Source organism: Lontra canadensis, unplaced genomic scaffold, assembly GCF_010015895.1.
Source record: "Lontra canadensis isolate GAN:19392208 unplaced genomic scaffold, GSC_riverotter_1.0 scaffold12, whole genome shotgun sequence".
Lineage (NCBI taxonomy): Eukaryota > Metazoa > Chordata > Mammalia > Carnivora > Mustelidae > Lontra > Lontra canadensis.
In genome coordinates, this window is record NW_022631006.1 from 8,059,212 (window position 1) to 8,131,300 (window position 72,089).

General features: G+C 40.8%; 1 pseudogene and 4 gene segments (V, D, J or C); 1 reads left to right on the plus strand and 4 right to left on the minus strand.

The window, feature by feature from the left end:
• Window positions 1-4,603: 4,603 nt before the first annotated feature.
• LOC116867386 lies at window positions 4,604-5,177 on the minus strand. The segment is given in 2 exon segments: window positions 4,604-4,962; window positions 5,126-5,177. Coding segments are annotated over 2 exon segments (411 nt in total).
• Window positions 5,178-15,855: 10,678 nt separating this feature from the next.
• On the minus strand, window positions 15,856-16,388 carry LOC116867388. The segment is given in 2 exon segments: window positions 15,856-16,190; window positions 16,313-16,388. Coding segments are annotated over 2 exon segments (381 nt in total).
• Window positions 16,389-17,487: 1,099 nt separating this feature from the next.
• LOC116867389 lies at window positions 17,488-38,265 on the plus strand (annotated as a pseudogene).
• Window positions 38,266-54,153: 15,888 nt separating this feature from the next.
• Window positions 54,154-55,334, minus strand: LOC116867081. The segment is given in 2 exon segments: window positions 54,154-54,601; window positions 55,233-55,334. Coding segments are annotated over 2 exon segments (432 nt in total).
• Window positions 55,335-65,371: 10,037 nt separating this feature from the next.
• LOC116867079 lies at window positions 65,372-66,020 on the minus strand. The segment is given in 2 exon segments: window positions 65,372-65,804; window positions 65,972-66,020. Coding segments are annotated over 2 exon segments (459 nt in total).
• Window positions 66,021-72,089: the final 6,069 nt, after the last annotated feature.

Below are 72,089 nucleotides of genomic sequence, written 5' to 3' on the forward strand. Positions count from 1 at the left end.
GCCTCTTGTTCTTTGTGTGTGTGTGTGTGTGTGTGTGTGTGTGTGTGTGTGGTGAGTTTTTCCACTTTGTCATTTTATCCAGATAAGAATATATGAAGGAAATGGTGCTGGGAAAATTGGACAGCTATATGTAGAAGAATGAAACTCGACCATTCTCTTACACTGTACACAAAGATAAACTCAAAATGAATAAAAGACCTCAACATGAGACAGGAAAACATCAGAATCCTAGAGGAGAACATAGGTAGTAACCTCTTTGAAATCAACCACAGCAACTTCTTTCAAGATATGTCTCCAAAGGCAAAGGAAAGAAAAGTGAAAATGAACTTTTGGGACTTCATCAAGATCAAAAGCTTCTGCACAGCAAAGGAAACAGTCAATAAAACAAAGAGGCAACCCACGGAATGGGAGAAGATATTCACAAATGATAGTACAGACAAAAGGTTGATATCCAGGATCTACAAAGAACTTCTCAAACTCAACACACACAAAACAGATAATCATGTCAAAAAATGGCCAGAAGACATGAACAGACACTTCTCCAATGAAGACATACAAATGGCTATCAGACACATGAAAAAATGTTCATCATCACTAGCCATCAGGGAGATTCAAATCAAAACCACATTGAGATACCACCTTACACCAGTTAGAATGGCCAAAATTAGCAAGACAGGAAACAACGTGTGTTGGAGAGGATGTGGAGAAAGGGGAACCCTCTTCCACTGTTGGTGGGAATGCAAGTTGGTGTAGCCACTTTGGAGAACAGTGTGGAGATTCCTCAAGAAATTAAAAATAGAGCTTCCCTATGGCCCTGCATTTGCACTCCTGAGTATTTACCCCAAAGATACAGATGTAGTGAAAAGAAGGGCCATCTGTACCCCAATGTTCATAGCAGCAATGGCCACGGTCGCCAAACTGTGGAAGGAACCAAGATGCCCTTCAACGGACGATTGGATAAGGAAGGTGTGGTCCATATACACTATGGAGTATTATGCCTCCATCAGAAAGGATGAATACCCAACTTTTGTAGCAACATGGACGGGACTGGAAGAGATTATGCTGAGTGAAATAAGTCAAGCAGAGAGAGTCAATTATCATATGGTGTCACTTATTTGTGGAGCATAACAAATAATATAGAGGACATGGGGAGATGTAGAGGAGAAGGGAGTTGAGGGAAATTGGAAGGGGAGATGAACCATGAGAGACTATGGACTATGAAAAACAATTTGAGGGTTTTGAAGGGGCGGGGAGTGGAAGGTCTGGGGAGCCATGTGGTGGGTACTATGGAGGGCACATATTGCATGGAGCACTGGGTGTGGTGCATAAACAATGAATTCTGTTACACTGAAAAGAATTTAAATATATATATATGAAGGAGCGAATAAAATACTAAATGGGTGGCAAAGACCCCAGGAAAATGTTCTTTAACCAAATAGAAGAGACCCCAAATTGTGGGGGAAAGATAGGGAGTAAAAAGAAGTTCAGAAAAAAAATTAAAAAAGAAAAATAAAGAAAAAATATAAAAAAGAAAATATATATATTAGACCAGTGAATAGGACAGAATCACCTACTTAATTTTGGGAGTATTTTGGTCTCTTAGAATAAACTACCTCCCAAAATTTTAAAGAAATAAATAAAATTTTAGGAATAAATATATCATATATATATTTATTGTGTATTGTGTGTATATTATATATAATATATAATAAATATGTAAATAAATATATATTTTATATATAAAATATATTTTTATATATACTTATTAATATATATAAATATAAGTATATATATTTATATATATACACAAATATATATATATATACACAAAATAAGGGTAAACATGATAAAGGTATAGGATATGAGTATAAAGATGAAAAAAAATTTTATTTTCTAAAAGATGAGTTGATAAGTTGGTTGGGAGAATAAAAAAAAAGAAAGTGAAGAGAACTTACTCAGGCTGGAGACTAGAACAATGCCCTGTGCTAAATCTAGGGTATATTTTGATCTATTAGAAGAAGCTCTATCCCAAATTTTTTTTAGAAGAAAAAACCCTATGTGTATACAAAAAATAAAGTTAGATACAATGAAGGATAAAATATGACTATAATAATGAAGGTTCAAAAAGATTTTTTTATGAAAGTTATTGTTAAGATAAACTAGTTAAAAGAACGTTAAAAGAGGAAAGAGTAAAAGTTTTAAAAAATTTAGCATAAGAAAAAAATTTTTTTTTTTTAATTAACTTTGCAAGACTAAAGAATCATGGGGAGAAAGCTTTGAATTCCATACTTTGCTTTCCTCTCCTCTGGAATTCTGCTGTTGTCCTTGGTAAGTGAACTCGGTCTTGGCTGGATTTCTTGTTGATCTTCTGGGGGAGGGGCCTGTTGTAGTGATTCTCAAGTGTCTTTGCCTAAGGCGGAATTGCACTGCCCTTACCAGTGGCCTGGCTAAGTAATCCGCTCTGGCTTGGTTTCACTTTCATGAGCTTTTTTTTTTTTTTTTTTTTAAATCATTGTTTTAAAATTTATTTTCAGCATAACACTATTCATTGTTTTTGTACCACACCAAGTGCTCCATGCAATCCGTGCCCTCTCTAATACCCACCACCTGGTTCCCCCAACCTCCCACCCACCGACCTCTTCAAACTCTTCAGATTGTTTTTCAGAGTCCATAGTCTCTCATTGTTCACCTCCCCTTCCAATTTCCCCCAACTCCCTTCTCCTAACTTCCCATGTCCTCCATGCTATTTGTTATGCTCCACAAATAAGTGAAACCATATGATAATTGACTCTCTCTGCTTGACTTATTTCACTCAGCATAATCTCTTCCAGTCCCGTCCATGTTGCTACAAAAGTTGGGTATTCATCCTTTCTGATGGAGGCATAATACTCCATAGTGTATATGGACCACACCTTCCTTATCCAATCGTCCGTTGAAGGGCATCTTGGTTCCTTCCACAGTTTGGCGACCGTGGCCATTGCTGCTATGAACATTGGGGGTACAGATGGCCCTTCTTTTCACTACATCTGTATCTTTGGGGTAAATACCCAGTAGTGCAATTGCAGGGTCATAGGGAAGTTCTATTTTTAATTTCTTGAGGAATCTCCACACTGTTCTCCAAAGCGGCTGCACCAACTTGCATTCCCACCAACAGTGGAAGAGGGTTCCCCTTTCTCCACATCCCCTCCAACACATGTTGTTTCCTGTCTTGTTAATTTTGGCCATTCTAACTGGTGTAAGGTGATATCTCAATGTGGTTTTAATTTGAATCTCCCTGATGGCTCCCTGAACGCTTTCTGTAGAGCTCTGGAGGATGGGAATCAAAATGGCAGCTTCCCAATCTCTGGCCTGGAGGAGCTGAGAGCTGGGGGCCCCACTCCTCAGTGCACCTTCCAAGAAAAGAGCTCAATCATTTCCATCTCCTTGGCCACACTCTGAGCTCACCCAGCCTGTGACCAAGCATCTCTATCTCTGGCACACAGCCCTATCTGGAGTCTCCCATATCAGCAGATCCCTGCACTCTTCCAAGGGGATCTCCCTGGATCTTGTGGGCTCTCTGCTCACAGAGCAGTGGCCTGACTGTGACCCAGATCCCAGCTTAAGGTAATCCCAAATTGAGAGCTCACTCCGCAGCTCCATCTCTGTAGCTGGCTTCCCTGCTCTAATACCTGTGAGCTCCGCGACACTCAGACACCCCCGATCCTACTGTGACCCCATGGGACCTGAGATCATGCTGTCCCCACATGGGCTTCACCCTGGCTTAGCCTCTGGAGCAATGTCCCTCAGTGGAGCAGACTTTTAAAAGTTCTGATTTTGAGCTCCATTGCTCTGCTGCTTGCCAGGAGACAGCCCCTCCCCCCATGGTCTATCTTCCTGTCGCTTTGGATTCACTTCTCCGCAGGTCATACCTTTCAGCAAGTGGTCGATTTTCTGTTTCTAGAATTGCTGCTGTTCTTCAATCTCCTGTTGGAATTGTAGGTGTTCGGACTTGTTTGATAAACTATCTAGCTGATCTCCTGCTACATGATGTCAACTCAGCCTGCTACTTCTCCACCATCTTGACACCTCCCCACCAAAATTAACATTTTTAAAAAGCAGATGTTTGAGGGAAAGAATTAGTGAAGAAGGGAAGGTTAAAATGGAAATACACAAGGTGAAAATTTCATGATCCTCATTATAATAAGAATTCTTAGAGACTAAAAGGAATATCTACAATATTATGTGATTACAGAATGATCACTTTCATTTTTCTATTTTCCATATTTCCATGTTTGGCATGTAATGTTTTAGAATCACAAAATTCATTATTGCTACTTTTGAAATGCAATGTGTAAATGCCCATCCATAATAAGGACTGTAATATCAGTACTAAGTGGATATTTATAGGATAGAGTCAGAAGAACAAATGTAAAGTCATCTTGAAGACCTGAATTTCAAAATAAAACATTATTAAATCACATCAATAATAAAAAAAAAAAAAAAACAAGAATCATCCAATAAAGTGTTTTTACCCTGTTTGGGTCATCTCCATCCTAATAGTCTAACATATTAGCTTCCACCTATAGACAGACAACAGCACAAAAGCTATCCTGGAAGGTCTGTGTCATAGGATAGGGGACTGCCCCAGTTCCAGGTTTGAGTGCAGGCAGCAGGTGCCTGGGAAGCAATGTGTGCTTGCTGCGCAGAAGTACACAGCTGAGTCTTCAGGATGGGTGTCTCTGATATGCAGGGAGAGATGTTTGGCCGTCCTATTCAATGAGACAGTGAGTCTTTGGTCTTCTTTTCTGGCCATGGTTGAATGAATGTCTATAAAGAGCTGGGGACCTTTTCCAAGTTCTTGCTTATACCAGGGGAAGTAGTCTGAGTTACTGTCTGAATAACTGCAGCTGATAACAGAGCTGTTTCCCTCCTGGGCACTCAGGGTAGAAGGATGCTGCTCCACATTCTCTCCCAGGCTGAACCCTGTGCATAAGGAAAAGGTCAGAAAAAGGAGAAGAGATTCCATGTTATTATGCTTCAGAATTCTCTTTTGCTACACTAAGTGGAGGAAACCTGAATAAAGCCAGTCTTGAATTCTGGAGAATATCCACTAATATAATCTGTTGCCCATAAACACTCAACTCACAGTTCAGCTGCAGCCAGGAGAATATGATTAAAGCTCCCGAGGATGTCTTCATGGTTCCTCCCAGTTAACCTCAAGTTCAGAATTGCAACCTCCAACCAGCTCAGCTTCCTCTCTTAACAAGCCATCCCTTCTTTCCTCTAACAGGGTAACTTCCCACATTGTATACCAGCTAATAAAAGACTCTGCTGCTGCCATAGTCTAGTCTATCAGATGGACTAAAATGAAAATTCCACATGTTCTCCATCAGCACAGATGCATTGCTCTCTTGTGGTCACATCTCTACTGTACTCGCTGGGGAAATGCTCTTCTCTTAGCCCGCACTTCTGAGGGATTCACATGCATCGAGGCAGCAATCATTCAAGCAAGTTATATCTTAGATCAGGGTTGAAATGTACTGTAAGAATGTGGGGATCAAGATTTACATGCCTGCACACCACTGAGTCACTGTTAGTAAGTTGGAAAGAGGTAGATGCAATTGTTGTTTATTTTAGAATGGGCCCAATATACATGTTTGAAATCAGGAAGGAATCATGATTACTCCCTTAAACAAAGAAAATAGAAAACCTTTCCTTTCTGCCAAATCTACCGTCTTCAGTTGTCTACTATGGAGAAAACTATTTCTAAAAGGAACATGGAAACAAGGATTAGAGTAAGAGAATGAAGATCACTTGATATTTCAAATGTTTCTTACCTCAGACTCTGCTCCTCCTACTTGCTCTTGCCCATGAATTTGCTATTTCTTCCCAGAGGACTGACAATACCAACAGTCAAAATGTGGAATCATTTGTCAGTTGAGATGACTGTGACAAAAGTAAAGGACCAAATCTCAGTGATAAGGGAGCAGGGGAATAACAGGGAGGCATAAATACTGTGCATGCCCTGGAATGGTACCAACCGGAAACTGGCCTTAAAGAACTGATCAGGAGAAATGGTCTGTGGGAAACCAAGACTACCTCATTTTTGAAAAGGAGAAGCCCCTTTTCTGTGAAGTCTACTCTTAGATCTGAGAAAGGACAAAGAGTAAAACTCATTTTCATCCTCCTCTCCCCCATGAAAGATTTAAAGACAGCTACGGTGAAGAAAATCAATTCAATATATAAATATATGCATATATACAAAATGTGTTTTTATGTGTGGAAAACTTCTTGAGTCTGAGAATCTTCCATTCTCTCCCCCATTCCCCATAAAATAAATTTATCAGTTTCTTCTCTGGGTGAAGTTCCCTCTGCTGGTGGGAAGGTCAATTTTTGCAATTTTTAGGTGTGACTCTCAGAACTGAATGTGACCATTCATATGAATGTGTCTCTTCCATGGACTAACTGTTTCACAGAGAAGGCCAACCTTAGGGCAAAATTTCCAACTCCACGGTGTTTTTACAGAATATTACTTTACTTATTTTCAAGTATTGGCCTAGAAAACATCATCTAAGAGCTTCCTGGTTTTTGCACTGGAGAAATCTTCCAAATCCTATGATCATTTTGCAGACAATGTATAAGTTATGCTCATTATACACACCCTGCCATCAAGGGATAAATATATTTGCTATCTTGGGGAACGTCCTTAGAAATACATGTAGATGTTCAGGTGAAACTATCGCCTCTGGCTTTCTCCTACAGAAACAGTGAGTGATGGGTAAGTTTGCTGGTAGAAACACAGTGGCTCAGCCCAAGTCTCCTTTCCAGCCCAGGGTCTCAGACACTTACACAAATTGGAACTCTCCATTCAGGCATTCAAATTGATTGACCCACAACTATCTCAGACTCAAAGTGCAGAGATCTAAGTGGCTGGGCTTGCATTAGATATGTCCTCTTTACCCAGCAGAATGGTCCTACAACAAGGAGGCGGGAGCAAGAATGTCAAAGAGGAAGAGAGGAAACCCACTTTCTCTTCCCCCAGCTCATTCCCTACCTAATCGTTTTTTACAGTCGACTTGGTTGTAGTCTCTGGTGTATAAAATTAAATTGGACTAAAGGATACTTCCAGCTCTAAATTTCATTCATACTATATAAAAAGCAAACATTTACTAAGAACTGGTTGTGTGCAATGTGGACTGTTGTCAGAGTGGGGTGAAACTGCCTGCATCAGGGACCCCCAAGACCATTTTTGCACAACCACATGTGATCTAGTGGTTCTGAGGTTGGTCCTAACCAATGGCTGAAACCTCTTCAGAAACAGAGACACAGGATGAGATTCTATCTGGTTTTCATTTCTCCTATGACATCAATAATGTATCAAGGAGAAAATAAATTGATATTAACACTGGAAAAAACGGGACTTTATTCACTGACTGAAATTCCTTCACAGGCAGTGAGACCGAGGGGTACCATGGCTCAACCATGGGCAAGCAGGATGCTCTTCTGGAGACATATTTCTTATATGTTTTTATTTCGTATAATTTACATATTATATGAAAAAAAGAAACTCCTCAATTGAGTGCATCCACCTCCCTAGAGGAGGTGGATGCGCTTACGAATATGGAAAGCAAAGAGTACTCTCTCTAAAACAGCCTAATTGCTTTCTGGATTTTGGGTTTTTCCTTGAAATTTTAATTTAGAGGTTCAGAATTTCCAGCCAGGGATGCATATACAATTTTTGAAGTCATTTCAAAATGAAAATTTGGGATCTTTATGCAAAAAAGCAGTGAAAAGATATCATTAGGTAATATTTCTAGGGGAATCATGTATGTAAAATGCTTTAACTCTTCATACATTTCACTTTCATGTCTCTGATTTTAATGTTTTAAAGACTTTCTTCTTTTCAACCATCTCAACCAGGTTCAAAGAAAAATGACGCAGATGTACTGAGGTTTCCAATATACCTCCTGCCCCCACACAGGTATAGCCTCTCTCATTATCAACCTCCCGTGACCCTTTCACAATGGATGAGCCTACACTGCCACATTATATCACCCAAAGCCCACAGTTTATCTAGGGTTCCTTCTTGCTGTTGTACATCCTGTGGGTGTGAACAATTGTATAAGGCATGTATCTACCATTATAGTATCGGAGAGAGTAGGCTCACTTCACTAAGTATTCTCCGTGCTCTTCATCCCTGCTTTTCCCCTCAATCCTTGGCAACCACAATCTTTTACTCCCTCCATAGTTTTGCCTTTTCCAGAAAGTCATAGGATCAGAATCATACCCTATGTAGCCTTTTCAGATAGGCTATTTTCACTTGGTAAATGCATATAAGATTCCCCTATCTCTTCATGACTTCATAGCCCTGATCATTTTAGCACCAAATCATATTCCATTGTTTGGATGTAACACCATTTATTTATTCATTTATCTCTTGAAGGACATGCTGCTACATCCAAGCTCTGGTAATTATATATGAAACAGCTATAAAACACCTGTGAAGAGACTTGTGTGTGGACAAGAGTTTTCAACCCTTTCAGTGAAAATACTCAGGAAGGCCATAGTTCCATAAGAAATGGCCAAATTGTTTTATTGAAATGTCCAGGTATACACTTTCGTTTTGTAGTAATTTCCTGACAGTATTTACTACACCCTTTGTTGCATGTCAAAGCCCCAGATAGTCCAAAGCAGGCACAGACAGCACAGGTGGCCCTGCCAAGTGCTCAGCTCACACACAGCCTGCTGTGACCCATAACTTGACTGTGCATGTGTTCCTTCCTGTGTCCTGCTGCCCACATATCTCTCTGCTTAGGTATTTGTTCCCCAACTTATAGGACTCATGTTTAAAAGACAGGTACAAAGATAAAACTAATATTAGTTTCAAGATAGTGATGGCACAGCAATAAATGCTAAAGCAATAATAATAATTATAAATTAAAGAATAATTAAAGCATTATTTTTTCAAGCCTTTTTCATTTAAGTAATGTACATATACATTTTATGCTACCTGCCAGGAGATCTCTTTTTCCAGGACACTAGATAGGAGCATCTCTGTCACTTGATCCAGTAGCTCCTTCAAAGAGCTTTGTACCTGCAAAGGGCTTTCTAAGAAGAAGAAGGGCAAGAAAACCAAGTGAAAGGACAGCCCTGATGGGTCTAATTTTAGGAGGAAAAAACATGCCCTAAGGTAAATCTGAAAGTCTGAACATGTGCAAAGTCTGCTATGAGGCAAATACCCACCCCGGGGAAGAGCAGGGCTGCAGGCCCAGCTGCAGTTTGGGTGCAGGCTACAGATCACCGTGGAGCACTGTGCCTGCTCTGCACACAGGTACATGGCTGAGTCTTCCAGTTGGGATGCCCTGATGTGGAGGGTGCTGGAACATTCCCTAGTATTCACTCTGCAGTTTAACCTCCCACTCTGCTGCATCCCTGAAGCTATGTAAAACAGCCGGGTGAGACCGCTGCCCCCGGAGTGCTGTCGGAACCACTGCACATTGTTCACAGTTTGGGAAAAATTGCACTAGGGAGTAGAGCTGGCTCCCTCCTGGAGGCTCAGGGCTGAAGGGCTCTGCTCTTCCCTCTCACCCCTGTGTGGAAAGAGAAAAACAAACACAAGTGATGTCACCAGGAGGTCACTGATACAGTTTTCAAACTTGCAAAATATCCTAAAACACAGCTCTGATTTTGTAGGACCCTCTTGGAGTTCTTCCCACCACTGTGGGCTGTGGGCTGTGGACGCCACCCGAGTACCCATGAGGAACGCCCCCACTCACAGCAAACCTGGATGCACAGGAGCCCCAGGAGAGCTCCCCAGTATCTCTTCATGATTCCTTGTCTACTTGATGAGGTACTTCTCCCTACTGTGCAGAGCGTGGAGTCTTGGATTCAGAGAAACTCTGTCTCACTGTCAATCCCTTTCAACAGAACCACCAAGCACCAATCACACCTCAGCCCTGCCATTCACAGAACTCCAGACTCCACCCATAGTGGCCCAGGACAGGGCACAGTCCTGTCTCCAAAACTGTGCTGGCCCACAGTGCAGGGAGGTAGGGGCAATATTTCTATTATAGGAACATAAATGGTTGGGGTTTTTTCTTAAAATACTTTGTCAGAGATTTGTGAGTTTGTGTATGAGAAAAGGTGAATGATATTTCTAGAAGAGTCAGTGCTTAGGGGTTTACCTAGAACTTCGTAGAATCATAAGGAAGAGTGACACCATTCCCCTAATTGCATAGTCTGACAGACAATGTGAGAATTCAATTATATAAAAATACAGATAAGGGAAAAATGTCTGATAGCATGCATTGTGTATTGCAGAAGTAAATATACCTTCCTGAAATTAAGAGAGCTCCAGAAATGAAACATAGAGTCACCATCTGCATAGAAAATTATTCTTGCTTGGTGAAAAATAGGATGTAGGATACTGTTCTCTCTGAGATAACTTTCACATCTCCACCTCTCCTGTGCAATTCATAGACCTTTCTCATCCACACAGCTAAGTCTGACTGGGCCACTTGTTGCTGTTCAAAGTCAATGTTGTTCTCTCCCTTTCCTTCTCTTTGTGTTCCTTATTCTTCCTTCTCCTCTTCTCTTCATTCTTGTTCTCTCCACTTTCAGCAGAGATACATGAAAAAGTAGTATATCTGGGATATTGAGATAGTTCCAAAGCCAGTAAGTTGGGAGATTTTATTCATAACAATTGACAACAGGTAATGGGATTTTTCTGTTGAGTTTCCAGGTTCACAATACCCAGAAATAATCCTATCCTCGTACCTGTGAGGAATTATCTGTATGATGGATTTCTAGAGGCATGTCCTCCAGATGTCTGAAGTTGACATGAAGTGGCAGAACTGAAAACCTGAGGTGAACTTTACACAAACTCTGTCCCCTGTCTTCCCTACCTTTGCTGTCTATAATTGGACTGGCTCACATGATTTCTGTTCTCTCTTTAACTGTTCAAGTTGGACCATCAGAAAGTCTTAGTTTCTTTTAAGGTCTAGAGTTCCCCCTAGAGTACTGATGAGGTTGGCAAAAACACTTCAGATTCCAGCCCCATTCATTCCAGGCTTCCTGATGAAGGAAAAGCAGATGATCAGAAAAGAAGATAACTGCTTAGACTGAACGGGGATTACAAGTGAACCAAATCCCACTTTTAAAATGGAATTGCATGGAAATTAATATCAGAAAATAATTTAGTAAGTCTCATCTTGAGCTACTTATTTACTTTCTTTACCTTAGTCAGAAAATATAAATATTTCTTGAGCTTTCAGTTTCAATGGGGTAATTTACTATATGTTTAGAATATATAAAAGTGTAATGGAACATTATTCATCCCATAAAAAGGAGTGAAATCTTGCCATTTGCAATGACATGGATGGAGCTAGAGAGTATAATGCTGAGGGAAATAAGTCGGTCAGAGAAAGAACAATACTATATAATGTTAACTCATGCAGAATTTAAGAAACAAAGCAAACAAGCAAAGGGAAAAATATAAGACAGAGAGAGATAAATCAAGAAACAGACTCTTAATTAGAGAGATCAAAGTGATGGTCACCAAAAGGAAGAGGGTTGGGGTATGGGTTCAATAGCTGAGGGGATGAAGCAGTGCTCTAGTTCTGATGAACACTGGGTGTTCTGTGGAAGTATTGAATCACTATATTGTACACCTGACACTAATATAACACTGTATATTAACTAACTGGAATTTAAATAAAAACTGTGAGTGAAGTGAGATACCACCTCACACCACTCAGAATGGCTAAAATTAACCAGTCAGGAAAAGACAGATGTTGGTGAGGATGCAGAGAAAGGGGACCCCTCCTACATTGCTGGTGAGAATGCAAGCTGGTGCAGCCACTCTGGAAAACAGTATGGAGGTTCCTCAAAAAGTTGAAAATAGAGCTACCCTACAACCCAACAACTGTACTACTGTGTATTTACACTAAAGGTACAAATGTAGGGATCCAAAGGGCACTTGCACTCCAATGTTTACAGGAGCAATGTCCACAATAGCCAAACTGTGGAAAGAGACTAGACGTGTATCAACAGATGAATGGATAAAGAAGATGTGGTATATATATACAATATAATACTACGAAGCCATCAAAAGAAATGAAATCTTGCCATTTGCAACAACGTGAATGGAACTAGAGGGTATCATGCTGAGCAAAAGAGTCAATCAGAGAAAGGCAAATATTATATGATCACACTGATATGAGGAATTTGAGAAACAAGACAGGATCATAGGGAAAGGGAGGGGAAAAATGAAACAAGACGAAACGAGAGAGGGAGACAAAGCATAAGAGACTCTTAATCTCAGGAAACAAACTGAGGGTTGCTGGAGAGGAAGGGGGTGGGAGGGATGGGATGATGGGGAGTGGACATTGGGGAGGGTATGTGCTATGGTGAGTGCTATGAATTGGGTAAGACTGATGAATCACAGAACTGTATCCCTGAAACAAATAATACATAATATGTTAATTTTTTTAAAAAGTCTGGAGAAGCAGTAACATTAGGCCAAGAAATAACTATAAGTGCATTTAATTACCCAAACTTAGATGGATAGAATATAATAAGAGTTGGTGGTGAGATTTTCACAAAGGACAAAGGACTATTTCCTAGAACAGGCAGTTCACAAACAAAAGAAAGGCACTCTTTTGACTATTGCATTAAGAGCTGATTCAGAAGGTACTGGTAAATGAGTCTGAAACCAATTAAAATGAATCTTTTCTGAAAGTGAAAAAAATAACTGTGAGTGAATGAAAGAATGAATGAGTTTTTAAAAGCATATATAAAAGAGGATAACATGCTAGTTTACAATCTCTGGGTAAAAACAAAACTATACATAACTCTAATAGGGTCAAGGAGCAGGACTCAGAGGAGTGAAAACTAAAAACTATCTGATCCCAGAGGAGGGAGAAATGCTTGTACTTCAGGTGCCTGGACAAAATGTTATAGAGAAGTTGACCATTCTCTCCTTTCCCCTTGTTGGTGACAAAAATAGAAGGGAATATGCATAAACCTTTATGAAGGGTTTCATGATTTTTATTACTTTTAAGAAAAGCAGGAATTTGTGAATATATGAATTATTAAAGTCATTATTACCTATAGACTAAAATCCCTTTTGATTAACAACCCCAGCTCTGTCCCTTTGTCCCTAAGTCATTCCTCATCTTGATAATTTGGAGTTGATGTTTCAAGGTGTTTTACTAGATTTTGATCACTAGGAAATGGACAGTATTTTATTTAGACTTTGTTATAACACAAATAAACATTTTGGGTATACCTTTCTGTAAGTCCTCCTAAAATAAAGAAGTCATTAAAAAAATACTTAAAAAAACAAAGAAGATTGCAACCATATTGGCAAAGTGATGCAGTACAATACAGACATTGCTTTATTCTATTATGTTTTTTATTATGTTCAGTTAGCCAACATATAGTACGTCATTAGTTTTTGATGTGGTGTTCAAGGATTCATTAGTTGCATATAACACCCAGTGCTCATCACAACACATGCCCTCCTTAATACCCATCACGTAGTTACCCCACCCCTCCGTTCTGTAACCCTTGGTTTGTTTCCCTGAATCCAGAGTATCTCACAATTTCTCTGCCTCTCTGATTTCTTCCCATCAAATTTTCCCTCCTTTCCCATGTAGTCCTCCAGGCTATTCCTTATGTTCCACATATGAGTGAAACCATATGATAATTGTCTTTCTCAGCTTGACTTATTTCACTTAGCATAATCTCTTCCAGTTCCAACCATGTCACTGCAAATGGTAGGTATTCATCTCTTCTGATGGCTGAGTAATATTCCATTATATATGTGAACCATATCTTCTTTATCCATTCATCTGATGAAGGACATCTAAGCTCCTTCCACAGTTTGGCTATTGTAGACATTAATGCTATGAACATTGGGGTGCCTGTGCCCCTTATTTCACTACATCTGTATCTGTAGGATAAATACCTAGTAATGCAATTGCTGGGTTGTAGGTTAGCTCTACTTTTAATGTCTTCAGGAATCTCTATACTATTTTTCAGAGTGGCTGTACCAGCTTGCATTCCCAACAATGTAAGAGTGTTCCCCTTTCTCCACATCATCACCAACACTTGTTCTTTCCTGTCTTGTTAATTTTTGCCATTCTGATTGATGTAAGGTGGTATCTCACTGTGGTTTTGATTGGTATTTCAATGATGGCTAGTAATATTGAACATTTTTTCATGTGTCTTTTAGCCATTTGTATGTCTTCTTTGAAGAAATGTCTGTTCATGTCGCCTGCTCATTTTTTGACTGGATTAATATTTTGGAGACATTGAGTTTGAAAAGTGCTTTATAGATCGTGAATACCAGCCCTTTATCTGAAATCTCATTTGCAAATATCTTCTCCCATTCCGTGGGTTGCCTCTTACTTTTGTTGACTGTTTCCTTTGCTGTGCAGAAGCTTTTTATCTTGATGAAGTCCCAAAAGTTCATTTTTGCTTTTGTTTCCCTTGCCTTTAGAGACTTATCTTGAAAGAAGTTGCTGTGACTGATGTTGAAGTTACTCTGCCTATATTCTCCTCCAGGATTTTGATGGATTCCTGGATCACATGTAGGTCTCTCATCCATTTTGAGTTTATCTTTGTGTATGGTGTAAGAGAGTGGTCCAGGTTCATTCTTCTGCATGTGACTGTCCAGTTTTCCCAGCACCATTGATTGAAGAGACTGTCCTTCTTCCATTGGACATTCGTTCCTGCTTTGTCAAAGATTAGTTGACCATAGAATTGAGGGTTCATACTGGGGTCTCTATTACTTTTTGCAAAACATTCCTGACTGCTTTGCATTCTTCCTATTCCCTAATTTGTGACTCTCTGTGAGACATTGCAAAACAGGAGTTAGAGAAATCTACAGGATTTTCCTCCCAGTATCACCTATCAATCTGTATTGTTAGGAAACATCAGTGCAAGAGCATTTTCTCTCACCATATTTCCTGGGCACTGAGAATGATCTCACTTGAGTTCTTACCATCAGAGAGCCAACTGAGCTATTTATCTGGCTAGAACATGAACCTCTTCCTTCATTCTGTTTCTGCCCCCAGCTCTTCACATTGAATATCAGTATGTGTCTATCACCTGATTTAATAGAAAAGAAACCATGGCAGAGGTCCCTGGCCTCTCTTTCCTTGCTCAGGTACATGTGTTCCTCCTCTTTTCTTCTGTTCCATTCTTTCTCTAATAAAATTAATAAAATTGACTCTGGACTGAAGCTCTCCCATCACCTATCCTACTTATACTCTGTTAGAAAGATATTTGGCCGAGGCCACCTTCTCAGGCGCACTATGTGTATCTAGAAGTGTCATAGACACAGCAACACCCACCAGGGTGGCCTGAACAACTTCTCAGCTAGAAATGTCACTGCAAAGATAAATGAGAGACCAATTCATCTGTAACTGTTTATTTTAAAGATTTATTTATTTTGGAAAGAGAGAAAGACAGAGTCAATGGGGGAGGGCAGAAGGACAGGGAGAAAGAGAGAGAAGCAGAATTCCAACCCAGCATGCAGGGAGTCTGATTTTGGGGCTCAATCACACAAACCTGAGATCATAACCTGAGCAGATCAAGAGTCAGACACTTAATCTACTGGGCACTCCACCACTTCGTTGTTATGTAATTCTACCTTGAAATTAGTTACACCCTGGCTGAGGAACTCTTGGCATTGAACTGTTTTCAATGTCCCTAAGGAACACCTGGGGTTGGGGAATGATACTGCTGGTTCCTACGCTCTAGTCATTTGTATGATTTTGTATCAACCACACACTGACTGAAAAACAACAGATTGTGCTGGAACCAGAGTGCATCAGGCAAAGACACTCAGCTTCCAGGCCCCTGTTCTGCTCAGAGTTTGTGTTCAGCTCCCCCTACAGTCCCTGTCACTGTGTCACTCAGGGCACAGTAGTACACAGCTGAATCTGAGGCTTGCACTGAGCGTTTCTCCAAGTGGAAGGATTTGGATTTGTCGTCAAAAGTGGCTTCAAATCCTTTGTTGCTTTTCTTCTCCTTGTTCCTCAAAGCTTTCAGGAGGAGCTGTAGACCTTCACCGGGATACTGGACATACCAGAAAAGAATAAGGGTCCCTGATGCTGAATAAGTGCAGTTCAGAGTCAGGGAAGCCTCTTCCAAGAGAGTCACTTGGCCTTCCGTCTGAGTCACTGAGACTCCACGGGTTTGTCCTGAGGAAAGAGAAAGGAGCTCTATATCACCTTGGGCATAAAACTCATGGATAAATGATAGTTAAAGGTTTAACTGACACCATGGAAGAAAGAATCCAAATTTTAAGAGGAATGGTACTTACCAAGCATTAAGAGTACCACAGTCACGAAGCCTGGAGAACACTTCATCTCTGGAGCATCACATAAATAGTGTTCTTCATTCTTACTACGGAGAAGGTTAGAGTGACAGAAATGATCAGTAGAAACCCACATTTCATTCAGGAAATGTGACTGTGGCAGGAAGCTGCACCTCCTGGTGGACAGGGACTGAAATGCGTGCCTATTGGCCAGAATCCTCCCCAAGTCAGCCATCTGTTTCATCCCTGACTTCATGAGGCACATGTCAGGCTTCAGGTGGCCCTTGGAAGTCTGAACAACAGCAATCCTGACTTCTCAGGTCTGTTTTGTTCTTAAGACACTACCTGATATGGAAGTTCTTTAACACAGCATTCCGGGGCATTTCTGTAGCTGGGAGGGTAACAATCTTCAGAAGCATTTTACTACACTACTTCATATTCTCATGTGTCCATGTGGGCTGGCCTATAATCTACTGACTGCCAGAAAAGGAACTGGAGTTGAATACAAAAAAAGTAAGAGGAAGTCAAGTCATCGGTGACTGATTCTGTGTTTGTGGCACTTTATGCAATATTTAGAACTGTGACTCATTTTTTAAGTACTCACTAAATATTTTTAAATTAAACAAAAATAATGAACAAATAGTATTTATTTGAAATGCCATATTTACTTATTCCTAAACTATTAGCAATTGCAATAAATACTATTTTTAATAAAAAGTTTCAGAAGTCACACTAATATTCAAATATTCCTGACTTTTACAATAATTAAAAAGTGAAAAATAGGAATTTTAGACAGAATAAACTCATACATGGAGTCATCCAATCCCTATAGAATGATTTGAGAGCCTTATGTTCTCACAGTTTTATTGACTCCAGCATAAGGTGACTACTGTATGTGAATTCAGGAACAAATACTAATCCTATCTTTTTAACAGGTTTAACCTCAAGGATGCTTTCTATGGTCATCCATCTGACACATTTTATTGCCAAGCATTAATCATATAATTTTTCTCAAAAAGTAAGAAATCAGGATTATCAAAGAAAAGTTCTAGAAAGGGCCACATCTTCTATAAAGCCCTGTAAACATATACTCTAGACACATTAGGAAGCTTAGCTCAGCTGTTTCCTGGAGGCGATTCCCCACACATTCAGGTCGAGGAACATCAGAGTCCAGGGCCAACATGGGAAGAGTTTCCCAGATACATAGTGAAGTAAGAAATTCAGACCTGGATACTGCTTCCATTCAAGGATCCTTTCCCTTCCCCTTCACCTTCCAAATCACATTGTCAGAACCTGCCTCAAAATTATGCTAGAAAGCAATTTTAGACAAGCCACTACAAATGTCTGTTCAGATATGCAGGGATGGGGCATGTGGGTGGCTCTGTTGTTGAGCGTCTGCCTTCCACAGGATCCTGGGATCAAGCCCCACCTCAGGCTCCCTGCTGAGCAGGAAGCCTGCTTCTCCTTCTCCCACTCCCCTGTATCTTTCTCTGTCAAATAAATAAAAATCTTAAAAAAAAAAAAAAGATCTGCTGGGACAATGTTAAATAGGTTGGGATGATGCTGGTTGAAAATAAACAGTATAACACTTGGATGCAGAAAGTCATTAGGCATAAATTTAAAAAAATTATAGTTTCAGGCCAATGAAGGCCTACAGGAGAAATTTTGCATTTTACATTACACAAGAAGACTGGCACCACAGAGAGGGAAAATAGTGCATAGAATGATATTGAATGGCTCTGTTAATACATAATTTACATAACAATAAAGTGCAGCAAATTCAACAATTCTATAGGATTTGATGTATGTATGTATGTATTTGTGAAGTCATCACTACAGTTGAGAAAATGAACATATACATCACCCCAAAAGTTTCTTCATGTCACTTTGTAATCTTCTCTTAACCCTCCTTATCCCCATTTCCAGGGAAACTTCCTGTCATGAATTAGTTTGCATATTTTATCATTTTGTATAAATGGGATCATATGTATCTTTTGCCTGGCTTCTTCTCAGCATAATTATTTTGAGATTCTTCTGTAGTCATAATTATCAAGACTTTGTTTCTTTCTGTTGCTGTGTAGTATCCAATCATGTGCCTAAAAAACAACTTGTCTATTCACCTGTTGCTGACCATCTCGATTAATCCCAGAAGGGCTCTTACAAATAAAGCTGCTATGAACATTTGTGTATAAGATGTTTTATAGACATATGCTTTCATTTCTCTTGGATCAATTTCTGGGAGTACAACAGGTGGGTCATATGGTAGTCATACATTTGAGTTTCTTAAACGAACTTGTTCTAGCAGCTGTTTTGTAGATTCTCTTAAGTTTTCTGCTCAGATGGTTATGTTGGCTCTTAAAAGATAAGTTCACTTCCCCCTTTCCAGACTGTGTGGCGTTTGTTTCTTCTCCATGCTGTATTGCATTGGCTGGAACCTCTACTTCAATATGAAATACAAGTGGTGAGAGCCAAAACTCTCCCCTTATTTCTGAAACTAAGGAGAAAGCATTGAGGTTTTCACCACCAACTATGACATTTGATGTAGGTTTTTGGTTGAGTCTTATTCGTTAAGGAAATTTCCTTCAATTCCTTATTCGCTGAGGGTTTCTCTCAGGAATGAATCTGGATTAGTCAGACACTTCTTCTGTACCTATTGAAGTACCTTCCTAAATTGCTCATCTGCTACGTGGCAATCTCTTCGGATGTATTACTGAAACGTTGTCAGAACAAAATATTAAAGAAGATATCATTCTCCCAAATTTACAAATAATAAAACAAGCTCAAGGGGCACCTGGGTGGCTCAGTCAGTTAAGCAGCTGCCTTCTTCTCAGGTCATGATCCCAGGGTCCTAGGATCAAGTCCCACATCTGGCTCCTTGTTCAGCAGGGAGCCTGCAGCTCCCTCTGCTTGTGCTCTGTATCTCTCTCTCTCTCTCTCAATTAAATAAGTAAAATATTTAAAAATAAAATAAATAAAGCAAGCTCAAAAGTATCAAGAACTTGATGGCAGAGCTAATACGTCTGAACACAGAGATAGATGACAGAAAAAAACCTGTTCCCTGATTTTCAGGTCAGCAAAGTAGGGGAGACCAGCATAGCAACACTCTCCTGTTAGACCTGTGGTTCATAGCAGGGCCACCCAGTACTTTCGTGGGGCAAGAGTTGAGGACTGTTTGCTTCCTTGTGGTGCCTGCCTGGGCTCTGAATCCAGACATTGCTGGGGGTCAGCGATCCCTCTCCTCTGAGGATAGAAGTTGAGTTACCTCTTCATCTTAAACAGGCCGAAGCAACTCTAGGAAGTGGAAATCTGAGACAAGCTCTTCTGTTGCCAGAGGGAGAGGACCCCAGTGAATGGCTTGCAGTTAACACTGTAGATTTCTTCAACCAGATCAACATGCTGTATGGAACTATTATAGAATTTTGCACTGAAGCAAGCTGTCCACTCACATATGCAGGTCCAAGTTATGAATATCACTGGGCAAATGGTACTAATATCAAAAATCCAATCAAGTGTTTGGGTTCAGGATCAGCTTGATGATGAAAGTCTTTTGCCTTCCCAGATTGGTGTCCCCTTTCTAAAAAACTTTGTGTCTATGGCAAGGACCATTCAAAGCATGTGTTCTGGGTTTATGTCCATATTTATCACCAGCAGTTTGATTCTGTGATGCAGCTGTGAGAGGAGGCCCACCTCAACACCTCCCTTAAGCCCTTTATTTTCTTCCTTCAGGAATTTAATCAGATTGATAGGCATAAGTTGGCACCTCTTCAAGAATTAATCGAGAAGCTTGTATCAAAGACAGATAAATGCTTCTTCCAGAATGTAATTCCCTTCCTGCTTCATCTGCTAGAGCTATCTCATTGCTCTCTGTTAAAGATTAGTAATACAGACTTTAAGAGAACAGGATAAAAAGACACTTACTCTTTCTATCTACTGATAAAATTGTTCCAAATGTAGATTGGCCCAATCCTTCAGTGAGAAATTCAAGACGCAGCCAACCCTGAAGCATTGTGTGGCCACTCCTGTTATTTCACAGTTAGACGGGTTGTAATATGTGGTAACTGACAGGTAGTCTATTCGTTTACTTATTCCTTTACTGAATAAAATGATTGAGTGCTTCAGGTGACAGCATAATAAAGATTGAGAATTCCCACCAATACTTCATTAACAAGTTTCCACAATAAACTACCTAATAAGGCAATCAAATCAGTTTTATTCTGCTTTTATTTACAAATAGAAGTTTCCTTAAGATTTAGAACATTTGGGGATGCCTGCGTGGTTCAGTCATTCAGCATCTGCCTTTGGCTCAGGTCATGATCCCAGGGTCCTGGGATGGAGGCCCACATCAGGCTCCCTGCTCCACGGGGAGCTTGCTTCTCCCTCTCCCACACCCTCTGCAGTGTTTCCCTTTCGTTGTGTCTCTCTTTGTCAAATAAATAAATAAAATCTTTAAAAAAATTGAACATTTGTGTGTTATTTTGCATAAACTTTTAGTTTGAAGTTTGTATACTACTGTTTTTATAGGTAAGATTATATATAGAAAGATTATATATATGTATATACTTTTTTTTCAAAATCCATGATAGCTGTTTAAATCCTCATATGACCTGTGTGGTATGGGAGTAAACAGAGTTATTTCTAAAATTATTTTTTTATCTTTACTTGGTATGCTATATACATAAACCAATCCAAAGTTTTAGGAGTATGTATATAAGAAATTATATCCCTAAAGTATGTAAGGACAGTCTTGTACATTTTTATTAATTTTTGTTTGAAGATTTTGTATTTTTTCATTACTGGTATATTTTATCTAATCTGACAGAATGACAGATTCTTATGTCATTGTATGAGTGATGTGAATAATCACATGTTTTGAGATAGATGCTATACTTGTGAGTATACTTGTATGACTTTTTTCATTTAGTAGAAACCTTTCCATCAGTATGGAAATCAAAGGAAATTGCTTTCCACCATACAATCTGGCCATCATCAAAGATTGAAGCTTATTTTTCTGAGAATAAAACGTATTCAATAAAGTACTATTCTTTAAAATGAAAAACAAAACAAAACAGACAAACAAACCAAAAAAAAAAAAAAAACATTTCCTGTATTTGCCACTAAAGATTGTTCACAGAGAAAAATTGGAAGAGAGACTGGAGGGTAGCAAGATGACTTCTTCCAAAGCCTTTAAAATATTTTAAGACACTCTTTCACAGGCTCTTTATTATATAATTGGAACTAAGAAAGAGATTCAAATACGTGCAGGTTTGGCCCCTTTACCAAAACTGGAAAGGAAATACATTATAATGGATGCCCAAACTGCTATTCAGGAGCTGACTCCTGAGATGAGGCTTCACCATTCCATTCAGACCGATTATTGACACCTGATCTATGCAATGCACTATAGCAAAAGGGACAAACCATTCTAGGATTTTGTGATTCAGTGATATTGGAGCTCCATTCATGACTTGTGATCACTCTGTTCCTTGACAATTGTTTGTGGTAACCCCGTCTAGAGCATAGTTGTTCCAGTTAACAAGTATAAATGTTTCTCAAAAACTTAGAAACAGAATTGCCTTATGATTCGGCAATCCACTTCTGGTATATACTCAAAAATGGGAAGAATTTGCCTATATACCAAAAATATTGAGATGTTTCTGAATTCCTATTTCTACCAAAAAGTGGAAACAACCCCAGAGTCCACCAACAGATAGGAGTGGATAAACAAAATGGGATATGACATACACTGGAAGATTATTCAACCTTGAAAAGGAAAGAAATTCTGTCACAAACTGCAACATAGATAATCCTGAGGAGATTATGTTAAATGAAATGTCACAAAATGACCCATACTGCAGAATCAACTTCTATGAGATATCTAAACTAGTCAAACTCATGAAAAGAGAAAGCAGAATGGTAGTTCCCAAGGACTGGAGGGATGGAGTAATGGAGAGTTTATTGTTTCATGACTACAAATATTTTGTTTTTCAAGATGAAAAGAGTTCTAGAAATCAATGGTGTTGCTTGTTGAACAACAATGTAAATGTATTTCATACCAGTAAATTCTACACTTAAATGGGAGTTAGAGAGGAGAAGAGGGTTGGGGGAAATTGGAAGGGGAGGTGAACAATGAGAGACTATGGATTCTGAAAAACAATTTGAGGGGTTTGAAGCGGCGGGGGTTGGGAGGTTGGGGAAACCAGTGGTGGGTATTAGAGAGGGCACGGATTGCTTGGAGCACTGGGTATGGTACAAAAACAATGAATACAGTTATGTGAAAATAAATTTTAAAAAAAACTGTTTTGGTTTTTTTTTTTACCATTTTAAATTTACCATTTAAAATGGTAAATTGTATGTTAAAATGGTAAAAAAAAAATTTTAAAGATTTTATTTATTTATTTGACAGAGAGATCACAAGTAGGCAGAGAGGCAGGCAGAGAGAGGAGGAAGCAGGCTCCCTGCCAAGCAGAGAACCCAATGTGGGGCTCGATCCCAGACCCTGAGATCACGACAGGAGCTGAAGGCAGAGGCTTTAACCCACTGAGCCACCCAGGTACCCCTAAAATAGTAAAATTTTATAATTAAAAACATTTTAAGAAATTCTTTTTAAGATTTCTACTCTACAAACCTGCCTTCAAATCAAATATGAGAGTGTTAGAATGCAAGACCTGTAATCAACCATCCATTACCATTCAAATTTTAAGGAACTGCAGGAATGGGGTTAGAAGTGGAAGGAGGGAAACAGAGAGACTGAGGATTTTAGAGTGTGAACAATGAACAAACAAAGAGTTCTGAGAAGTGTGCAAACTGAGCCAGGTGTTGGCAAAAAGTGATTTTGAAGGAGTGTTGAAGTCAGGAAGGAAGTGGAAAATTCACACTCTGCTCCTTCACAGTGTTCCCCTAAGAGCTCCTAATTATGAGCATCTGTGGATAAGACTGGTGGGAAGCAAGTAAACCTCCAGTGTGGAAACTGAGCATACCTATGCTAGAGGTATTAATAAGAAGGAAGGGACACTAGTAAAAACTAAATCACAGAGCAGAACACTCAGAAACTAAATGGAAGTATGGATGACCCACAACAAACAAACCTAATTACACTAAACACTACACACAACACACAGCCCCTCACCCATACATCATCCCACCCTGTGGCCTCCCACAAGTGCATACAGGGGGGCAACAGCAGTGAGCTGTTGTGTTTAGTGAGCATGTACAGAGAGCAGCCCAACTCTCCTGGATTGGTAGAAATCACACAAGTTCAGTCAGCACCATCCTAGAGAAAGGAAACAAAAGGGAGACTCTCAGCACCCAGCCTGTCTTCACAGGATCCAGAGATGGCCTAAAAGTTTGCAATACCTTGTCCCAGGATGTAGGATACAAATACACCAAACATGATGAAGGTTTAAACCCGAATGTGTCTGGATCTGAGACTCAGTGCACACTCAGGCTAAAACACTTGTTATTGTCCACTGCATCAGTTCTCATCTCAGTCTGATCAAGCATTCAAGCCTGTAGGAACTGCACCCTCTCTCTTGCTTCTAATTGATTTAAGAGGAAACAAATGAATAATATAGAAGCATGCTTCCTTCTGACTCCATTATCAGGCTTGGAGGAAAGGCACTGCACAGAAGCTAGTGATATAAGGAGGGAAGGAATGAAGCCCATTGATGTGTTGGGCTACAGTTTTATCCTCCTTTGGTCAGATATGATAAACTGAATATAATTTGATGCGTTTCCCAATAAGAAAAAGCCAGTGAGCAAATAACTCACAGCTGTAACTCGGCTAAGAGAAACCACTTTCACCATGACAATTGCCAATTATATCCATCCTTAGTGAGGAAGACCTGGAGGAACCTTGTAAGGAGTCTACCCTTGAGCAGAGGTGGGAGAATGAGAGAATTAAATATTTACACAACTTCATTAGCTCCATTGACGTCTCTACAACACTAGAGAAATAACTTTTTTGAAAAAGAAGGTTATGATTAACAATGTTTAATTTTTTGAAATGTGAATATATGTGGAGGGAAGTTGGTACCATCTCTACATCATCTCTACCTTAGCCATTACTCTGAATGCCTTTGTGCCATCTACTAATAATTGTAAGGGGGCTGAGCCTCGCCTGGGTGGCTCAATTGGTTAAGCCTCTGCCTTCTGCTCAGGTCATGATCCCAGGGTCCTGGGATTGAGTCCCACCTGAGGTTCCTTGCTTGGCAGGGAACCTGCTTCTCCATTGCCTACTCCTCCCCCTGCTTAGGCTTTCTCTCTCTGACAAATAAATAAATAAAATCTTTAGGAGTGCCTGGGTGGCTCACTAGGTTAAAGCCTCTCTCTTCAGCTCAAGTCATGATCTCAACGTCCTGGGATCGAGCTCCGCATCCGGCTCTCTACTCAGCAGCGAGCCTGCTTCCACCTCTCTCTCTCTCTCTCTCTGCCTGCCTCTCTGCCTACTTGTGATCTCTGTCTGTCAAATAAATAAATAAAATCTTTTAAAAATAAAATAAAATAAAATTCATATATATAGGGGTGCCTGGGTAGCTCAGTGGGTTAAAGCCTCTGCCTTCGGCTCAGGTCATGATCCCAGGGTCCTGGGATCGAGCCCCGCATCGGGCTCTCTGCTCAGCAGGGAGCCTGCTTCCTCCTCTCTCTCTGTCTGCTTCTCTGCCTACTTGTAATCTCCGTCTGTCAAATAAATAAATAAAATCTTAAAAAAAATAAAAATAAAAATAAATAAAAAAAAAAATCCTATCTCCCCATAGCACCAAAAAGCATAAGATACCTAACCAAAGAGGTAAAGGATCTATACTCTAGGAACAACAAAACACTCATGAAGGAAATTGAAGAAGACACAAAAGATGGAAAAACATTCCATGCTCATGGATCGGAAGAACAAACATCATTAAAATGACTACAGTCCCCAGAGCAATCTATACACTCAACACCATCCCAGTCAAAATACCAGTGGCATTTTTCAAATGCTGGAACAAACAATCCTAAAATTTGTTTGGAACCAGAAAAGATCCTGAATTGCCAAGGAAATGTTGAAAAAGAAAAACAAAACTGAGAGCATCATGTTGCCTGATTTCAAGTTATTTACAAAGCTGTAATCACCAAGACAACATGGTACTGGCACAAAAGCAGACACATAGACCAATGGAACAGAATAGAGAGCCCAGATATGGACTCTCAACTCTATGGTCAATTAATCTTTGACAAAGCAGGAAAAGATATCCAATGAAAGAAAGACAGTCACTTTAATAAATGGTGCTGGGAAAACTGGACAGCCACATGAAGAAAAATGAAACTGGATCATTCTCTTACATCATACACAAAGATAAATTCTAAATGGATGAAAGACCTCAATGTGAGACAGGAATCCATCAAAATCCTAGAGGAGAACATAGGCAGTAACCTCTTTGACATTGGCCACAGCAACTTCTTTAAAGACACATCTCCAAAAGCAAGGGAAATAAAAGTGAAAATGAACTTTTGCGACTCCATCAAGATAAAAAGCTTCTGCACAACAAACGAAACAGCCAACAAAACAAAGAGGCAACTCACCGAATGGGAGAAGATATTTGCAAATGACTCTACAGACAAAGGGCTGATATCCAAAATTTATAAAGAACTTCTCAAACTTAACACCCAAAAAACAGATAATCAAGTCAAAAAATGGGCAGAAACATGAGCAGGTACTTCTCCAAAGAAGACATATGAATGGCTAAAAGATATATGGAAAAATGTTCAACATCACTAGCCATCAGTGAAATTCAAATCAAAACCATATTGAGATACCACCTTACATCAGTTAGAATAGCAAAAATTGACATGGCAAGAAACAACAAATGTTGGAGAAGTTGTGAAGAAAGGGGAACGCTCTTAAATGGTTGATGGGAATGCAAATTGGTGCAGCCACCTTGGAAAACAGTGTGGAGGTTCTTCAAAAAATTGAAAATAGAGCTACCCTATGAATCCCAGCAATTGCACTACTGGATACTTACACCTAAGATGCAGATGTAGTCAAAAGAAGGTGAGCCATATGCACCCCAACTTTCATAGCAGCAATGTCCAAAACAGCCAAAATGTGGAAAGAACAGGATGCCCTCCAACAGATGAATGACTAAAGAAGATGTGGTCCATATACACAATGGAATATTACTCAGCCATCAGAAAGGATGAATACCCAACTTTTGCATCAATCTGCATAGGACTGGAGGAGATTATGCCGAGTGAAATAAGTCAAACAGAGAAAGTCAATTATCATTTGGTTTCCCTTATTTGTGGAACATAAAGAATAGCATGGAGGACGTTAGGAGAAGGGGAAAATGAAGGGAGAGAAATTGGAGAGGGAAACAAACCATGAGAAACTATGGACTCCAGGAAACAGAGAGTTTTAGAAGGGGTGGAGGGGTAGTAAGAGAGTGATGGGTATTAAGGAGGGCACGGATTGCGTGGAGCACTGGGCGTTACACGCAAATAATGAATCATGGAACGTTACATCAAAAACTAATGATGGACTGTATGGTGACTAACATAACACAATTTAAAAAAAAAAAAAGATTCTGTCTCTTCTCCCCCGCTCCTGCCCTTCCTCATTATAAACAAATAAATATCATGAAGGAATCATGATTCACTCTCTTAAACAAAGAAAACGGAAAACCTTCCCTTTCTCCCGATCTACCACCCTTATTTGCCTGCTATGGAGAAAAACTCTAAAAGGGACACAGAAGCCAAAGATTACATATTTCCAATGCCTCTGATCTCAGACTCTGCTCCTTTAAGCTGGTTTCACTAGTGACCTTGCAATTTCCATAGAATTGACAGCACCAACAGTCAAAATGTGGATTCTTCCCTCAATTAAGATGACAGTATAAAAGTCTCAATGATAGAGAGTGGGATGGAGCGGGGGAAGTTCCATGAGTTAGGAAACAGTTTGACCCCTTGGTTGATTTGTGATGAGAAATCTGACGTGCTTTAAGAAATCTATTCCTGGGCACCTGGGTGGCTCAGTTAGTTAAGCATCTTGCTCTTGGCTCAGGTCATAATCCCTGAGTCCTGGGATTGCGTCCTGCATCTGGCTCCCTGCTCAGCGGGGAGTCTGCTTCTCCCTCTGCCTCTCACCCCACTCTTATGCTCTTTCTCACTCTTTCTCTCTCTCAAATAAAAATAAAATCTCAAAAAAGAAATCGATTCCTGTTGCTACGTGGGTTATATACCAGAAAGCATTAGGGGAAAGAGTGGAAATTCTCAGACTACTTTGGGCTTCAGGTTAAAAAAATGTAGCCATATATAGAATTATTCTACACATGTTTTTATTTTCTGGTATCAAAAGGAATACCAGATCCTAAATGCAGTAACTGGCTCAGTCCTTAGTCCCAAACTTTACTAGAGTGTCATTTCCCCCAAGACACTGATAAAGTTCCTCAGTCCTTAGATTTCCAGAATTATCCCTTTCTGCCAGAAACACCTTCTCAACTACTTTAGTAACCAGTTATTTTCCAATTACATCCGTAAGGAAAAAAAAATCGAGAAAAGCCTAAATGTTGCTATGTCTGCTAGGGGGACAGTACAAATATGCAAGTAATCATGAGATTTCCCTGGGAAATCAAGACTACCTTACCTCCATAAGTGGAAGCCCTTTTCTATGATTTATACTCATTGGTCCTGTGGAGTTGTGCAGAATAAACACAATCTTTATCCACATTTCACACCCTTGAAAATTTAGGAACAACTATGATGAAGAATGAAAATCAACATATAAATGTGTCTGTGAATATAAAATGTGTCGTTACATATGTAAAATTTCTCCATTCTAAGAATCTTCCTCTATTTACTCAACCATCATCCATAGGTAGAATCCCAAATCCTTCTTTGGGTGAATTTCCCTCTTCTTGGAGACAGATGCTTTAAGTCAATATTTGCCCTTTGGAGCTATGTTATCCAGAACTGAATGTTTTAGTTTGAATAAGCTCTATCTAGCACACTGTTCCATAAATGAACTATAGCGCAAGAATAATCATCCCCTGGGCAAAATTCATAGCCCCATGATTATTTCATTGAATATTGCCTGGCTCATTGTCAAAAATTGTTGACCTATAAAGGTTTTTTCCTAATACCTTCACGGATGGCCACCATGAGGACAATGTTCTCCCTTAGCCTCTCAATTGCAGTGGTTACATTTTTATAACAATATATTAGTGATACTCTGTATTCATATCTTGCCTTTAAGGGATGTCTACCTGGGATAATAAATATACTTACTATTTTGAGGAAGTCCTTAGAAAAACATGTAGGTATTCACCTGGCCCCATCACCTCTGGCTTTCTCCTACAGAAATTGTGAGTGATGGAGAAGTTTGCTGGTAGAATAACAGTGGTTCAGCCCAAGTCTCCTTTCCAGCCCATAGGCTCAGACATTTACACAAATTGGAACTCTCCATTCAGGCGTTCAAACTGATTGAACCACAACTTTCTCAGACCCAAACTGTAGAGATCTAAGTGGCTGGGCTTGTATTATTAGATACAAGCAAGGAGGCAGGGGCAAAAATGTCAAAGAGGAAGTGAGGAAACCCACTTTCTCTCTCCCCCAGCTCATTCACTACCTAATTGTTCCTTACCGTCATCTTGGATACAGTCTGCATTTTGTAAAATGAAATTGGACTAAAGGATTTCTAAGGGCTCTTCCAGCTCTTAATTTCTTTTATACCATATAACAAAGCAAATATTTATTGAGAACTGGTTTTGTGCAGTAGGCACCGGTGTCAGATTGGGGAGAAATTGACTGCATCACAGAACCCCAAGATCATTCATTTTCACAGCCACATGTGACCTAGTGGGTCTGAGGTTGACTCTAACCAACCCCAAGGCCTCTTCAGAAGCAGAGACAGAGTCTTCAGGGTAAGATTCTCTCCGGGTTTTCTTTTCTTCTATGAGACCAAAGTTGGATCAAGGAGGATCTAAATCTACGGGAAAATGGAATAAAATGGAACTTTACTCACTGAGTATAATGTTCACCATAGGCAGTGACATACGGTTGGCTCCATGGTAGATAAGCTTACTCATACATATGTAAAACAAAAAAATACTCTCTCAAAGGACCTGATTGTTTTCTAGCTTCTAGCTCCCTCATTCAAGTTTAAGTCAGGTGTTCAAAATTCCCAGACAGAGATGGCTATATAATTTGTGGTAGACAATGACAAAGGAAAATCTGGGGCCCCATGTTCAAAAAGCAGAAAATATATTACATTCTGTAATAAAATATAAAGCTCTCTTAAAAGTGTTTATTTTATTGGAGCACCTGGGTGGCTCAGTCAGTTAAGCATCTGCCTTGGGCTCAGGTCATGATCCCAGAGTGCTGGGATCAAGTCCCATGTCAGGCTCCCTGCCCAGCGGGGAGTCTGCTTCTCCCTCTGCCTCTGCTCCTTCTCTCTCCCTCTGTTTCTCAAATAAATAAATAGAAGCTTTAAAAATTAAAAAATAAAGTAAAAATACTTTTACTTATAAAACACAAAAGAACTTCAATGGTACATAAGTAGAGATGTAAATTTACAAATTGCAGGGTGCCTGGGTGGCTCGGTGGGTTAAAGCCTCTGCCTTCAGCTCAGGTCATGATTTCAGGGTCCTGGGATTGAGCCCCGCATCAGGCTCTCTGTTCAGCTGGGAGCCTGCTTCCCCACCCCCTCTCTCTCTGCCTGCATCTCTGCCTACTTGTGATCTCTGTCAAATAAAATAAATAAATAAATCTTAAAAATAAATAAATTTACAAATTGCAAAAAAACTTAGAAAAATTATATTTAAAAATTTTGTATAATACAATAAATAATACTTTGGTAGCATAATATCTTAATAATATTTTTCTGGCTGGCTTTCCTACAAATTAATTTATGTGGCTACCAAAATTAATACTTTTAGTAATTTCATTTCAATCAATATAATTGAAAGCAATGTCAGTTGCTGTAGGTAAATACAATGCTGCAAACAGAATTTTTGATCACTTTTAATTTTGAGAAGGGTATTTCTGTTGGTGCAACTGATATTGCAGATTTTAAAGGATATTTTATATGCTATGACAAAATTAGAATAAATACCTGATAAATTAGTTGAAATATAAATAAAGTAAATCTAGAGCTGATGTCTCTAGTGGAACAATTGTTCTAAATTATTTAATATCATACCAATCAGTTTCATGTAAATCTGAATTTAATATTAAATGTAAATTTAGGGGTACCTGGGTGGTTCAGAGGGTTAAGCCTCTGCCTTCCACTCAGGTCATAGTCTCTGCGTCCTGCATCAGGCTCTCTGCTCAGTGGGGAGCCTGCTTCTGCATCTCTCTCTGCCTGCTCTCTGCCTACTTGTGATCTCTCTCTGTGTGTGTCAAATAAAAAAATAAAATCTTAAAAAAAATTCAAATGTAAATTTATACAGCAACACTTTATTGTTTTCTCTGACATTTTCTATAACTTTTGGAAGGTGTATAGGAAACTAAAAAGCAGCTTCATGACTTGTATATCAATTCAGAATGCTTGTTTATGCATCTTATTATGCCTTAAGTGACAAGACAAACTAATTTCAGAACACCCTCTGTGTTAAAAATCAGTTCACTGAGTAAGTTCAAACTTCACATGAAAAATGGTATTCTTTTCAACCAAAGCTATTACCTTTACCTTAAATTTCTATCTCTAAGCCTACGGATACATGCTTTCCAACATTGCAGTAACTTTTTAAAAAAACAGAGCTTCTAAACATTTTAAGAATTATTATCCCTCCAGGGGCACCTGGGTGGCTCAGTGGGTTAAAGTCTCTGCCTTCGGCTCAGGTCATGATCTCGGGGTCCTGGGATCGAGCCCCTGGGATCTAGCTCCGCATCGGGCTCTCTGCTTGGCAGGGAGCCTGCTTCCCTTCCTCTCTCTCTGCCTGCCTCTCTGTCTACTTGTGATCTCTGTCAAATAAATAGATAAAAATTTGAAAAAAAAAAAAAGAAAAGAAAAGAACTAATATCCCTCCAATATGCTTTATGCAATGTCAACATACACACCTTTATTTTGTAGTACTTTATTGCCAAAGTTTAGTGTCACCCGCTTTGGAGCCCAGAAGAGCCCCAGATGGTCCAAGCATGCTGTGGGAGGCCGCGGTGCAAGGCCTCCTGATGGGGCTGCAGGCGCAGCTGCAGTTTGGGTGCAGGCTGCAGATCACCAGGGAGCACTGTGCCTGCTCCGCACACAGGTACTTGGCTGAGTCTTCCAGTCGGGAGGCCCCGATGTGGAGGATGCTGGACTGTTCCTTAGTATTCACTGTGCAAGTTTAACCTCCCACTCTGCTGCATCCCGGAAAATACGTAAAACAGCCTGGTGAGACCACCGCCCCCCGGGGTGCTGTCGGAACCACTGCACACTGCGCGCAGTTTTGGAAAAATTGCACTTCAGAGTAGAGCTAGCTCCCTCCTGGAGGCTCAGGACTGAAGAGCTCTGCTCCACCGTCATCCCTCTCACCACTGTGTGGAAAGAAGAAAACAAACACAAATAATATCACTGGAGAGCCACCGACCCAGTTTTCAAACCTGCAAAAAAAAATCCCAAGAAACACCGCTGAGGATGTAGGACTCTCTGGGACTCGGTGTCAGCTCCCCCACCACTTCCGGCTGTGGACCACTCCCCAGCCCCATCTGGAACGCCCCCACTCACAGCAAACCAGGAGCCACAGGAGCCACAGGAGGCCCAGCAGAGCTCCCCCGTGTCTCCTCATGATTCCTTGTGTAGTTGCTGAGTTTCTGATACCCCTACCGTCAGAGTGTAGAGTCTTGAATCAGAGAAATTGGGTCTCACCCTCAATCCCTTCCAACAGAACCACTGAACAACAATCACACCTCAGCCCTGTCATTCACAGAACTCCAGACTCCACCCACAGTGGCCCTGGACAGTACAGAGTAAACTCTCCAAAATGGTGCTTGCCTACAGTGCAAGGAGGTAAGAGTAATATTTCCAATTTAGGAAAATATAAGGTTTTATTTTTTTCCTTAAAACACTTTATGTAAGAAATGTGTGTATTAGTATGTGAGGAAAAGTGAATGATATTTTCTAGAGTCACTGAGGAAAGGGAGTTACACAGAACCTTGAAGCATCATAGCAAAGAGTGATTCCATTCCCCAAATTACATAGTTTGATAGACAATGTGAGAATTCGGTTATATAAAAATGCTGAAACCTGGGTGTTTCAGCAGGTGGAGCATCTGCCTTTGGCTCAGGTCATGATCCTGGGGTCCTGGGAGGGGGCAGGGTGGGCTCCCTGCTCAGCAGGGAATTTGGCTCGCCCTCTGCCTCTCCCCTCATTCATTCTCTCTCTCTCTCTCATAAATAAATAAAATATTTAAAATAAAAAAATAAAAACACGGATAAAGGAAAACTATCCGATAGCATGCATTGTATATTGTAGAAGTAAATACAGCTTCTTGAAATCAAGAGAGTTCTAGAAACCAAGACAGTCACCATCTGCATAAAAAATGATTCCAACCAGAAGTTGGTTGATGAAAAATAGGGTGTCTGCATAATGCTGTCTCTGATTTAATTTCCACATCTCCACCTGTTGTGTGCATCTGGTGGACACCCTGCTCACCCACACAGCTGAGTCTGACCAGGCCACAATTGCTGGTCACAGTCAATACTGTTCTCTCCCTTTCCTTCTCTTTTTGTTCCTTTTTTTTTTTTCCTTTTTTTTTTTTCCTCTTCATTCTTGTTCATTCCATTCTCAACCAAGATATATGAAAAGGTAGAATAGCAGGGGTATTGAGATAATTTCTCAATTATCAGTGGGTTTGGGGTATTTTATTTATAACAATTTAAAAATTGAAAACAGACAATGGGACACTCTCTGTTGAACTTACACACAAGTGCCCAGAAATATTCCTATTCCCATACCTCTGCTCAGAGAATCATCCTCACAGTGGATGTATAGAGATATAGATTCCAACTTTTTGAAGTTGATATGGAATGAGAGAACTGAAAACCTAAGATGAACTTTACACAAACAGGGTTGTCCCTCCCCCCCACTTTTGCTATCTATAATTTGATTGGCTCACATATTTTCTGTTCTCTCCTAACTGTTCAACTCTCTCTTACAAAAGGGCCTGGAGCGGGGTTGGGGGGTGGGGGTGGATCTTCATTTCTTGTAAAGCCTAGAGTGCTCCCTAGTGGACTAAAACACAAACGAAGACCAGTTGAAACCAAGTGACTCAGCACAGAAGTCCAGCCCCGTGTAATCATTCCATGCTTCTTGATCAGGCATATGATCAGAAAATAAAGTAACTGCTTATACTGGATGGGTAGTAAAATTGAACCAAATCCTACTTTTAAAATGGAATTTAATGGAAATCAATATCATAAAATAATTTGGCAATTCTCATCTTGTGCTATTTGATTTCTTTTACATAGTTCAAAATAAATCCATAAACATTTGCTTAAGTTTTACCATAAATGAGGTGATTCACCAAGTGTTAAGAATATGTAAAAGGGTTGAGACAGTAGTTTACAGTCTAGTGGAAGACAAAAATATACATAACTATAGTAGAGTCAAAAAGTAGGACCCTAAGAAGAGTAGGAATTAAAAGCTTTATGATCTAGGGGAGGGAGAAATATTTTATGTGTGGGGTGGTTGGACAAAATTTTATGAAAAAGGTGATCATTCTCTCTTTTCCTCTTTTTTGATGAGAAGAATAGAGGACAACATAAACTTATATGATAGCTTATTACTTGTTATTAATAATACATTAACAGGAATTCTTGAATATATTTAAAGGAATAAAATATTACATAAAGCCAAAAAGCCCCTTTGCCTTCCACTCTCAATTTTTACCTTTCCATTATTCAATTTGGAGTTGATGCCTCCAGGTGTTTTGCTGTAGATCATACACATGCACCAAACATATGAATCCACAGAAAATATATAGTGTAGTTTTATTTACAGTGGTTTTTTTTCTTCTTTTTTTCAACAATTTTTTTTTTATTTTCAGCATAACAGTATTCCTTGTTTTTGCACCACACCCAGTGCTCCATGCAATCCGTGCCCTCTCTAATACCCACCACCTGGTTCCCCCAACTTCCCACCCCCCGCCGCTTCAAACCCCTCAGATTGTTTTTCAGTGTCCGTAGTCTCTCATGGTTCACCTCCCCTTCCAATTTCCCCCAACTCCCTTCTCCTCTCTAACTCCCCTTGTCCTCCATGCTATTTGTTATGCTCCACAAATAAGTGAAACCATATGATAATTGACTCTCTCTGCTTGACTTATTTCACTCAGCATAATCTCTTCCAGTCCCGTCCATGTTGCTACAAAAGTTGGGTATTCATCCTTTCTGATGGAGGCATAATACTCCATAGTGTATCTGGACCACATCTTCCTTATCCATTCGTCCGTTGAAGGGCATCTTGGTTCTTTCCACAGTTTGGCAACCGTGGCCATTGCTTCTATAAACATTGGGGTACAGATATATTTACAGTGTTTTAATACAAAATGATACATACTGTGCATACCTTTCTGTAACTTGCTTTATAAACTCAATAGTAAATCTTGTAGGTCTTATGTTAACACACACATATCTTTCTGTTGCATTGTATTCCATATTATGAATATACAACCATTTATACATCCCTTCCTCTATTAATGAAATGTTAAGGCGCTGATTTTTTTTAATCTATGAAACACCACACAGAAATAAACCCTTCTGAGCATTCTTCTTTATTCACATGTGCACATGTTTCTCTAGGAGCTGAGACTAGGAAAAAGTGAAGGAATGATTCATGAGACTAGTAGGTGAAAATTACTCCAGGCAGAGGGAAGGTCAGGGACATTGTGCAGGGAGTCAGTGACCATACACTGCCTCCTTCCCCATCCTGTTCAAGGGTCAGCTATGTTGACAAGGATCAACACATCAAAGTGTTAGGATGTGTAATTTACATTAAAACTTTGTCAACACGGGCAATAAAATATCATATGCGCCACTTAAATTAAGCTTCAACTCTAAGAAGAGGCAGTTGTCCTAGACAAGAAAGCAAATGTCAGGAGTGATTAGCTCACATTATAATAGACTGCCATGACACAAGAAACTACAATTCACCTATCCACATCTTGATCAATTCCTGAAACGTTACTAAATAACAGAGCATACCATATGTTAGGTTTTTGTTAGTAAAAGTAGTGGCATATTAAATAGCAAAATGAATGTTAGCATAGGTTTTTATCTTGTTTTGTTTTGTTTTGTTTTGTTTAAGAAATCTTTACACCCAACATGGGGTTTGAAATCAAGAGAGACAGTAGTTTACAGTCTAGTGGGGAAGACAAAAATATACATACAACCCCGAGATCAAAAGTCACATGCTCCACTGACTGAGTCAGTCAGGTGTCCAACATGGGTCTTTAAATAAATGTATCTAAGATATAGGTTTTGGCTAAAATATTTTAAAGACACACTCTACTCTTGCACCAAAAGAATATAAAAATCTAGGGTAGTCTGTACCTTGAAACATTATGAATGGAATTAAAGGTTTCACTCTTAACCAGATCTTGTTTCCACCCAGTGGTGGATACAACTGAATGCTGTATATATCACAAAGAAATTGTGATATATTCATTTAATAGGCTACTCCATAGTAGAAAGTAATAAATGAATGATAAGCACAAGAACATAAGTGAATCAGGTTTAACGAAAGAAACCATGGACAAAAGTGTACCTACTATATGATTCCATTGATTTTAAGTTCTAGAACAGTTAAAATAAATCTACAGTGATAACAATAAGAACCATCATTGTCTTCAGGAAGGGAGTGACTGGAAAGGAACGCATGAAACCTTGCTCAGGTGTTTGAAGTATTCTGCCCTCAGATCACTTTAAAATTATCGTTTGCCCTGGGGCGCCGAGCTGGTTCAGTCAGTGGAGCTGTTAGCTCTAGGATTGTGGGTTTGGACTGGATGTAGAGATTATTTAAAAATAAAATCTTCAAAAAAATTATCTTTGCTTTTCTATCCCATTTTTTTGTATTTTTGTTTTTTAAAGATTTTATTTATTTGTCAGAGAGAGAGAGAGCATAAGCAGGGGGAGTAGCAGGCAGGGAGAGAAGCAGACTCCCCGCTGAGCAGGGAGCCTGATGTGGGACTTTTCCCAGGACACTGAGATCCCAGGACCTGAGCTGAATGAAGGCAGATGCTTAACCGACTGAGCCACACAGGTATTCCCTCCATCCCATTTTAAAGACAGAAAAGGTCAGAAATAAGGGAGAAATTAAGGGAATTACATGCAACAAGATGACTTGGAATTACAATCTCCAGACACATTATCATTACTGAATGAATGCTCATTTGTCTTTAAAGTTAAAACAAAATTTGCTGGGGCACCTGGGCAGCTCAATCATCTGAGTGTCCAACTCTTGGTTTCAGCTATGGTCGTGATCTCGGGGTGGTGAGATCCAGCCCCACGCTGGGCCCTGAACTCATGTTGGAGTCTGCTTGAGATTCTTCCCCTCTCCTTTTGTGCACTGCCCCCGCTCATGCTCTCTCTCAAAAATCTTTTTTCAAAGATTTTATTTATTTGACAGAGAGAGAGAGATCACAAGCAGGCAGAGAGGCAGGCAGAGAGAGGGGGGGAAGTAGGCTCCCTGCTGAGCAGAGAGCCCCATGTGGGACTCAGTCTCAGGACCCTGAGATCATGACCTGAGCCGAAGGCAGAGGCTTAACCCACTGAACCCCCTAGGTGCCCCGATAAAATCTTTTTTTTTAATAAATAAAATAAAATATTGGTAAAATGTGATTATAATTTACCTCCATTTTATAATGAAATTTTGTGTGAAATATGTACAAAATGTGAAAAATTGAAATTAAGTTCACTGATAATTCACATAACTCATAATATTTCAAAATTCCTCTTAATTTAATTCTATATCATAGGAAGTTTCTCATAATTATATAATAATCAGATAAAACAATAAATAAGCATAATCCACTTTGATTTCTCAGGCAGAGTTGGGGAAGAAAAGATGAGGAATGCTCTCCAGCTGCTTGAGTTCCCTGGTGAGTGAACAAATTTGGTCCAATCAGGAGAAAGAAACTGAATGGTAACCTGAATAGGGAAAGCTTAATATACGGAACTATTAACCATAAGAGAGTACTGGAGTAAGAAGGGAATGGCTAGGAGGAAGAAAAGAGACCTCTGTAGGAATAGCAGCTGTAAACGTAGCAGCTACTCCCATGATTGGGATAGAACATGCAAGGAAGAGGTCCACACTCCACTCCAGTCCTGAGACTCAGTTCATGGAGAAGACATGCTTGTGGCTCCCTGGGATGGCAGAGAAGTCACTATGGTGCTGTAACAGCGGCACTTGATAGAAATCCACCCTTTAGAACTTGCCAGAAAAATATCCTTTAGAATGCTGGGAAAAGATGTTCACAGGGAAGTCTCTCACTGGAAGCACTCTTCTATAAAGCCTCTGAAAATGGGGATGCTGGGGGAAGCTGCTGTCCCCCAGGTGCTGCTGACCTGCATGAGCCCGGGGCAGATGCACGTCATGAGCTCATCGCTGGAGCAACCTCCCATGCTGCAGTGTCCTGCCAACAGGGCACACAGAGACCAGGAAGAGAAACCCTTTCCCCCTGCACTCTCTCCTGAAAAGTTTAACATTGTGCCAACTGACAAAGAAACATATTGGAAAAGGCCCAAAACTATCTTCAAGAACAAACAAAAGATGAATTTGCAGGTGAGAGTCAATAAATTGATCCCCCCCTTTGACAACTCATCTTCTATATGTAACCTTCTAAGACACATATTTGAAACAAACAGAACAATAAAACAGCTCAATATTTCTACCTCCTTCGAGCTATAGTTATCCTTGTTAATGTGAAGAACTTTTCATCCTTTTTCCCCAGAATAAGGAGATGCCTAGTTTCAACTGTGCCATTAATATAAACTCTTCAAATTTAGAGTCCCTCTGAAAAGTCTGTTACCTATATACAAAATTGTAAAGTTATTTTCCAATAACTTGTATATAAAATGAAAAGTGAAGGAGAGAAGAAGGAAAGATTTAGCATATACAAATACACACATATACATAACAAGCAAATGGAAAATATACAAAAGTACTACAATTTTGACTACACTTACCATAGGAACTTTGAGTGACGTATGGAATTTGTTCAATCAATATGCTATACGTGTGAAGTTAATATAACGTAGGTTAATTATATCTCATCTTTAAAAAGTACTACAACTTTGCTTCTGTAATTGGTCACAGGCTTTAATTGATATCTATGGCTTTCTTCAAACATCTATATTCTCTATTTCCCTACCCTCAGCCAAAACCTTTGCTTGGTGGAGTGACCCAAAACTTTATTCCAGAAAGATCTGAGTTCTCAATTTTCCCGTTTGGTTTTTGTAAGTAAGCTTTACCATTGGGCATAAAAGTACTAAGAATCTCCACAGATAGTATGCCTTGCTTTCCTTGCTTCCCTTGTGTAGAAGCAACCCAGTATCCTCCTGTCAGTCAGGATCTACCACTCCAGTCAATAGATATTTTCTTTCATGCTGGTTCAACGGCTGAAGAGCCCAAAATGTCCGGGAGTTACTCTCATCATCCATTGAGTAGAGCCATTTTTTTGTCCCCTGGCAGAAGAATTCTTCCTTGAAGACTAAGATCTCCAAGCCAACACAGCATAAAGTGGCCAAGATGGGGATCTCAAAGTCTGTTAGTGGGTTATTAGGTGTAATAGTGAGAGGAGCCACTCACACATCTATCTTTTGATTCCAGGCTCCATGGATTCTGGCTCTGTGAAAGACAGTAACAAATGATGGTCTCTGATTTGAAGCACATGTTTAATTCTACTAAACAAAGCCCCATCCAATCAGTGTGTCTCCCAACTGACATTGTAATTCAGTCTTCAGTATGATATTCCACCTTTCAACTGGGCTAGCTGCTTCTGAGTGGTGGATTTTGTGGTAAGACCAGTGAATTACGCCTGAAAAGTCAGAATTATTTGTTTGATTGATAAAATAACCCAGGATTCCCACTTTATTCTTAATATAATTCTTTATTGTAGAAAGTTTCTCATAAAAATCATATATAATCATATAAACAAATAACAAACTATTAATAAAAGAAAGAAAGGGAGGGAGGGAGGGAGGAAGGCAAGCTACTTTGATTTCTCAGGCAGAGTTAGGGTTGGGGAGGTACAGGTGTGATCTCCCAACTACTTGGGGTCCTTGGTGTAAAGTTTATTTTTCTTCAAACTCAGCTTGAGTTCAAAATCAAAAGAAATTGGTGGGCATAAATTGCCCACCACAGTCCCTTTGGGCAATGTAGCTGAGCTGATGATAGTGAGTCACCTGGAAATAGAGGTAGAAGAGATTATGTTCCAAAAATAAAAAGATAAGGAGGGAGGGAGAAGATCATTAAATGAATACACATTTCTTATTCCAGTTTTTATATCTGTTAACACCCCACTTACTTTCCTTATATGCTTCCAGGAATCACTCAAATACCTTTATTACATATAACCATATCACTGTGTCCTAAAAACTACTATTGTTTTCCTGATGTACCATTAGTGATGATGTACTTATTCTCTCTATACTTTGAGGGCTCCTGTGCACTTATCTTTCTATACATTATAGAGTAAGCCAAAAAGCAGCTAGAAAGCTCTCTCCTTCTCCTTCCCTTTCTCTGGAGTATTTGTTTTTCTCAAGACTCAAGGACACAAGGACCATAAAAGTTTCTTACGCAGTTCTTTCCATCCTACACAAAACAGGTTTATACTGGGTTTTAAGTTTATACGGGGTTCAGTGACCCATAGTGTCCACTGCAGTTCTCTTCAGTATTTCTAGCAGAGTTTGGCATGGCTAACTTTACTACATAATTAATTGTAATGGTATTAACATGTAAGAATCAATCTCTAATATTCAGCAGTGACATCAAACAAGAACAGGGTGAAAGCAATGACAGAAAAAAAAATGTCCATAGCTGGAAGCAGCAAAAGAGATTATATCCATAAATATTTGGTGTAGATTTGTAGAATTTGAGCTCCTGAAAGAATACGAGGCTACATTTACAGTTGAGACAAAGTCTTTGGACAAACACTGATGAATTCCAAGTCTTCAATTTCCTGTACTATTTATAAATAGTTGCCAAAACTAACATGACCATGACAGTTTTCTGAGCCTTTCACGACTCTAATCATCCTCCAACTGCTGAACAATAATTTCTCAGAATCCTCCCTAAATAAAGTCCCTTGTTGAGTTAAAAATGCAAAAACTGCTCCGATGCTCTTGAGTGTTTTCTGACCTCTGAGTATATCTTACTTGTCTCAACTTCAAAGAACTCAGCAAGCCTGTTCCATCCATTCTCTTAGCCGCAGGGAGGAGGGGCTGAGGGGAAGGTGTTGAGCTGTCTCTAGCTGGTGCAGCATCACCCTCTGGAGGCCAGACAGCGGACAGAGAGCCCATCCAGACTCCGCACTCGAAGCTCATCTGTGCTTTCCTTCTAGTTAGAGATACATCAAAAACCCACTGAACCGATTTTCTTTCTTTCGTAACATATCATATATCCCCTTCTGTAGTAAGTAATATTAATCCTTGCCTCTATGAATAATAAAGCCTGTAAAATAGAGGCATAATTTACTTTACAGAGAAACTGATTACACAGTGCGTCTATCAGACTTCGGAATCCGCGCGAGCCTTCTTGTAAAAGCGTCGGGGCCATTCTTTAGGCAGGGATAATCAGATCAGCGTCTCCAGGCTGAGCTCTGGATGGCCTCGCTGGCAGTAAGCAGCAGCCTGAGAGGAGGACGTGGTGTGATGCTAAAATCAAGACCCCAGCAGGACTGCTTCTTTCCTGAAGCCTCTTGGCCTAAAAATGTTTTGTTTTGTTCTTTACTTTTCCAGATGCCAGAGGCTGCCCATTTCCTTGGCTCATGGCCTCCTTCTTCATCTCCAAAGCCAGCACTGTTTCCTGTCTTTGACCATTCTTCCATAGTCCCATCTTCCTCTGACCACAGCAGGGAAAGTCTCCCCAATTTTAACTGCTCATGTGATTAGACTGGGTCTGCCTGGATAATCCAGGATGCTACTCCTACCTCAAAGTCCTTCACTTAATCTTATCTGCAAAGCAATCTACTAAAAAAACAGACCAACTTAAGCAATGGCACAAAAAATACCTAATACCTCAGAGTCCTTCATTCTTACAATAGAAGGGACAGCAGGAAGGATTAGCCATAAGTATAAAGCAAGCAGTTGTAAGGGCCAAGGGCAGGCTGCCCAAAATGTACTGTTTTGGTATATTGATTATTTTAAATAAAAATTACTTAAGAGATAGTTTGTGCAAGGACACTCAGACCTTCTCTGTTCCCCTGAGAGCAGGAAATAAACCTCCCATGTGAAAGGTGCCCTTCCTATACCAGGAGCTAAAGAGAGACTCTCAGCACCACAGAAAGGAAAGTGAGAGACAAGTATGCCCTAAAGCAACACGTGTTGCTTTTTACTAATCTACTACCCAGCCCAAATTCCATTTAGAATTCCTTACCTATTGACGCTCCTAAAGTTAAGTCTTCGTGGTCAATTCCTCACAGATTTATTGTCTCTTTGTCTAAAAAGTATAAAAACTGTCAACCTTGGACATTTCTTTCAGTCTCAATTTCATTACTGGGTCTCCATGTGCCTATAATAAAACTTTGGTATTTTTCTCCTGCTGATCTGTCCCATGTAAATTTAATTATTAGTCCAGCTGGAAGACTTTGAAGGGTAAGAAATCTTTCCTTCCTTCCAGTACAAATGGCAAATATCAAAACAAAACAAAAGTCAGAAAACCTGACAGAAAAGGAAACAGAAAATTCCAAGAATGAAAGAGAATTTCAAAAATATCTTAATTAACATATATTGAAAAAAATTCAACAACAAAGATCCAACAATCAGGAAGAGCTCTTAGAAGCTAAAAATATTGTTGCCAGCCCCTTTTAAAACTCAATAGATGGAGGACACCTGGGTGGCTCAGTCAGTTAAGTGTCTGCCTTTGGCTCAGGTCATGATCCTCGGGTCTTGGGATCAAGCTCCACATCCAGCTTCTTACTCAGTGGGGAGTCTGCTTCTCCCTCTGCCTGCCACTCCCCCTGCTTGTTCTCTCTTTCTCTCTCTCCCTGACAAATAAATAAGTAAAATCTTTTTAAAAAATCAGTAAATGGTCTGAAAAACAAAAATAAGAAAATCTTTCAGGGCACAGAAGAAAAAGACAATCAAAAATATGTGTATAATACTACACAGAAAAATCAATTTAGGTGATAAAATAAGCAAATAATATCTGTCCTACAGAACAAGAAAAGAGAGAAATTTATCAAGGAAATGATAGAACAAAATTGCCCACAACTAAAGGACATCCTATACTTAGATTAAAATACCCCAAAAGTATAAATATTGCTGAATAAAAAAGACACTTAAACACATCCTTGCAAAACTTTTAAACACCAAGAATTTAAAAAATCCTAAAAGTATATGGAAAGAGGGACACCTGGGTGGCTCAGTAGGTAAAGCATCTGCCTTCACTCAGGTGGTGATCCTGGCCCCTGTGACTGAGCTCCCTGCTCAGTGCGGAGAGGGGAGGGTCCTGCTTCTCTCTCTCCCTCTGCCTTTCCTCCCGCTTGTGCTCTCTCTCTCTGACAAATAAATAAATAAATAAATATATTTTTTAAAGTGTATGGAAAGTAAAGTCAAAAGGATCACCTATGGTGGGGGCAGGTTGGAGGGAACCAATCACACTGACATCAGATTTTTTAGCATCAATAATATATCAATATATCAATATTGATATATATCAATAAATATTTAAAAAGAGGATGCTGATGAAAAATTATTTGAAAAACTAGAATTATAAACTCAGTAGAACATCGGGCCAGGTAGATTTACCATTAGAAATACAGAGCTGCACCTAATCCCCCTGCCTTCTCTATGGCACCTCACTCCACCTTCAGATGTCTCTGGAATTCTCTAATCCAAAAGCTTTCTGATTCAAAACAACCAGAGAGACTATCTTCAATGGTTTTCTAGATTTGAGGGTAGCTTGTAGTCTAGTCTTTTCAATCCTTCTGTTTTTTTCCCTCCTCACTCTACACCCAGTACCATTTTTCCAGAGTGTACTTGGTGCTTCCAATTCTTGAGCATTCCCAGAATGCTGCAGCATGAACAGTAATGCTTGGCTTTCCGCTGCAGCCACAGGTTTCCCCTCTGCTAAACCAGTTACCTCTTCTCCCCTTACTTTCCACCCTTTAAACAGCATCTTGATGTCTCCTGTGCTGTCACCATCTTTCCCAGTCACTTTGTGCTTATGTGTTTATATATATTTTGAAATTCTTTATTAACATTTAATAGGCTTTCAGGAGGCTGCAGAGATCAACATAAATATTCAATCAACTCTGTTCAATCAAATATCTGGGACTTACTGATTTTTTTACTGTATGTCTTCTCTCTGTCTTTCAAGTTTTTGTTTACCAGGTACCTATATTATTTTTCATTAAAAAGGAATTTTAAAATTTTAAACTGTGAAGGAAGAACTAATAATTTTAGAATTAAAATGAGAGAGAGGTTATCAGCTCATTCATAGCACTGACAGAGAGGGCCAATGAGAAAAGGAAATGTTAGAAAAGACTTCTGGAGGAGACCAGAGGAAAAGGAAACATCAAAAGGGTAGGACCCTTCCCTCTTAATGGTGTTTTCAGTATCTTTCCCAGTTGTCTTCCCTAGCAGGTCCTGAGATATGGAGACACACTGAAAATCTCTATTATTCCCTCTCCCTGAAAATCAAATTTCTTTTGATGGGCCAAAAAATCAATATTCATTGAGTGACTGTACTATATGAGGGAAGTAAACCCCATATTTGAGGAGATCCCAGAAAAACTCAATCCAGAGATTGTTCTTTCTTCTCCACTTTATTTCTCTATCCACCTTGTCACTTTCCACTTCTCCACTAGTCTTCTTGAGGAGAAAAGGAGAAAAAACCTTGAAAAGAGTTGAGGAAGCTACATGATGCCCCCGGCCACCCCAACCACTATCCCTGACCTGTGCTCTGATGAAGAATTTGAGCCTGAGTGTTCTCTTTCCTCAGACTGTATGGGCACTGCCATCTGTCCCAAGGGCTGGGTTTAAGGAGCCACTTAATCAAGGGGTGCCTGGGTGGCTCAGTTGTTATGACTCTGGTTCAGGTCATAATCTCAAGCTCTGCATCTGCTTCCCTGCTCAGTAGGGAGTCAGCTTGTCTCTCCCCCTTCCCACCTCCTTCTCCCTCTCTCCTCCTCCCTACCAGCTCATGCTCTCTCTCTCTCTCTCCCCCTCTCTCTCAAACTCTTAAATAAATAAATAAAATCTTTAAAAAAGAAAAAAGAAGTTGGCTAATCAACATAAAGTAGGTAAGGGAGGAAAGAGAGGAAGGAGTGTCTACAGGATTTGGACATGAGCTGCCTCTTCAATTATGTGCTTGTGTCCACTTCTTTTTTTGATTTGTTTTCTTTTTTAAGATTTTATTTATGTATTTGATAGAGATTACAAGTAGTCAGAGAGGCAGGCAGAGAGAGAGGAGGAAGCAGGTCCCCCACTGAGCAGAGAGCCAGATGTGGGGCTCGATCCCAGGACCCTGAGACCATGACCTGAGCGGAAGGCAGAGGCTTTAACCCACTGAGCCACCCAGGTGCCCCTTGTGTCCACTTCTGAGAGCACCGGTCCATGACTGCAATTTCATTTTCATGAAAAGAAGCTATGATAACTATAATTTTCCTTCTGTTCTTTGCCTACATGTGGAATTCTGTTTCTCCCTCCTCCCTTTTACTCTTTCCCTGAGAAGAGTTGCTTTGGTTCTTTCCTGTGTTCCCTAGGAAATAACCCTCTCTCTGTCAGGCAGACATTACGCAGATGCTACCCCAACTATGTTGTGTTGTGTCTCTAAAGAAAAAAATTATACACCTCTCTATTTCTTTGGATGACCTTGGCCAAAGTCATGGAGTTGCACTTTTTCTGGAAGGAGGAGAGATCACTGATCTTTTTTTTCAAGTTATTACTTAAATTCCAGTTAGTTAACATTCAGTGTAGCATTAGTTTCAGGTGTGGAATTTAGCGAATCATCACTTACCTTTTTTTTAAGATTTTATTTATTTGAGAAAGAAAGTGCACATGTACAGGAGCATGGGGAGGGGCAGAGGGAGATGCAGACTTCTTCCAGGGCAGGGAGCCTGACAGACAAGGTGGCTGAATCCCAAGACCCTATGATCAAGACCTGAGCCGAAGGCAGACACTTAACCAACTGAGCCACCCAGGTGCCCTGTGCTTCATCACTTAGTACAATACCAGATGCTCATCGCAAGTGCCCTCCTTAATCCCCATCACCCATTTAGCCCATTCCCTTGCCTGCCTTCCTTCCAGTAATCCTCAGTTTGTTCTCTATAGTTAAGAGTCTGTTTCATGGGGCACTTGGGTGGCTCAGTTGGTTAAGCGACTGCCTTCTGCTCAGGTCATGATCCCGGAGTCCTGGGATCAAGTCCCACGTCAGGCTCCCAGCTCCCTGCTTCTCCCTCGGACCTCCCCCCTCATGCTCTCTCACTCTATCCCTCTCTCTCTCTCTCAAATAAATATATAAAATCTTTTTTTTTTTAATTCTGTTTCATGGTTTGCCTCTCTTTTTTATCCCCCCATGATCATCTGTTTAGTTTCTTAAATTCCACATGAGTGAAATCATATGGTATTTGTCTTTCTCTGGCTGACTTATTTTGCTTAGCAGAATATTCTCTAGTTCTATCCACCACTGATCCTTGATTAAAGAAGCCAGACTCTATTTCTCATTTCTAAAACGGGGCATTAAATTCAGGACATTGTCACTTCCTATTCTTCCACTGTGTCCTTGGAGTTGATCTGGGTTATCTTTGCACCTGTCAGAGTACCTGAGGTCAAACCACAGTAGACTCTCCTGAAACCAGAATGAATCATGAGGAACAGTCCTTAGCAGATGAGTCCTGCCTGGCCCTCTGAGGGCTTGTGCCAGGCTCCTCTGCAGCTTCTTTCTCCCTGTGTCCTCACTCAGCATAGCTGCACACAACCATGTCTGGCATAGGGACTGAAAGTTTCTTCCTGTGAAAGGTGGGGTTTTTTTCATTTGTGGCTTCAAAGCCTTTGCTGCTTCCATCTCATTTTCTTTTATGGTTCTCAACACAGCTACAAAATTTCACCAAGTTATCAAATACCCTACAAGAGGGAGGAGCACTTTTGTGGGAGCATAGGAGTGGTTTACAGTAAGGAAAGCCCGTTCTGAGAGGGTCGCTTGGCTTCCCATCTGGGTCACCAAGTCTCCTCTGCTTCCTCCAGGGGGATTAAAAAGCTGAGTATTTCCTTGGCCATGAACTAGACAAAATTGTGGTTAATTATTATACTGATATACGAGATTAAAAGAATCCCAAAATTTTTATGTAATCTATGTATTAGATTGAGCCAAATAAAATTGCCTCTATTAAACCACTTTTGGTCTATAAAAATGACAATTTTGTACATTTATTGAGACATAACTGAAAGTAATAATATAACTGAAAGAATGACCTAATGATTCAATATTTATACACATTAGGAAGTGATCACCACAGTAAGTGTAGCTACCATCTGCCACTTTACAATTGAATACAATGTCACTGTATTCCCATGCTGCACATTATATGCCCAAGATTTACTTATTTTATAACTAGAAGTTTGTACTTCTTGACCCTCATTGTCCATTCTGCTACCCCCAACCCTCCCGGCACCTACAAATCTGTTCTCTGTACCTATGAGCCTGGGTTTGGTTTTGATGTAAAAGAATCCAAATTTTAAGGGGTATTTTATTTACCAAACTTTAAAACCTACCAAATATTAAAAATACCATAATCACTGGATCTGATGAAAATTTTACCTCATTTAACCTTAATGACCTCCTTAAAGGCAAATATAGTCTCATTAAGGGTTAGAGTTTCAACATGTGCATCGAGGAGTAGGGGTTTTGGGGACACAGTTCAGTCCAACATCAAGTCTTTGGATCATTAGCTTAGCAAGTCCTTGAAATCATGTTAAAAGCCATGTGAAACCCTATAATTGATATCCACAGCATTGTAGGGAATGTTGCCTAGGTTTTCCCACCTCTCTTTATATAAATCATCACACCCAGCTGAAGTCACAAAGGTCACCTCTGCAGCTCCCAGGGTCTTCTCTGAATATCCTTAAGCCAGTTAGGGTCTCAGTGCTGGAATCCAAAATGTGTGCCCAATTTATGGTAAGGGACTTATTTCTCTGTTTCCTGGGCCTGAGAAACACAGAACTATTATGTTAGCTTGACTCGCCAACCACTAAGAAAGATAGTTCACACTTGTCTATGTTTTTATACACATTGACACTGTAGGATCTTTCCTGGGAGGAGGACCTGTAGTTGAGATAGAACAGTACTCCAAAGAGATCAGGCTTCCTTACTGTATAATCAGACAGATAAAGACAAATAATGTTTAACATAGCCTATATGTGAGATCAAAAGAAGTGAAACTCATAGAAACAGAGTAGAATGGTGGTTATCAGGCACCAGGGTGGGGACTAGGGAGATGTTGGCCATGGCTCCAAACCTCTAGTTCAAAAAAGGGAGAAGTTCTGGGTGTCTAATATATAACATTGTGGTTACAGTTAACAATAAAGTATCATATACTTGAAAATTGTTAAGAGAGTAGATCTTGAATGTTCTCACCACAAAAAAAAAATGATAATTATGTGACTGCAAGGAGTTGTTAGCTAATCCTCTAGAGGTGAACATTTTGCAATGTGTATGTGTATCAAATCAACACACTGTACACCTAGCACTTACACAATGTTGTAAGACAATTATCCATAAAGTTGTACCTGGAGAAAAGAAACCAAATCAGTGGGACAAGATTCCTGCTATCTCATTTAGTCTATAAGCTATTTTCCCTAAAAACGATAAGATCCTTGAAGTGTTCCAGTCTCAGGAAATCCACATGCTTACTGGGCAGCAGAGCCTCACAGAACTTCAGTAAATGGTTATTGTGGGATATTTTTTAATCTGGCATGAAAAAAACAGCATCCTGACTGAAAACGGGAACTTTTCTGGAAATTAGAAATCAAGTTTTCATTCCTAGCTCTTTCCATTCCTAGCTCAAAGAAATGCCAGGATTCCTGAGTGTGGAGGCATCTGAGAGGGAATTTGTTCCTTCCCCTCCAGCTGTGTCCAGCCCAGGACACGGACTCCAGAGAAATCATCATTCTGCCCTCCAGCCTGCCCTCATCCAGCCCCCCCCCCCGTGCCCCTCTGATTTGTTCTCAGCTTCCCCTGCTGCTGTTCTCACTGTGCCTCCCAGCACGCAGTAGTACAGGGCTGAGTCTGACATTTGCATGGAGCGTTTCTCCAGGTGGAAGGACTTGTCACTCTTAAGATCGGCCTGAAAACTGTAATGCTCTACCCTCTGGTTTTCTGATGAGCTCTTCAGGAGGAGCTTGGGCTCTTTGTTTTGGTACTGGACATATCAGAAAGCAAAAATGGAATAGACACTCCGGTCGGTGAAGTTCAGAGTCAATGGTGTCCCCTCAGGAAGGGTAACAGAACCTTCTGTCTGGGTCACCGTGTCTCCACTGTTCCCTCCTAAAATAATGAAGATTTTGTTATTTAGGAATTTATGAACAAAGGACAGTCCCCAGTTGATGAGGGAGCAGGAGGCTGGCTGAGGACAAAGCAAAAGCTGGCACCTTGCACCCCCTCTCCACCCACTCCCCTCGGTAATATGTGTGACATTCTCAGGCACCCCTGACTGCCCTAAAAGGAAAATAAATAGTTAACTTGCAGAGATCACAATCCTGCAAGACAGGAATCTCCCTTGGTTTACCAATGTCCTAGAGATTTATAACAAAGAAGCTATCTTAACAATAGCACAATTTCCAGAGGCAAATAACTCAGTTCCTCAAGCTCTAAATAAAGTTAAATTTCTTCTAAACCCAAATCTCACTAACAAGGACACTTGATAGGAGAAATGTGAAACTTTAGATCTCCAAGATAGTGTCGAGAATCATTCCCAAGCATATGGCCCACTGATATACATCTAAAGGGTCTCACAAGAAGATTTTTACTACTAGTAATAAATAACCTTTCTCCCAACAATAGCTAGCCCCTCAAGGTCCTGGAGACCTTGCTTCCAAAATTCCTTAGAGACTAACATCACCCCCTTTGTTCTCACCTACCCAACTTCTGTGTATATAATCAGCCACTCCTCAGGATAGCAGGCAACAGCTCTTCCTGCCCAGGGGTCCTGTCCCCGTGCTTTAATAAACCACCATTTTGCACCAAAGATGTCTCAAGAATTCTTTCTTGGTCATTGGCTCTGGACCTCACCCCACCGAACCTCACTTATGTTCTAGAACTTCATCACAATGAGGAAATTGAGCTAGATATCATCACCCAGACCTAAGAATAGAAAATCATTTAAAAAAAAAATTACTACAGTATGGAGATTCCGCCAAAAATTAAAAATAGAACGAGCCTATGACCCAGTAATCACACTCCTGGGTATTTACTCAAAGAATATGAAACACTAATTCAAAAGGATTTATGACCCCCTGTTTATTGCAGCATTATCTACAATAGCCAAATTATAGAAGCAACCCAAGAAGATAAAGATGTGGTGTATACATACACAATAGAATGTTACTCAGCCATAAAGAAGAATGAAATCTTGTCATTTGCAACAACAGAGATGGATCTAAAGAGTATAATGCTAAATGAAATAAGCCAGTCAGAAAAAGACAAATACCATGTGATTTCACTCATTTGTAGAATTAAAATTGAAAATAAATGAACAAAGGGGAAAAAAAGGGAGACAGACCATAAAACAAACTCTTAACTATAAAGAACAAACAGAAGGTTACCAGAGGGGAGGTGGGGGGGGGGGGGGGGGGGGGGGCAAATAGGTGATGAGGATTAAGAGTAGCTTTATCATGATGAGCACTGAGTAATGTACAAAATTGTTGAATCATGGGATGCCTGGGTGGTTCAGTTGGTTGAGCATCTGCCTTTGGCTCGGGTCATGATCCCAGGGTCATGGGATCGAGTCCCACATTGGGATCCTTGGTCAGCAGGGAGTCTGCTTCTCCCTCTCCCTCTGTGTGTGCTCTCTCTCTAGCTCTTACTCTCTCTCAAATAAATAAAATCTTTAAAAAAAATTGTTGAATCACTAGTTCTAGTGATTCTTGAGATAGTTGGAAGCTTCCTTGGAGGAATGTCACACTTGTCCCACCCAGGATTTGGGGAGTAGGGGAGGAGTTGCAGGGTGTCAGCTCCTGCTTTGTTCTCAGCTTGCCTTCTACTCCCTCATGAATGGGAGAGATCCAGGAAAACTGGGTAACTTCCCAAAAGGGTCCAAGCCATCACCTTAAACACTGTCTTCTTCAGCTAAAGGCAAAAGAAAGATGTTGGGGAGCAGGTGAGGGATAGGCTAGTTATGGGAGGTTTTCAGCAAAGCACAGTAAACACACTGTGCAGATTTAAGTTGCTACCTTCTCTATTGGTAAGATTTTCTAGAACTTTATTCTGCTCTTGTTGCAGAAAATCTGAAGCTACCGAGGAAACTCAAGCGGCATAAGGGAAAGCAGGGAAAACTTAGCTTTATTATTGCAGACAGGCCCAGTGGGATCATTTCTCAAAGGCTGAGCACCCAACAGGGTTAAGAGTGAGTTTTTATGGTTACGGGTGATGGGGGATGTTAACGGGGCGTTTTCAGGGTCTCTCAAGGCCAGATAGCCCCTTCACGTGGAAGTAAAATCTATGCGGAGGTGTCTCAGGAGAGTGCTAAATCACCCTGGGGGACTTGTTTCTTTTTCTTTTCTTAATCAAACAAGACTGGCTACTGGTCTTTTTCTTCTGTCTCAGCAGGAGCAATGACTTGTTATCTTATCTTAACCAAATGGGATGGTTATTTGGTCTTTCCTTGGGCCTCACCAGGAGCAAAGGGGAGCCAGATGTGGAAAGGGGCTGGAGCCAGGGAGTCTCTATCTGCCTCACCTTTTCCATAGGATTGTCAGTGCAAGGTTAAAAAAAAAAAAAAAAAAATAGAGAGGTCCTCAACTCGGAACCCATGCCAAGTGTGAGAAGGTGCAAGTTCCCTCTGATGAAGTTTAGAATATAAGTGAGGTTTGGTGGGGTGAGGTCTGGAGCAGATGACCAAGAAAGAATTCTTGAAACATCTTTGGTGCAAAATTCTGGTTTACTAAACTTGAGGACAGGATTCCTGGGCAGAAAGAGCTGCTGCCCCAGGGTTGTGAGGGTGTTGGGTCCATGGTCAAAGGAACGAGACTGATACAAAGTGAAAGTCAAGCAAAGCTTTATTTTGTGTCAAGCATTGAGAATCAAAGCGACCATTCGGGGCCACCTCTTACAGAGAGGGCAACCCCTCCCATCCTCACAGATTAGCTTTTATATAGCAAAGGCCATGTGGTTGAGCCTGGCCACACACAGGTGGCCAATGAGATTGCAACACACAGAGAAAGCTGCACAGTCATGCTAGGTCACACATGGGTGCCAACTGAATTACAATTCACCCCATAGTAGCTATTTGAACTAGCCTATCACCTTGGTCAGAATTGGCCCCCAAAAGGCATCCAAAAGGTGGGGCCCACACTCCTTGGTATCTAGGGAGACAGTATGCACCCCCACTCATTGGATGTCTCCACCTGGCCCGACTCATCCCTGCATTCAGGCTCTGTTGCCTCCACCTAACCTGACCTGCCCTTGTATTTGGGCTCTGTTATCAGGGACTGGTCGACCATATTTTACTGGTTTCCTGGACTTGCTTTTAAGTAAGTTCCCCTGGGGGTGAGGGGCAGGGTCAGTTTAAGTTTCACTGCATAAACAACAAAATCACTGTTTAACTGGATGGAATCGCTCTGGCTAAACAGGCCCTTACAAGGGCCGGCAGGTTTTGTATGATGGGGCTGGGGGAGGTTAGGGAAAAAGGAGGTTTCAATAGAATTTTCATTTGCTAAAGAAGACCTATAGGATACTGGACACCAGAGGCCTTGCCCATGTCAAGGTCATTTTTTTCCCTTCTTAGCAAGGGGATTAACATTAATCTTAATTAACATTAAGATAGTTGGGAGATTCCCAAAGAATGTCACAAATGTCCCACCCAAGAGTGGGGGTGGGAGAAGGTTGCAGTGTCAGCTTTTGCTTTGTCCTCAGCCAGCCTTCTGTTCTCTCCTCACCTCTAAGTTATACTTAGACACACTCACTGACACCACATACATAGTAAACAAAGTTTCTAAATGATGTGGGAGACAAAGGTAGAAGAAAAAATTTTTTAATTTCCTTACTGCCTACAGCCCATTGACAAGTCATTGAAACAGGCAGAGTGCCACTCCTCCAAGAACTCAGCTGCCTCCATGTTAAAACTTTGCTGAGGACAAAGCCAATCTTAGCCCGACCCCCAGATCCTGTAAGTCTATTTTAACATATAAAAATTCTTTTGGAAATTTCCTTTATCTCTACCCCCACCCCCAAGATGCATGCTGGCAATCACCTCCCAAGCATACGACCCACACGATACATCTGAAGGGTCTCAGGACCAAGGTTTGACCAGATAGTAAAACACAACCTTTTCCTAACAACAGCTAGTCCCCTCCAGGTCCTGGAAACCTTGCTTCCAAATTCCCTAGGGACTTACCCTATCCCTGACTCCCTCCCAACTTAAAAGTATATAATGGGCCACTCCTCAGGACCCCAGTGCAGCTCTTTCTGCCCATGGGCCCTGTTCTGTGCTTTGATAAAACCACCTTTTTTGTGCATAAGATGTCTCAAGAGTTCTTTCTTGGCTGTCGGCTTCGAACCCTAATTCTTTCCTACAACACTAAATCCATCTTTGTGGTGCTCATGACTTATGGCATGTTGCCCAGTATAGTCTGTGGCCCTTCCTTCACAAGATGAGTAATATCAAAGAATATAGGTGTTAAAAAGAAAAACCACATATCCATAATGGAGCCACTTAAGGCCCCAATCAATAAACCAAGATTTAATAACTAACCTAACTGCAGTTTCAACCCCCTCAGGAATGGACCTTTAACCAGCCAAGCTGGAATTTCCCAGAGGTGGTCTCCTGAAAGGCCCCACTCCCCTTAGGAGGGCAACCTTGCCTAAACACTGGATTCCTTGCTAATAAATGCTTTTTTTTTTTTTTTAATGCCTTTTCTCAGCCTTTAAAAAAAACTTTCCTTTCCTGCAGCTCTGCAGAGCTTCCCTCTGCTTACTGGATAGAATGCTGTTCAGTGCAAGAATCATTTAACAAAGACAATTAGATTTTCAATATTACTTGGTTGATTTTTTTTTTTTTTAAACACAGGTCAATTTTTTATTTTTACCATCATCATCATTTGAGGTTCAGTTTAAAAGTGTCCCAGGAATGTTTAGACTGGTTTGTTTGTTTTTGTTGTTTATGTGGGGGAATATACAGTTAATGTTTAAAAGGAATGTGTTTAACCCTGTATATGTCTCGGGCTGTTCTGGCCTAGTCACAAAAACTGGGCAGAATTAATTGTCCTTAATCACACACACAGATACACATACACACAAACATGTGCATGCCTGCACATAAATCCTCTTTTCTTGCTCTCTGGCATTCTTCAGGGCATATTTCTTTTTCCTGAGAACTTAGACTGTCTGAATGTCAGAGCTGAGACAAACTTGAGAATCATGTGGTTAGCCCTTCATGTTCCGATGAGGCAAATGAGACCAGCGATTCTCAGGAGCTGCTCAAAGTCACAGAGCAGTATCAGCAGGGAGAGAATCAGAGGCTGGAGGTAGATCCAGGGCTCTGACTCACAGCCTTTAACCCTTTCAAGTGGCCCCCACTTGTTCTGCCTGGAGCTGGGGTCAGCCCTTGAGGTCAGCACAGCCAGCAGCTCTGCTGACTGAGCCGCTGGCAGAGTTTGGGTGCAGGAAGCAGGTGGCAGGGCCCTGCTGTGTGTCTGCAGCACAGAAGTAGGTGGCTGAGTCGGCAGGCTGGGACTTCGTGATATAAAAGGAACTCTGCTGGATGGTCTTATCAAAAGTGGCTCTCAGTCTTCCTGTCTGTTTTTCACCCTCATTTTCACGTATTAGTAGCAAGAAGACAAGGCCTCTTCCCAGATCTTGTCGATACCACTGGAAGACCACTGGAGAATAATTCGTGTAGTTACAGGTCAGCACAGCCTTCTCACCCTCTTGGATGCTCAGGGACTGCGGATTCTGTTCCATCTTTTGGCTGCTTACCCCTAGGCAGAAACACAATACCAGAAACAAGAGGTTTAGTCACTACACTGACACTCAAAAGAGTCTTTTTTGGGGGGCAACTGCGTGGCTCAGTCGGTTGAACAGCCGACTCTTGATTTCAGCTGTGGTCATAATCTCAGGATCCTGGGATCAGGCTCTGCACTCAGCTCAGTGCTCAGCAGGGAGTCTGCTTTAGGATTCTCTTCCTCTCCCTCTGCCCCACCCCTGGATCACTCACATATGCACACATGCTCTCTCTCTCTAAAATAAATAAATCTTTTTTTCTTTTTAAAGGTTTTATGTATTTGTTTGACAGAGACATAGCAAGAGAGAGAACACAAGCAGGGGGAGTGGAAGAGGGAGAAGCAGGCTCCTGCCGAGCAGGGAGCCTGATGGGGGCTCTATCCCAGGACTCTGGGATCATGACCTGATCAAAGGCAGACACTAAAGGACTGAGCCACCCAGGCACCCTTAAAATAAATAAATTTTTTTAAAAGAGTGCCGTATTTCCTTTCCACCACCCCAGATATAACTAAAGAAGCAGCAGAATGGATCTTGGCCCTTCCCATCTCCATCCTGTGGGCTGGGTGCCTGGATCTCTTGGCCCTCATCACCAGGAAGCCTCCAACTCACAGTCCACTGGAAACCACAAAATCACCAGAATAACTCTCAGGAACAGCTTCATTCTTCTCCCCAGCTGTGGCCTGGCATGTGGACTCACTCTCCTCAAACAAAAAGCCATTCCCTTTAGTCTGGTGGGTGTCACTGGAGTTCATCTGTGGGAGGAAGTTTCTGCTTTCTACCCAATCAGTGACAAGCTTGTACAGCCTTCTACAGACACTCACTGACCTCATCCAGCTTTAGAGTGAATGCGGTTCAAACAAGAGGGAGGAGCCAAATAGATAGGAAACAGCGCCATCTTGTGTTCAGAAGGTTTTTACAATGACGAAGTGTGTTGAAGACCAGTGCTTCTCACTGTACATACAAATTACCTAGGGATTTTGCTAAAATACAGATTCTTTTTCATTATGTCAAGGATCAACACTATCACTATCCTGTTCCTTACAACATCCTTCTAGCCAGACTAAGAATCAAATCGTCATGAGACAGATTAATAAGAGAAAATTAAATCTGATGTGCTTACAGGGAATCCACACAGACATGGAAATTTCAAAGGCAAAATGAGGTTTCTACATCATTCTGAACTAAGGAGAAGGGGTTAGGGGCCTGGGACTTCAGAGGGAAGGAAGTAATTCACAAGAAGATGTAAAAGTAAGTATTTGCTAAGCAAATGTTTGCTGGAGGACTCAGAGACAATGGGACATAGAAGACTTTGATCAGACAGGCTTTGTTAAGTTCCTCCCTGTCTACCATACTTAATTCATAGTATAATGTAGTTATTTACAGTCTTCCTGGAGCAGATACCCTATCTCAATTCTTTTTAGGCTGGGGGGGGGGTCTGGATAAGAGCTTTTCCTGAATCTGCTGGATTTTGATTGTCTTTTAACTGAAAATAACCTTCATGCCAAAGTGGCCCATTTTGGGGCTGCCAGTCTGTGGCCCCCACAGCTGGGTCTCCAGTGGGACTGGATAGTCTATATTTCTAACAAGATTCCTGGCAATGCTGATGCCTCTACTTGAAGTAGCAGGACTATATGAATGCTCGTCTCGGTCCAGAAAAGGGAATTTGCAGTATTAAGGTTTGATACAAGGCAAATGATCATGTTTCCAAAGGGCTCAGTTCCACCGCCCTCACTATTCTTTTTCTACAACAGCCAGAGGATGTCACCAGCTGTCGACAATGTAAAGCACAGGAGAGCACATGCCTGAATTCTAGGGAACGTGCTCAGATCCAGGGAGTGAACCTCCTCTCTTCACTCCTCCTGGCCTTCCCACAGGCAGGAAAATTATGGCTTTTGTAAGGGCCTATTCAGCCAGGCCCCACCCTGGTTGAACTGCCATTTTGTTGTAAAACTTAAATTGACTCTGCTCCCCGCCCCCCCAGGGGAACTTGCTTAAGAACAAGTCCCGGAAACCAGTCCCAGGGAACAAAGTCCAAATACAAGGGTGGGTCAGGCCAGGTGGAGGTATTCAATCAGTGGGGGCGCATACTGTCTCCTAGCTACCAAGGAGTATGGGCCCCGCCCTTTGGGCACCTTTTGGCGCCAATCCTAACCAAGGTGATAGGCTGCTTCAAATGTCTACTAAGGTAAATTGTAATTTAATTGGTCACCTAGCATGACTGTGCAGCTTTCTCTGTGTGTTACAATTTCATTGGCCACCTGTGTGTGGCCAGGCCCAACCACGTGGCCTTTGTTCTATAAAAGCTAGTCTGTGAAACAGAGAGGGGTCGCCCTCTCTGTAAGAGGTGTGTCCCTGAACGTTCGGTTTGATTCTTGATGCTTGGCGTGAAATAAAGCTTTGCTTGACCTTTGCTTTGTATCAGTCTCGCTCCTTTAATCACGGACCCATTATTGGGAGACCCATTATTGGGGGACCCAACCTTGGGGGCTCGTCTGGGATTAAATGACGAGAACTGAGCCAGCATCAGACTTTCTGGGAAAAGCCTCCGGAGGTAAGATCTTGGGATTCTGTCTGTCTGTCTGGTTGCGGAGCTCCAGGTATGGCCCACCGGGGAGAAGCTGGATGCAGCCATGCTCCCCAGGGCTGGAGTGGAGGTGGGGACGCCCCATCCCTCTTCTGGTAGATCGTCTAGGGGTCTGAGTCCTCCTCGGTGGTCAGGGGGCCGAGAAAACCCCCACCAGTGTCAGGCTCTGGGTGAGGGACACTGGGTCTGGGTCTGGGTGGCTCGTCTGTAGGGGACTGAGAAAATCCCCACTGGTGAGCATCTGTAGGGGCCCGAGAAAACCCCCATGAGTGGGTAGTTGCAAGAGACCGAGAAAATCTTGACTGGCTGCTGGGTCTGGTTCTGTCTGTCTAGTTGAGGAGCTCCAGGTATGGCCCACGGGGAGAAGCTGGAAAAAAGGAAAGACACTGGTAGAAAAAAGCTGGTTTTCTCTCTTTAAAAAGGCAAAGTTTTCTTAGTTAATTGATCTGTTTAAAAAAAAAAAAAATGTAAATGGTTTTCTCTTTGCTTGCCCAGAGTTGTAAATGAGATCTCTTTGACTCATAAGGCTTTTCCTTGATATGCTAAGTTACTCAGGGAGTACTGCTAAACCAATGATAAACCTTGGGTTACATTTGGGTAAATGCTGTTAACTACTCTAGAGGTTCTATACATTTCCTAAAGCTTTAATGTTTTGATAAGGGTCATCACTTTATATTTAACCATATCTATTCTGAGTTTTTGTCATTCATTATTGTTTTAATTCTCTTGTAAGATGGATTCCACCCTAAAGGAAATTCATATGGGAGACTTTCAGGACAAATACAGGTCTTTGATATCTTAAAATCCTGGAACTGAAATGGGTAACAATTTCCAGAAGTAAAAGCTGCATTCAGACTAAACCAGAATTAGTAACATGGGACTAGATGAACTGAAAGGTTATGTGCCTCTTAATGTTTTAAACATGACTGGTTCTGTATTGTTTGCCCCTCCAGACTAGGGAAACCTTTTCTTAAGTTATCTGTAACTTACAGAGATGCAAAAGTACTCATTTGTAAACGAATCAAGGCATTCAACTTTTCTCTCTGTCTGAACCTCTGAAACCAAAAGGTCTCAGTAAGTATTCTTTCTTCTGTGGCAATCAGTCATTTGCATAAGTTCAATAAGAATCTGTTCTCCTTGTAACAGGACACCATTGGAAACTCTGGTTACTTTACCAAGGCTTTGACTAGAATGTCATATTTGAAAAGACTCAGATATGATGAGACAGTTTAAAGGAACTAAGGTTGACTTTATGAAACCTGGAGCCATAAAGCCCTTTGGAACTTTTGGCCTGATACCTTGCTTACAGAGTTCCCAGCAGCTTCACCAGGTGAGTAAAGAATGTCACTCCCTGGCAGGGGCAAGACCTCAGGAAGAGGAATTCACCCAATCTGACAGGTATTGCAGACATGTCTGATGGCAAGTACGTGGCTTGGCTTCTGGCCCGGAGAGGCTACTAAAAGTTCAACCTAGAGATTCCTTATAAGAAGTTCCAGCAAAGCAGATTCTAAAAGATCTATATGATCACTTCCTGTTCTTGCTGAGCTTACGTAAATAATTAGGCCAAGTTTGTTAAAACTGGACTTGTTTTTCAAGTGAATTAGTCCTGATTTGGCTATCTCTGGAAATGAGGGTTATTTTAGAAAGAAAAATTATGTTAACATTTAACATCCTTTATGGATGTTAAATTCTAGATTTGGTTGTCTTTAAGTGTTTGTTTACCTAAGCTAGATAACTTGAGGTAAACTTCAGAGAAGTTGTACAATAGCTCATTTAGACGATCTTGCCTTTGCCAATCAGTCAGCCCCAGATATAAGGAGGAAACTTCAGAAAATTGAAGAATTTGAAAGGAAGAATCTGACTGAGTTAGTGGGAATAGTGGAAATAGCCACTGAGGACTATGGGTCATGCTTGCGGGGGACGAGAGCTCTCTTACAGACTCTGCAGGAAATGGATATCGGGTGTCAGCAATGAAAGTACAGCTTTGTCAGAGCCACGCCACTTATTTAGGCTTTGATCTCCATGAGGGAGTTTCTTGGGACAGTGGGCTACCGTAGGCTGTGGACACCGTGGTTTGCGGAGATGGCACGACCTCTCTACGAATTGACTAAGGGAGGACTCACTATGGTAGAGTGGACAGCTGAGGCAGAAGGAGCATTTTGGGAATTACAAACAGCCTAACTGAGTGCCCCAGCAATAGCCATCCCAGATGTTACCAAGCCCTTCCACTTGTATGCGGATGAAAAGGCAGGGGTGGCCAAGGGAGTTTTGACTCAGACTCTGGGGCCTTGGCAAAGGCCAGTAGCCTATCTTAGCAAAAAGCTAGATCCAGTAGCAGCTGGGTTCCCCCTTGCCTGTGCATAATTGCTGCCATGGCCTTCCTGGTCAAGGATGCAAGCAAATTGACTTTGGGTCAAAATCTCATCTTGACCACCACCCACGCTATCAAGGGCCTTCTCCAGACTCCAGCAGACCGGTGGCTTACAAATGCCCGAGTGACAGGGTATCAGGCCCTCCTCCTCAATGAACTGAAAGTGATTTTCCGGCCCCCGGCGGTGCTAAATCCAGCCACGTTGCTACCAGAGGAGCTGGCTGAGCACCCACATGACTACAGGGAGGTCTTAACCCAGGTCGCAGGAATAAGGCCGGATCTTAGAGACACTCCCCTCCCGGATGCGGAGATGACTCTGTTCACAGAAGGGAGTAGCTACATGGTCGATGGAAAGAGGTATGTGGGGGCTGCGGTGGTTTCTCCTGAGCAGGAACTCTAGATGACAGCCCTGCCACGCGGAACCTCGGCGCAAAAAGCAGAGCTGATTGCTCTCACCAAGACGCTACAGATGGCCAAGGGTAAGACCACCAACATCTATATGGACAGTAGGCTGGGTAGAGGCTTTTTCTGCCAAATATGAGATGGCAGGAATGGTAGCCAAAAAGCTACTAGAGGCTTGGGTTACCTCTTGCAATTGGGTCAGACAATGGCTCTGCATTTGTGAGTTCAGTCTCACAGGCATTGGCCAAGGCCGTGGGCACTAATTGAAAACTACGTTGTGCCTACCAGCCCCAGAGTTCTGGGCAAGGAGAGAGAATGAACCAGACTCTAAAAGAGACCCTGGCACAGCTAATTCTGGAGACTGGTGGAGGATGGGTGGATCTCATTCCCTTCGCTCTCCTCAGGGCATGATGTACGCCCTACTTAAACAAGGTGACCCCATTTGAAATAATGTTTGGGAGACACCCCCACCACTCTGCCCTCTGCGATAAGAGATTGCCCTAGCAGAGATGACTGATCAGTCTGTACTCCAGTCACTGCAGGCATTACAGTCTGTCTTAAAAAGAACCCACGCAGGGATCCAAACTGCCCATGCAGAGACGGAGACAGAGGTGGAGCCACATCCTTACCAACATGGGGACTTGGTTTGGATACGCCGCCACCAAGTGGGAAACTTAGAGCTTTGCTGGAAGGGAACATTTACTGTCATCCTGACCACCCCCACGGCAATAAAAGTAGACGGTGTCAGGGCCTGGACTCATGTGAGTCATGTCAAACGAGCCGAGGAAGAGGACGCCCCCCCAGAGACGGATGCCACTGCCAGTGGACCCCACCGATCGTGGACTGAGCTAAGACTCAAAAAAAACAATGAGTTCATTGAGTTCATTGTTGCTCCTATCGTTAAGGTATAGGTGGGAAATAGAAAAAGGCTTGACATACTATTTCTAGAATAAGGGGGGGGCGGGGGGGGCTCTGCATAGCCCTAAGAGAGAAATTCTGTTTCAGAACTGGCTGAAAAGTCAAAGATTTGACTAATCTCCAAAGAAAAGGGGGGAAGGTAAGGGCCTCTTCAGCCAGAGTGGCCCCACCCTGGTTGAACTGCCATTTTGTTGTAGAACTTAAATTGACTCTTCCCCCTCCTCCCCTCAAGGGGAACTTACTTAAAAAAAAAAAGTCCCGGAAACCAGTCCCAGGTAACAAAGTCCAAATACAAGGGTGGGTCAGGCCAGGTGGAGTTATTCAATCAGTGGGGGAGCATACTGTCTCCTAGCTACCAAAGTATGGGCCCCGCCCTTTGAGCACCTTTTGGGCACCAATTCTAACCAAGGTGATAGGCTGGTTCAAATGTCTACTAGGGTAAATTGTAATTTAATTGGTCACCTAGCATGACTGTGCAGCTTTCTCTGTGTGTTACAATTTCATTGGCCACCTGTGTGTGGCCAGGCCCAACCATGTGGCCTTTGTTCTATAAAAGCTAGTCTGTGAAACAGAGAGGGGTCACCCTCTCTTGTAAGAGGTGTGTCCCTGAACGTTCGGTTTGATTCTTGATGCTTGGCATGAAATAAAGCTTTGCTTGACCTTTGCTTTGTATCAGTCTCGCTCCTTTAATCACAGCCCCATTACTGGGGGACCCAACACTTTGACTTCAAGAGATCTTTCTTCTTGATCTTGTTGGAATAGCATAATAAATACTCACTTTAAATCCAGCAGAAACTCAAATCAGGGAAGTTTCCCAGTTCATGCAGAACCATGCTCCCTGGAAGGTCAATTTTTTTTTTTTTTTTAATACAACAGTCCTCAGATTGCATATATCAGAATTTCTTTCCTACTTTGTTAATGACATGGTGGGTGTATTGTCACTTCCTCAAATACTTTTAGGCCATTCTGTGGCTTTAACAATAGAGGGATGGATAGATGGACAGACAGGCAAATGAATGCATGGAAGGAAGAAAGAAGAGAATGGGCTAGCATATGCTGAGAAATAAAGCTGGAAGGAGAGTTTGGGTCTAGATACAAAAAAATTTGAATGCTTGAGTTTATAGCTTATCTATTAGCAAAAAAACAACAAAAAAACCCTACAGAGGCTTTTCAGCAAGTAAGTAATCTTATAAAAATCCTATACATTTAATCTGGACGTTTGTCCACAAGAAAAATTTGGAGACAGAGGTTCATCGGCATTGTGGATTGTGTTCCAGCCTCAAGCTGTCCAGGCTCTGAAACCCACTTTTGCATTTAATCTCTAACTGAGCTTGGGCAAGCTACTTAATGTAAGTGTGTATAAAACAGAAATATCATCAGAAGTTATGAGGAGACCTGGATGGACTAATGTACATAAAACTCTTTGTACATACGTTGCACACAGTAAGAATGCAGTAAATGGGAACTATCTAAGAAAAGGGATGCAAGGCAGGCTGCTGGGCCTGCCCTCTCACTGTGAACCATAGTGTGAACCACAGTTCACTGAGCTTCAGAGCAAGGAGGAATTTTAGAGGCTTTGCAGATAAGGATTAGAGATACCTTAAATCAACTAGGCTTATATTTTAGAAAATGGAAAAAAGAATGAGAAGAGAAAAATCACTACTTATTCTGCTAAGCAAGGATATACATTATCAATATCTTGTGAATTACTTTCCAAACTTTGTGCTGTTCATATTTTCCCTATGTAGCAAGATTAAGTGGCAATCACACGGGGTGCCTGGGTGGCTCAGTGGGTTAAGCCTCTGCCTTTGGCTTAGGTCCTGATCTCAGGGTCCTGGGATTGAGCCCCACATCAGGCTCTCTGCTCAGCAGGGAGCCTGCTTCCCTCCCCCCACCCCCACCCCCACCCCCACCTGCTGCTCTGCCTACTTGTGATCTCTGCCTGGCAAATAATAAATAAGGTCTTTTTTTAAAAAACAGCAATCACACCAGCTCATATCTTGATAACCATTATAGATTCTCTTTACAAATACCATTTATTTGCTATATAATATTCCATTTGGACGACTGAGCCCTTCCCTTTTTTTTTTTTTTAAGGTTTATTTTTTTATTTATTTGAGAGAGAGAGAGAGAGAGAGAGAGAAAGAGCAGGGGGAGGAACAGAGGGAGAGGAAGAGAGAATCCACAAGCAGACTCCTTGCTGAGCAGGAAGCCGAACATGGGGCTTGATTCCAGGACCCTGACATCATGACCTGAGCAGAAATCAAGAGTCAGACACTTAACCTACTGAGCCACCCAGGCACCCCAAGCCTTTCCCTTTAAGATTAGACATTTTCATTTTAAATTTGGGGAATATAAATAACTTCCCAAATAACTTTGTAAATAATTATTTTCATATGCATGGAGGGTTTTCCTGAAGACAAGTTTTCCAGGGAAAAAATTACAAGGAAATTAATCTGGTTTTTACTAAGTCATGTTTTTTAATTACTTTCCAAAATAGCTTACAAAGTTATTCTCCCACTAGTGTATGTTTATTTCACTACATCTTGCTTGAATTCTCTGTTCTTTAATATTGCTATTAAATTATTCCTACAACTCCCTAATGTTTTTTTTAAGTTATTTCTATACATTTTTAAGAATACCAGTGGGTTTAAACATTTTCCATGTGTTTTGAACCATGTTATTTTTTTCCTGTGCAAGTGTCCTCATCACATCTTCTGTATATTTACCTATTTCGATATTAATGTTTTCCTTTTTAAGCATATAGAAATTATGCAGAAGAATTATTAATCTTTTGTGAGATCAACAGCAAGTTAACAGTAAACTGGTTTGAATGTAATTTTGGTCATTTTTTACATATAATAAATTTGTTTTTAATATTTATGTAATCAATTATTCTATTTTTCCCATGATTTTGTTCACTGTTCTTAAGTTTAGAAAATTCTTCTTCAGTTTGTTGACTAACACGCATTTTTATTTTTTACTAACAACTTTTGATTTAATTACTTTAATCTCTCTGGAATTTATTTCATCATGTGAGGTACTTCATTTATTTGTCCAACCAATATTTATGGATTGCTTATTGATTTTGCAACACTTTCGTTTTCAAATAGTCAACTTTGTGCTTTTCAAATTAGAGTACTCTTGCCTCAAGATAAAACATGTAATAAATATCATGCATCAGCTAGGAGCACTTTTATTACTGAAAAATTGAAGAATAGGTAAATTATTTACAAGATTATGTCGCGTTAAAATTAATATGGATATATAATGCAGTAAAATAAAGATGATAACTCAAAAATTTTAAAGTAAACATGAGATTATTTGTACTTTTGCCAGACTACTTTGGGCGACTCTGCCCACACATCCAGATTTCAAGAAGGAAAAGGTCATGTTTGGTGGCCCTCCCCTGTAGGGATGCTTCAGGAGAAAGTATGAGAACCTCTTATCTGAACAATTGATTCAACAAAATTTGAGGATAATCCTGTTCTTCCCCATAATTTAGAATTCCTCTTTTGTTTTATTCAAAGTCTTTCATATTCAAGTCCATTCCTTGTTTTTTCCACTGTCTTTATACTAGTTATTACTATCATTCATATTGGTACTATAATTATTGGCTACCACATATAACAAGCTATCTATTTAAAGGGTAACATTTGAATTAAGAAAAGTATTTAATCATTCCCACAAATATAAGGGAATGATTAAAGAAGAAATAAAATGATGACATAAAATCATTAAAAGTTCAATTTCTTAAGATTTGATAAATGTGAATGCTCAGATTATGATATAATGTTAAGTGGAAGTAAGTTCAAATACCAGTCCGTGTGCTTCTAATCTTTAACAAGAGTTTAATAAAGAAGGTATACCAGATGTTAGCCATGATTTATCTGGATAATTGCATTCTGTTTGAACTTCCTATTTTATATATATTTTTCGTTTTCCTCCTATAACATGAAGTTAATATTTCTATAATCAGAAAAAATTAATGAATGCTATTATTAAAAGGTAAAAAATCAGGGCACCTGGGTGGTTCAGTGGGTTTAAGCCTCTGTCTTCAGCTCAGATCATGATCCCAGGGTCCTGGGATCGAGCCCCGCATTGGTCTCCTGGGATCGAGCCCCACGTGGGTCTCTCTGCTTCGCAGGGAGCCTGCTTCCCCGTCTCTCTCTGCCTGCCTCTCTGCCTACTTGTGATCTCTCTCTCTCTCTGTGTCAAATAAATAAATAAAATCTTTTTTAAAAAATAAAAGGTAAAAAATCTTTCCATCAAGAAGAGTACTCCCTGACTTTGACACCAGGATGTCCTTTGGAAAGTGGAACTCTGAACAGTACCCAAAACATCAAACTTAAAGCCCAGATACTTAACTAAGAAATCACTAACTCCCTTAAGTGTTCATTCCAAATGTTCTTACACTTATTGGGTCATTCTGAAACTGACATTCTTTAAGATCATTTAGAATGTTTATATATATATATTTTTAAAATAATGTTTATTTAAGATGGAATATGGCAAAATCTCTGACTTGAAAGCTGGTGACAAAGGGAAAAAGAGTGGGGCTTCCACCCCAGTCTTAGGTTTGGGGGCAGGCTGCAGGTGCCTGGGGACCACTGTGCTCTTGTTGCACAGAAGTAGGTGGCTGAGTCCCCAGGATGGGTGGCTGTGTCTTGCAGGGAAAGATGTTTGTCCTTCTTATTAAATAGGACGGTGAGTCTTTGTTCTTGTTTCTTGACCACATTTGAAAGAGTATATATAAGCAACTGGAGGCCTTTTCCAGGTTCTTGCTTGTACCAAAAGAAGTAGTCGGGGGCACCGTCTGTGTAAGTGCAGTTGATAACAAAGCTGTCTCCCTCCCGGACAGTCAAGAAAGAAGGGTGCTGCTGTATCTCTTCTCCTCTACTCAACCCTGTGGGGAAAACAAAAAAAAAAAGTCAGACAAAATCATTAGGTCATCATTCTCCAGAGTTTTTGTTTCTTCTTTGGTGCAGCAACTTCAGGAAGTCTGGAAAAAGCTAATCTCCTTTTCAGACTTCTAATACTAAGACACCCTTTACCCAAAAGTTTTCCACTCACACTCCAGTTGCAGCCACAAGAACAGGAACATTCCAGTAAGTGTCTTCATTGTTCCTCCAACTGAGATCTGCAATCTCCAGCCAGGAAAGTTACTTTTATTACCAGGTTATCTCTTTCCTTCCTCAAATGCACAGTGGTTTCTTAAACTGTCTACACAGGGATCTGCTTCTGTCTTTAACTTACTCTCACAACCAAGAGGACCCTTTCACATAATCTGCATCAGCAGAGATGCTTCGCCATCTTGTGGTCGGGTCCCCAACTGCAAAACCAGCTGGACCAATCCTCTTTTCTCCTGTATCTGTGGGAGATGAACACACAAAACAGCAATAGATTAAATAAATTAAGTTCTTGTCACCTTTGCGGTGGGGATCCTGGTGATGGGAGCTGAAGTGATGGGGGGGACCACCAACTGATGATCAGTAGACATCTTTATTTCTTACAATCACTTCTTTTATAACTTCCACAAGATCCAATTACAAACAGGATATAGATTTATGTGCAGGATGTGGGCTACATGTGAGATGTGATTTGCGTGCAGGCAATCAAGTGAGACAAGTGAACAACCATTATCTTGTAGCTTTCAGTGATAATATCTCTTAGCTTTAAATGACAAGAGCAAGTTAAGGATTCTCCAAACTTATCAGATCCATCTAAAGGAGGACAAGAAAACACTCCAGGGATCCTCCCATGTTTAATCCAGCCTTGACCCAGGAAGACTCTTGCCCTCCATTTCGTGGAGTTTTCTCACAGGATTCGACATGACCCCAGTCACATTGGTGAGGATCTGTGTTGTGTTACAACAGTTCTGAGTGTGTCTCCAATCAGAAGTTATGTGGATTAGCAGAAAGCAAGCATAGTAAGAAGGTAGGGTTCAGAATTCCATCACATCTTCTCAACACAGTATTGAGTCACTTTAAATAAATTTGAAGAAGTTACATGTTTCCCACATTTTTTCAACAGGCTTAGTCTACTTGAAATCAGGAAAATGTCAATGGATAAATGCATAAAGAAGATGTAGTATATAGGGGCACCTGGGTGGCTCAGTCAGTTAATCATCTGACTCTTAATTTTGGCTCAGGTCATGATGTCAGAGCTGTGGGATCAAGCCCCCACTAGAGCTCTGTGCTCACCATGGAGTCTGCTTGTCCCTTTCCCTCTGGTCCTCTCCCCCAACTCTCTCTCTTAAACTTACACAGTGTTACATGTCAATTATATTTCAATTTAAAAAAAACCTGATGAAAAATAAATACATAATTTTTATTAATTTTTTTAGTGTAGTTGACACACAGTGTTAACATTAGTTTCTGGTGTACAACATAGTGATTTGACTAGTTTAAACATTATGCTCTGCTCTGCACAAGCGTAGCTCCCATCTGGCACCATACAGTGCTACTAGAGTACCACTGTCTATATTCCCTATGCTGTGCCTTTTATTCCCATGACTTATTCATTCCATAACTGGAAGCCTGTATCTCCTGCTCCCCTTCCCCCGTGTTGCCCCTCCTCCACCCTCTCCCCTCAGGCAACCACTAGTAAATACATCTTGAATGCAGTCACAAATTTCAATATTCATCACCATAACCTTAATCCAGGCTATTATCTGCCCTCACCTGAACTGTTGCAATAGTCTTCCAACTGGTCTCCTTCCTAGTTCTGCCCTCTACAACCCACTCACTACATAGCAGCAAGACAGTACTAGAACATAAACTAGATCATGTCAATGTGGAGCTCTTATTTAGTCAATGACTCTGATATTATACTTAGAATAAAACCTATACTCCTTTCAAAGATCCACAAGATCTGGCCCCAGACTACTTCTCCTATCTTATACTTCTGATACTATCTTATACTTCTGATCCTCAATCCCCTGAATTTGCTAGCTTTGCCCAATTGTTTTTTATTCTTCAAGTCTCAGATCCAAAACCATATTTTTACCAAAACTTGTACATGAATGTTCATAGCAGCATTATTCATCATAGCCAAATGGTGGAAATAACCCAAATGTCCATCAAATGACAAATGGATAACACAACGTTATATATCTCTATAACAGAACATCATTCAGTCTTAAAAAGGAATGAAATACTGAGACATGCTACAACATGGATGAATCTGGAAAATAGGCTACAGCGAAGTAAGCCAGACACTAAAGGACAAATATTATGATTCATTCCACTGATAGAAGGTACCTAGAACAGGTTAATTACTTATATGACACAACTCTGAATATCTCAAACCTTGATTCTCTTCTTCTACCCACGTCCTTAAGTAGTGAGGGCCATAGGACATATCCAAGTTAGTTTTGTGCAGTTTCACATCCTAATACTAGGTGAGTGGACAAAAGTAGGTGGAAGGAACAGTCCTGAAAGCAATTCCACACTGGGAATGGTTAGCAGAAACTTAACTATATATAGAAATCACTATAAATCACGTTAAATATATCTCATTTAATGTAAACTAAATGTGTCCTCAACTCAATCTCACCTCTGCCAGATTCCCAAAAATGTTTGGAGCCACTCCAACACCACCTAAACAAGGGCAAGCCCAGCAGAGGTGTAGTTAGCATGGGAAAAGACTGGTTTTGACAAATTGTTCTTAAAATAGCTTACTTCCAAAATTTTCATATACAGAAAATGTGACTGTATTATAGGATTCCTCCCAGAACTTGGCCTCCATCAAGTTTGATTGGGTCTTGGAAGCTCTTCTGTCTTTGTGCCATAGTCTTGGCCCCCATGTCCCCCTATGAGCTGTTCCCCTGAACATGGACTATGACCCTTCTGAAACATAAATCAGACTAGAGCACCTACTTAAAACCCCTCAAATGCTTCCCATTTCATACAGAATAATATATGAATGTAAACATAATGGTATAAGGCCACATATGATAGGGCCCTTAACTACCTCTTTGACATATCACTACCACTCTCCCCTCACTACCTTCTAGGAACATCAGCCTTCTGTCACAAATATACCAAATTTGCTTCTGCCTCATGGCCATTGTTGCATTTGAAAACTTCCTTCTCCTAGGTTTTATCATCTTGCTTTTTGTCATTTTTGTCATTGAAGACAGTTCAAATGTCATCATTCCAGAGAGCTCAGATGTCATCACTGTGATTGTCTTTCATATTACTTTATTTTCTTAATGTCACTTAAATCTTGAAGTAAATTATGCAATTGTTTCCTTGTCCTATCCCTAGAATAAAAATTCCACACCTACAGGAAACTTATCTGTACTGTGGAATTAGATATCTTCAACCAGATACTGGTGCTTATCATATCACACTACAGAATAAATATTTGTTGAGTGAATGCACATCTGGATGATCTCCAAATGAAGTAATTTTGACTACTTCTCTCTTAGAAGAAAGCAGATCCCCAGTGGCTTGGAAGGGCCTGGTAGGCCCAGGGTTGAATCATGGGATGACCCTGGTCTCATTTATCTCCTGGCCTCTGCTGCCTGGGTCACTGAGACCTTCTGGGGGAGGCAGCGGGTGCTTCTGTAGAAATGAGGATAATAGGTGAGTCCTCACTTCATAAGGGACCTCAAACCAGCTTTTCCTTAGATGTCACTAGTGGAAAATTATCAAAATATGCTTCTTTATTCCTTGACTTTTATGAAAAGATTCTGCATATTTATCACTGTAAATAATGTAATTTGTAAGTTTCTGAGAAGGTAGTCAGAGTATAGGGATTGAGAACATGGGATCTGAAGTCAGATTGCTTCTCTTCCAAGAGTGGGCCTGTGGATTAGGAACTTGGCTTTTTAAAGTCAGTTACCTTTTTATTTCTTAAGCTTCTAACCCTTGTTGTAAAAAAATGGGGGTGGGGACAACACAACACCTGCATTATAAGGTGTCAAGGAGATGACATGATACTAAAGATGTTTGTACAATGCTCACCGCACATGCTGTTATCCAAACGTTAGCTACTTTGCTATTATATTTGTTATTCAGAACCTCCAGGAACTAAAAGTCACAGGCATAAGCAGGGCCAAATAAAACCAGGCTCTTTTTCACCCTTCTCCAAAGCAGAGCTATGTGTTCATATTAACAGGTGAGTTGTACCTGCCGCACACAACATGGGTGGGGTTCACACCATAGGAACCTATTTAGTGTCTGCTCATTGAAGCTCTAGATTCTGACAATGAGTTGGATGTTTCCACTGTTTCCTTAAACATGGATTTGAATCTTGCCATTGTTTTTAGAATCTCTAAGGGCTCCATGTTAGCAGTATAGGTTTATAATTATAGAGAGAAGGAAAAGACTGACCAAATGAATAAGGAAACTCAAGGCTACACACCGCTGCTGTACAAGACCTCCTGGGGGAAGGGCGGGGGCTACAGGAGCAGCTGCAGTTTGGGTCCAGGCTGCAGATCACAGGGGAGCACTGTGCCTCCACTGCACACAGGTAGGTGGCTGAGTCTTCCAGTTGAGAGGCCCCGATGTGGAGGGTGCTGGACCATTCCTTAGTATTCACTGTGCAGTTTAACCTCCTACTGTGCTGCATCCCTGAAGCTATGTAAAACAGCCAGGTGAGGCTGCCGCCCCTGGGGTGCTGTTGGAACCACTGCACACTGTTTGGACTGCTAGAAAAATTGCACTTCAGAGTAGAGCTGCCTCCCTCCTGGAGGCTCAGGGCTGAAGTGCTCTGCTCCACATTCATCCTTCTCACCCCTGCGTGGAAAGAGAAAAACAATGATATCACTGGGGAGTCACTGATGCAGTTTTTAAACCTGTGAAGTATCCCAAGAAACACCCCTGAGGATGTAGGACTCTAGGAGCTCAGTGTCACCTCCCCCCACCCCTTCCAGCTCTGGACCACTCCCCAGCCCCATCTAGAACATCCCTACTCACAGCAAACCTGAAGCCACAGGAGCCCCAGCAGTGCTCCCCAGTGTCTTCTCATGATTCCTTGTCGAGTTGCTTAGTTACCAACACCCCTTCTGTGCAGCGTATAGAGTCTTGGGTCTAGATAAGTTGTGTTCTTACAGTCAGTCCATTTCACCACAATCACAGAACACCAATCACGCTCACATTTGAGCTTTGTCATTTTCCTTCTTAACAGGAAACTCTACCCATGATGGCCCAGCCCTGGCTGAGTGTGTAAGGTTTCTCGGGGGTGTGCGTGTGTTGGAGGTGGAGGATTCAGGCTGGAGGGGGGAGAGGAAGGACTAAAGGAAGATATCCAACTTTCCCAGTCCAGTCTTTCTGTTTTGTTTTTCAGAACTGTTTTTGGTATGGAAAGTCTGAACAGAGGGTAAGGAAAATGAGATGACAACTCAGACAGAAATAGGGACCCTGTTGGGTCAATACATCCTGGGAGATAACTGCAGGGAGGCTGCTTTCTAAACAGGGATCAGCATATGTACTTTAACAGAGAATGGAGAACTTATTTATATGGAATATATAATAAAGGAAAACTGTTTCAGAGTGTATATCATTTTGTTAACCTCCTTTGTTAGGTAAGTATATTCAAATGAAAGGAATTAAAATCATTTTGTAAATGTAGAAAATATAGATTTGTTTTATAACCAAATATAGTATATGTCTTACAATAAGACTTCAATTGGTAGTAAAAGAAAGAGGACACATACAGGATGGCCACCTTGGTCTCATTCCCAGCCCCTCTCTTCCCACCCAATCCTTTCCTTTCATAGCCTGAGACCTCCATGGCTGATTCCACTCTGAACATGTGATGAGGACCACATTTTGGAGTTCAGACAAAGTGTTTCTCCTTTTCCTCCCCATCTTTCCTTACACATCTCCTTTTTCTTCTCTCTCTACTTTCATTCCTCAGCTCCTTCATTTCTTTGTCTCTTTCCCCAGAGGAGATGGGGGAGAAAAAATTTTATCAGTGATAGTGGAATAATTTCTAAGTCATTGGAGTAGAAGCTCATTTTAAGAATTTTTAGTTATAAAAATTAGGAGAAAAGGAAAATATAAGTGTTTTCTACTGGAGCCTCCAGCCCACTTGGATCTAACAGATTCCTATTCTCAACTGCGCTCCAGTAATCATCTCTGTCTTATTAGCACAGTCCTGGTCCCCCTCAACCTGATCCATTAATGCACTTATGGAGATCAGAGCTCCACCTCTTTGAGATTATATTAAAATGGAGGAG